Genomic DNA, 72,089 nt, shown 5'->3' with positions numbered 1-72,089 from the left:
TTTTCATTCGTACCTAGGGTGAGGTAAGAGAAGCGGTGGCACCCCAGGAATAATGATGAAGCGTTTGCGCCATTGAATAAATGTCTTCTCTGCTTCTCCTAGTGTCTTCTCCCCATCACCGCCTTCAATGTCAAGAGGAACATTGTTGTAACCTTTGAGCACTCTATCGATCGAGACGCTAGCATATCCAGGTTGAATAATTGACCCATGGATTGTTGGTGTCTTCGTTCGGTCTATTGGAGATACAACCCCGACAGCCACCATGATTGATGCATTATTACCATCTGGAATGTGCAGCTCACATGTTGTTAGAGGCTCGGTAATGTCATCAACAGGGAAGCGCAACCCAGCGTCATCTTGAATAACTGGCAGCTCCGTGGAAGCACAACTGCTTTTCATCTGACCAACGGGGCTAATAGTGACTCCCGGCGTTTATTGCGATTGCATTTGACTCATTGCTAGCTGCACTTGCCTCTTGATCTCCTCCTGCATTCTTGCCTCAAGAGATTTTTCTCATTCACGTGATTCAAGCAATGCTTGTCGTGACTCATTAACAAATTGCTCTAATACACGGATTTGGTCTGCCTCCTCATCCTTCTTTCTCTGGCGGCTTCTATAGGTATCCTTGTCTGCTGGGAATGCTTGTAGCCACGGAACTGCCCCATAGCCTCTTGTTCGATCACCGTGTTTGGGATTCTCTAGGGCATATGTCAATTCATCCTTCTCTCTGTTGGGCTTAAAAACACCACTATCAACTTCTTCCCTAGCACGAGCTAGTCTCTGTGTTGCTCTCTCAATTTTTTGGCCGAAAATTAGCTTGCCAGTGTCTGGGTCTAGGCTTCCCTCATGAGCGTAGAACCAATTCTTCACGCGTTGAGGCTAGTTCTTCTCTATTGTTTCAGGTATGATTCCTTTGGCAGTAATCTCTGCTTCTAGGTTTTGCCACTTGGGAATAGCACTCCTATAACCATCTGATCCCATGCGATGATGGTATTGCTTCTATTGGGCATTCTACTGATTCCTCATCACACGTTCCTCACTCTCTTGAGATGTCTTGTATTGTACGAAGTCATCCTAATGGGACTCCAACTTGACAAATGCCTTAGCATTGAAATTCGGCGTTTCATTCTTCAAGATAAACTTTTTATACAATGTCTTCTTCCAACTCTAGAACAATGTTGCCATCTTCTTTGTTGTCCAATCCCTCACTAGCTCCTTCAAAGCATCATCTGCTTGTAATGTGAAATGTTGAGTGATATGTCTCCAAGCTAGGTTCTTGTCACGATCAGATACAAAACTAACATTAGGAGCGGATATCTTCTGCTTCCATTCACGAACACTAACTGGAATCCTATCCCTTACAATGAACCAACATTGATTGACATATGTTTGAGCATGTGGTCCCAATGGTTTGCCGGTGTCGGTGTCGAATTCTAATATTATGAAACGGCCCTCTAATGGCTTTTTTGGCCCTCGGACTTTCCTACTCTTGCCGGTGGTTGATGTAGATCCAGAGACCAGCTACATGAGTAGAAACACAATGATTAACAACAAATATACGTACGCATGCATCTATAAGAGATGATAGATAATCGAATATATCTTGCCAGTATTTTCTTGCACGACAATTTGTTCTTCAACCATCGGGATATTCAGGATATCCTCATAATCAGCAAAGTACTGACTCGTATCATCTACATCCGCATTGGTGCCGGCGTTGACAATATCCGCCATTATGTCATCATTTAAGTTATCATCTGGAGCAGCCATTTGTATCTTCAAGATAACACATAGATAGAATTACTATGGCACATAACATAAGTACATGTAATAACACATATAGAATTACTAAATCCAATTAAATATAATAACACATAATATTTCATAAGGATAAACAATAATAAGGTGTAGGCTTTGGAATCGAATCAAAAACACTTTCGATCCAAAAACATGGAAATAAGTATATGTATATATACACATAGAATGATACAATTTTCTCTCTCTCTCTCAACACAAAGAAATAAGTGTATATGTATATATCTCTAGATATGCATGTGATAACACATAGAATGTCTCTCTAGATACAATTTTCTCTCTCTCAACACATGAAAATAAGTACATGTATATATACATATAGAAATAATTAAGTACATATGTATACATATAGAATCTCTCTCTAGATATGCATGTGATATAGATAGAATTACTAATAAAATATCCAAGTGATATATAGATAGAATTACTAAAATCAAAATTAAATCTAACACATATATAAAGAGAGATAGAATAATAATTACTAAATATATCAAAAACTATAATAAAAAACTATCTAAATAAAGTACTAATTAAATTTTAATAAATTTAAATCTAACATATATCAAAAACTATCTAAAAAACTAACTAAAAAACTAACAATAAACTACTAATTAAATTTTAATACATTTTAATCTAACATATATATAAAAAACTATCTAAATAAATTAGTAATTAAATTTAACATATATATCAAAAACAATCTAAAAAAATATGGCCAAGATCAGCAGCTAGCTAAGGCTAGCTGGGGCGGATGGACAGGCCGGGCAGGGCGTGCTGGCCGGCCATGGGGCCGAGCTGAGCACCTCACATGAGGACGACGACGGCGTGGCGTGGCAGACGAGCTCGACGGCCGCTGGGCGGGGCTCAACGACGAGGCCGGGCGAGAAGCGATCGGCGACGAGGGTGGGCTCGGCTCCGGCGGCGGAGAGACAGCGGATGGCGTGGCCGGGCGGGGGTAGATGACGACGGCGGCGCGGCAGAGACGAGCTTGACGGCCGGACAGGGCTGGGCGACGGAGGCGAGATCGAAGATGGCGGTGGCAGCGGCGATGATCGACGTGTAGATCGAAAAGTAGAAGATGAACAGAACAGGAACCATTCAATATATATAGGCCGGGACCCTTTAGTCCCGGCTGATAACACCAGCCGGGACTAAACGCCATTTAGTCCTGGCTGGTAAGCCGAACCAGGACTAAAAGTCCAACCCTTTAGTCCTGGCTCGGCTTACCAACCAGGACTAAAGGAGCTTTAGTGCCGGTTGGTGTTACCAGCCGGGACTAAAGGTATTTTTGGCCGAAATTGCCGCCCACCCTTTAGTCTTGGTTTCTGGCCTGGGCCGGGACTGAAGGCTTGAAACTTTTGGCGGCCCGCCAGAGTAATTGGAAAGGCCTGGGATTTTGATTTTGTTCTCCTTGTTTAATACTAGGTTAATCAATTAATTCTATAGCAACTTCAATACTTTGCGATATCTATTTTAAAAAATACTATTGATTAACTAATTATTTATTATAAATAGGAAAATTTTGTAACCTAAAGTTTTTAATTTCTTTTATGAATATAGAATATAAATGTTACTAATACTAAGTATTTTGTTAATGCAAAAATATTTTTGTAACTTAAAATTAATAAAACTAATATTATTCGATAGGAAATTTGTTATTACATTATTGTAATGTCAATGTTTCAATTTTTTCTCAGTTTTTTTGAACAAAATGACAGGAAATTTTTGTTGAACCTATAAAAATAAAGAAAATGTAGTATTTTTATTCTACAACTTTTTCAAATGAAAAAATGGCCTATGTAAGGATTGTAGATCGTGATGAGTTGAACAAACTTAATATTCAAAACTTTTCAATTTGAGACAATCTAGGGTTTCGAAAACTAGTTTGTAGGCGTCGAAATTTAAAAATCATAAATTTGAACCATCTAAACTTTCTCAAATAGAAAGTTGACCAAAACAACAATTGTATATCTTGATGAGATGAACAAACTTGGTATTCAAAACTTTTCAATTTGAGACAATTTAGGGTTCCGAAAACTAGTTTGTAGGCGTCAAAATTTAAAAATCACAAATTTAGAAACCGTCCAAACTAGCTCAAATGGAAAGTTGACCAAAATAACAATTATAGATCTTGATGAGTTTAACAAACTCGGTATTCAAAACTTTTCAATTTGAAGTCATTTAGAGTTCATAATACTAGAGTCAAAGTGTTGTTTTTTCATTTGACCAAATTTGACTTGGTCAAACTTGCTCAAATGAGACACTAAATGACCTCAGATGAAAAAACTCTAAATACCAAGTTTGATCATCTCAGCAATATCTACAATTATTACATAGCTCATTTTCCCATTTAAGAAAGTTTTATCAAACACTAGTCACAAATTCTTGAATCTCATAGACTTTTTAAACTATATCACAGACTTATGAAATTTAAACTACATTTTGTTCAAACTTTCTCAAATGAAAAAATAGCCTATATAAGGATTGTAGATCTTGATGAGCTGAACAAACTTGGTATTCAAAACTTTTCAATTTGAGACAATCTAGGGTTCTGAAAACTAGTTTGTAGGCATCAACATTTAAAAATCATAAATTTGAACCGTCCAAACTTTCTCAAATGGAAAGTTGACCAAAACAATAATTGTAGATCTTGATGAGTTTAACAAAATTGGTATTCAAAACTTTTTCAATTTGAAGTCATTTAGAGTTCATAATACTAGAGTCAAAGTGTTGTTTTTTCATTTGACCAAATTTGACTTGGTCAAACTTGCTCAAATGAGACACTAAATGACCTCAGATGAAAAAACTCTGAATACCAAGTTTGATCATCTCAGCAAGATATACAATTGTTACATAGCTTATTTTCCTATTTGAGAAAGTTTTATCAAACACTAGTCACAAATTCTTCAATCTCATATAGACTTTCTAAAACTCTCACACACTTGTGAAATTTAAAATACATTTTATTCAAACTTTCTTAAATGAAAAAATGGCCTATATAAGTATTGTAGATCTTGATGAGCTGAACAAACTTGGTATTTAAAATGTTTCAATTTGAGACAATCTAGGGTTCCGAAAACTAGTTTGTAGGCATCGAAATTTAAAAATCACAAATTTGAACCATCCAAACTTTCTCAAATGGAAAGTTGACCAAAATAATAATTGTAGATATTGATGAGTTTAACAAAATTTGTATTCAAAACTTTTCAATTTGAAGTCATTTAGAGTTCATAATACTAGAGTCAAAGTATTGTTTTTTCATTTGACCAAATTTGACTTGGTCAAACTTGCTCAAATGAGACACTAAATGACCTCAGATGAAAAAACTCTGAATACCAAGTTTGATCATCTCAGCAAGATATACAATTGTTACATAGCTCATTTTCCCATTTGAGAAAGTTTTATCAAACACTAGTCATAAATTCTTGAATCTCATATAGACTTTCTAAAACTATGTCACACACTTGTGAAATTTAAACTACATTTTGTTCAAACTTTCTCAAATGAAAAATAGCCTATATAAGTATTGTAGATCTTGATGATCTGAATAAACTTGGTATTCAAAACGTTTCAATTTGAGACAATCTAGGGTTCCGAAAACTAGTTTGTAGGCATTGAAATTTAAAAATCACAAATTTGAACCATCCAAACTTTCTCAAATGGAAAGTTGATCAAAACAACAATTGTAGATCTTGATGAGTTTAACAAACTTGGTATTCAAAACATTTCAATTTGAAGTCATTTAGAGTTCATAATACTAGAGTCAAAGTGTTGTTTTTTTATTTGACCAAATTTGACTTGATCAAACTTGCTCAAATGAGATACTAAATGACCTCAGATGAAAAAACTCTGAATACCAAGTTTGATCATCTCAGCAAGATATACAATTGTTACATAGCTCATTTTCCCATTTGAGAAAGTTTTATCAAACACTAGTCACAAATTCTTGAATCTCATATAGACTTTCTAAAACTATGTCACACACTTGTGAAATTTGAAACATATATTAAATATATTACAATGTGAAGTCATAATATATTACATAATATCCGTCTCTAAAACATAATATATTAAACATGTATCGTTGTATCATGCGGGCACAATAGTGAATTTCTTCTTGACGTATGACCCTTGGTTATGATATTGTCGTAACCATGGAGTGTCTTCATCATTTAACATGATGCTTGGATCTTTCTTCACTATGAAGGGTGGAATTTGGACATTTCTTTCATAATCTTCTGACATGTCTGACTTGTCTTCAATTCCCACTATATTTATTTTCCCAGAAAGAACTATGTGGCGCTTTAACTCATTGATCATTGAGGTGATGTCTTCGTTTTTTCCTCTCTTTGATTTTGTAGATATGTCTTTCACATAGAACACCTGACTCATATCGGCAACAAGGACGAATGGTTCATCTTTGTACCCAATATTATTGAGGTCCACTGTTGTCATTCCATACTCTTTGTCGGCTGTTACCCCTCCTCCGGTCAGCTTCACCCATTAGCACCAGAACAAAGGGACTTTAAAATTAGGTGCATAGTCTAGTTCCCATATCTCTTCTATGCGGTCATAATATGTTTGTATATTCCCATTTGGATCTGTGCCATCTATGCGAACACCACTATTTTGATTGGTGCTCCTTTTATCTTGGGCAACTGTGTAAAATGTATTTTTATTTATCTCGTACCCTTGGTACGTGAGGATATGCCATGATGGTTGCCTAGCCAACAAATACAGTTGCTCATCAATATTGTCATCGCCTTGACATTCTTTTCACAACCAAACACTGAAACTTTCCATGTGCTAACGCCTAATCCAAGCTTCAGTCTTCCCTAGAAACTTGGATTGTAAGAACTCCTTATGTATCTCGATGTACGGATGCACCAATGATGAGTTTTAAAGAACTATGTAGTGTGCTTTATTAAAATAATTGTCTTCTATGCCAATATATGTTTTCTTCCCTAAAGTTCCTTTACCACTGAGTCTCCCCTCATGTCGCAATTCGGGAACGCCAATCGGGGCAAGGTCAGGAATAAAGTCAACACAGAACTCAATGACCTCCTCTGTTCCATAGCCCTGGGCGATGCTTCCTTCAGGCTTAGAATAGACTTTCACATATTTTTTCAAGACTCCCATAAACCTCTTGAAGGGGAACATGTTATGTAAGAACACAGGTCCAAGAATAGTAATCTCCTTCACCAAATGAACTAGGAGGTGTGTCATGATATTAAAGAAGGATGGAGAGAACACCAACTCAAAGCTGATAAGACATTGAACCACATCATTCTATAGAGTAGCTAGTTCCACTAGATTGATTGCCTTCTGAGAAATTGCATTGAGGAATGCACATAGCTTTACGGTGGCTAGACATACATGTGGAGGTAGATTTCCTCTTAAAGCAACTAGAAGCAATTGCATCATAAGCACATGGCAGTCGTGGGACTTTAAGTTTAGGAATTTCTTCTCTGGCACATTTATTATACCCTTTATATTGGAGGAGAATCCCGATGGGACCTTGATGCTTCTTAGACATTCGAACATGCTATCCCTCTCTTCTTTGCTAAGCGTGTAGCTAGCAGGACTTAAGTAATGACGTCCATCATCTGTCTTCTCTGGATGAAAGTTGTCTCGTTCTTTCATGCCCTACAAGTCCTGGCGTGCTTCAAGTGAATCCTTTGGCTTCCCATACACACCCATGAATCCTAACAGGGTCACACAAAGATTCTTTGTCAGGTGCATCACGTCGACTGTGTTGCGGACCTCTAGGACTTACCAATAGGGTAGCTCCCAAAAGATGGACTTCTTCTTCCACATGGGTGCGTGTCCCTTAGCATCTTTGGGAACAGATTCGCTGCCTTGTCCCTTTCCAAATACTACTTTCACATCCTTGACCATTGCGAGTACATCTTCCCCAATTCGGTTATGAGGCTTCTTCCGGTGGTCTGGCTTACCTTTAAAATGTTTCCCTTTCTTTCTTACTTGGTGATTCAAAGGAAGGAATCGACGATGGCCAAGGTACATGACCTTTTGACATCTTTTCAAATATATACTATCAAGGTCATCAAAACAATGTGTGCATGCATTATATCCTTTATTTGTCTGACCTGAAAGATTACTTAAAGCAGGCTAATCATTGATTGTTACGAACAACATTGCTCGTAGGTCAAAGTGTTCTTGTTTGTACTCATCCCAGACACGTATACCTGGTTTGTTCCATAAAACTAGAAGTTCTTCAACTAATGGCTTCAGATAGACATTAATGTCGTTGCCAGGTTGCCTCGGACGTTGGATGAGGATTGGCATCATAATGAACTTCTACTTCATGCATAACCATGGAGGAAGGTTGTAGATACATAGAGTAACTGGCCAAGTGTTATGACCAGTGCTCTGCTCTCCAAAAGGATTCATACCATCTGTACTTAAGGCGAACCTTAAGTTTCTAGCCTCATTTGCAAACTCTAAAAATTCTCTATCTATCGCTCTCCACTAGGACCCATCAGCTGGGTGTCTCAGCATATTGTCTACCTTACGGTCTTCTTTATGCCACCACAACAACTTTGCATGGTCTTCATTTCTAAACAAACATTTTAAGCATGGTATTATAGGAGCATACCACATAACCTTGGCAGGGATTTTCTTTCTAGGACGTTGTTCACCCTCGACGTCACCAGGATCATCGCGCCTGATCTTATACCGTGATGCTTTACATACCAGGCATTCATCCAAATTCTTGTATTCATTGCCATGGTAGAGGATGCAGTCATTAGGACATGCATATATCTTCTGGATTTTTAATCCCAAAGGGCAGACAACCTTTTTTGCTTCGTACGTAGTGGTGGACAATTCATTTGGCTTTGGAAGCATCTTCTTTATGAGGTTCAATAAATTCCTAAATGCCTTGTCGGATACACCATTCTTTGCCTTCCACTATAGCAATTCCAGTGTTGTACCCAGCTTTTTTGCCCCTCTTCGGCCGTCAGGTATAGCAACTTCCTATGATCCTTAAGCATGCGCTCGAACTTAACTTTCTCTTTTTCACTTTCGCATTCTTGTTGTGCATCACGAATGGCATCACCAAGAGCATCATCGAGATCATCTTCTGCCGCTACCTCTTCTTCATCTCCCCCCATTGTAGTATCATTAAAGGCACCATACTGAGCAATAATGTCATCAATGTCTAAATCTTCTCCTTCACCTTCTTCCATCATGACCCCGCTTTCTCCATGCTTAGTCCAACATATATAGTTTGACATGAAACCTGACTTAAGTAAATGTGAATGAAGACTCATTGAGCTTGAATATTCCTTTAAATTCTTACATAGGGCACATGGATAGCACATGAAACCATCCCGCTTATTTGCCTCGGCCACACCTAAGAAATAATGCACGCCCTCAATAAAGTCTTGGGAGCGGCGATCGGCATTGTACATCCAATGGCGTGACATAATCTGTATTACATGACAAATTATGAAAACCTTGAACATAATTAAGTATTTTATTACACAACATAGATGACACACACACACGGTTGATTAATTAACTAAGCCTGGATACAACGTAAGCAATCCCAACTATCACTAAACAAACTAAAACTATAATGCACTTCAGTAACATAATTATTTTGTGACCGTATGCAACTAAAATAGACAAATCATTCGTCTATTGAATATCAATAAGCTTCTCCTGCTGGCTCACTGCCTCATCATCAGTTGCCGCTACCTCAAGCGCACCCGAATTCTACACGTATGTAGCATAATCTTCTTCCCAGTACCAACCATCGCATCCATTGCCCTCCCACTGCAATTAAAGCCAAAAAATATTTAGTCAAAAATATTTAAGAAAAGCAGGTCAATTAGCCATAATAATCACATGCGTAAGAAACTCACATCGCGATCCGGGCACTTGTAGAAAACACAACCCTTGTTGGGTCCCTGTCTCTTGACTCAGTACTCCATCACAATCTTCTACTTACACTTGCCACATATAATGAGAGGGAGTTCTGGCCTCAGTCGTTTCGCAACCAAACAAGAGGCCGAGGATCCGGTACCAGTTGTCATCTACTTTCTATACTTATTTTTGCAAACTAGTGTAAATTTCACATTTTCTAAAATAATATATTTAAACAAAACTAAAATTATTTATTTATCTAACTAAACCATGAAATATGTATTATGTATAATAGTAAAATACCAAACTATCAAGTGATTTTACTATTATAAATCATTATGTGATTTTGAGCTAAAAATGACATAGAAATCATAATCAAATCCACCATATCAAGTTACTTTCTATACTTATTTTTGCAAACTATTGTAAATTTCTCATTTCTAAAGTAATATATTAAAAAAATAAAAATATTTATTTATCTAACTAAACCATGAAATGTACTACATATACTAGCAATACTAAACTATCAAGTGATTTTGATGAACTAATTTAACTTTTGTTTATCCAAACATATATGCAAATCATCATGTGATTTTGAGCTAAAAATGACATAAAATCATAATAAAGTCCAACATATAAAGTTACACATGCATCTACATTGCAAAATGAGATAAGCTACTGATAAAACATAAGAGGATTAAGTTTGTTACCTCCAAAATTGAAGAGCAACACCAATGGAGGGGGAGAGAGCAAGAACAACAGCAAGCTGAAGAACAGAGATAGTAAGTTTGAATGGAATGGCTCGGGCTCGGGGAGGAAGAAATGAGCTGGTCTATAGGCCGGGATAATTAGTCCCGGTTAGGGGGCCAAACCGGGACTAAAGATTAATCTTTATTCCCGGGGCATCACCCAAACCGGGACTAAAAACTTTAGTCCCGGCTGGTATTACCAACCGAGACTAAATGTATGGACTAAAGATCCCTGCCCCGCGGATGACCGTTGGGTAGGAATCTTTAGTCCCGGTTGGTATTACCAACCGGGACTAAAAAAACCTTTAGTCCCGGGGGCAAAAAATGCCGAGCTAATGTTAAATTGGGACATCGTTCTAAAGTCTGTTCTCTAGTAGTGAGTTCATTTTAACCCCGACTTACAAAACGGCTTCACGCTACAGTGCCTCGATTTGTGTAAAATAGATGAAGCCGAAGCCGGCATAAGCCGTGCCAAAGAGGCCTAAGTCAGTACTGAGCTTTCTCGACACTGTCATTGTGGCAAAATGGAAAAGGCTTAATAAGTCCTTAGGATGTCTTATATGTTCGTCATGTAGGTGGCATAATTGATACATGTCTTAGGACTTTGGTAAATGACAAGCATGCATTTAAAGGGATGCTGTTTGGTTTGTTGAATGATATAGTCCCATCAGTTCACTGATTTTTTTTCTTTGGATATGATTGTGAATTGAAATGAGTTTATCCATCAGTACCATCATTTTCTTAAAAGCTAATAATTAATACTAGTATAATACTTGTATGAGAAATGAAATCATTCAACTAAATTTAACTAATGAACTCATGATGCACCTCACTTAAAATGGGTTGATTTCCCAAACCAAACACTTTATAAATCGACGTGGAGTATAATACAAGTTCTACTAGCTAAGTCTAGACCTATTATATCTCTGGATTAATTATATCTTTATCTCTAACTACACGTATTTATACTTTTAACATTATTCCTTCTGAGTCATATAGCAGGAGTAAAGCAGATGATTAGCACTACACTTGAAATCTTATGTTTCTTAGAAACTGGTCATAGAGCAGGCGGTTTAGCCCTAAGGGTGGGAGTTGGCCGGCCGACCAGGGATTGATCCCTGGCTCCTTTAATGGCCTCCAAAGAAGGCCGGGTAAAGTGGCTCCTTTCAAAGAAAAAAAATCTTGTGTTTCTGTCGTCTTCTCTGTTGTACTGTCATCAACTGCGTTTTTTATGGATGGCTTGGCACTTACACTAAAAGGGGACCCATGCAGCACCCTAAGGTGCCGAACCACGTCTCTCCGTGGAGAGTGGTTCTGAGTCCACTGACATCTATGGGTGCTGGAACATCCTTTCTTTGTACAACTTAGAAAAAGTGACTAAGTTAGTTGATGACGCTGGTGGTGGCTGCTAGCAGTAGGTTACACACTTATTTTGCCTCCTTTAGAGGAACTAACGTGAACTGATCTGTGTATGCATTTGTATATGTGCAAGTGGGATCTTATATAAACTCATTGCTTTATGACATGGAATTTATGGTTGATGCAGAGTTCTACCATTATATATTAACAGAATTTTGAAACTAATTATAAGGTTACTAGATAGATATAAGGTAACCAATTATATAATTTAACGCTTGAGTACCAAAGTTGTAATTACTCGAAGGATAGCTACAACTCAATTGGTGTGCAGATGCCAATAAAATATATCGCCTTCTCAAAATTTTGAAAAGCTTACTGTTTCTGTTTTTCAGGGAAATTATGTAGTGTCATCATGTGCCGAAGCATTTGGAAAATACGAACACATAGTCGATATGTGCGAGCGATGAGTGATTATCAATGAGGTGATCAGAGTTTTCATTAAGTGTGCATGAGACTAATTGAGGAATGAGTGAGTGTGTAACATGTCTCTTGTCAACTTGTGATGGGTGTTGAGCGTAAGACGGTCAACGACAATAGATAAGGTCGAGCAGGAGCCCATGCGTGATGGGATGAGAGCATTGAAGAACGGATGCGAAGGTTTGGACCGAGGAATAGAGGATGGACCATGGACAACTAGCACTTTGTCAGGCTCCAAAATTTCTATTTTGGGTTGTGAATAGTTTTACACGAAAGAAAAATTATGAGTTTATAGTTTTTTCTAAAATTTCCAAGACTTAATTAGCCTTTTAGTAATTTAAACAGTGCAAAATGTGAATTTTAAATGACTTTTATAATTTAATCTGAAAGGGTGTTGCATTCATGCCGGTTGCATTTGATGTTTATGGGTGCAAATGGTTTCAAAATACGTAGAACAACGTTTCTTTCTCTTCAGGAAATTTTCAACCTTTACTGGAATTTAATTCCTTTTTCCTTGACCATAATCTTTTACCTTGGTCATCTCAATAATCTTTTCATGAGTTCCAAACTCTTTCTTTTGACCTATCATGTTCATATCTACCTCAGGAAATTTTCTTTACTTTCTATGATTTTTCGTGGCTTAAATATGATTTAAGAAATTTCCTAGAATTATTTTTAAACATGAAATAAATCTAGAAATTAAGAAATTTTGAAACTTTTCCAAACCCTACGTATAAATATATGCCGGTGTTCTACTCGACGCCCTCTTTCTAGAAGTACAGCCCTCTTCCGCAGCTACCCATCGTAGGCTTGTAGATCAGATGTCGAAGTTAGGAGAAGGCTAGGTTGTCGACGAACTGTAACACCTCTGGTGTTACGAACTTGCTTAGCACCGAGGTTAAGGCCCAAGAAAGAGATTAGCCAAACAAGTTTTCCGGTTTTAAAAATTTATAACGCATATGAAATGATAAGCGAATCCTTTGTGACTCACTTTTGTGGACTCAAATAAATATCCAAGTTAACCTACTTAGTGCGTAAAATATGCTAATGAAAATCCTAACTAGAAAAATGGGATAAATCGTTTTAATTGTTTGGTATGAAAAATAATTTATATAAACAAAAATAAAATATAACTTGTGTGTAGTATTTAAGTAGAGTTGAGGAGCAAGTGGTGTAGTTGAAAATGCAACTTTAAATTTTGAAAACAAATGTTGTTAACTAGTGTTCTTGAGAGCTCAAAAATTGAACCTGAAACTAAAAATCAGCCGTTCCGTTGAATCTGCAGGAATTTGGACTTATGTTTAAAATGCTATTTTTGGCTAATTATGTTGAGCAAAATAGTTAAATGGTGCTTAGATATTTTGCCCCTATGGGTTAGCATGAAGTATGGACTATTGTGCGGAATACTTGTTGGTTGAAATTAATAGGGTTTAGACATTTTAAAAATTGTGACAAAAGTGCTAAAGGTTGTTTAGTTTTAATTGAACCCTTGCCCTTTTCTAAGTCGGAAAAAGATAGTAGACAATGCCGTTTTGATATTCAAATTTAGACTAAATTGTTTAAACCCTAGTTTCATGTTCTTGTACTGTTGTTGCCTCTAAGTGAGTTCTAGACCATGGTATAGGTGGTAGTGGTGTTGGGTGTCAGATACCCTCTTAAAAATTGCCCAAACTTTGTTAAAACGTGTTGAAACCATGTTGTTGGCGCTCCGTTCGTGAACTGGCATTCAACATGGCGAGCCCATGTTGGCACTCTTTTATCCCTTTCTCTGGTTGCTCTCTGCTCATGGCAATCACTCTGCTTGATGGATGGTATTGCTGGCTTTAGGTTAGGGGAATTAGTTGAACCTCAATCATGATTGTTGACAGCTTTTGCTCTACTTTAAAATGCGTGCACGTCACCAGTTGCCATCTCTCAGTCTGGGTTCATGGTCACCGCGTGCATGGGCGCTGCTAGCGCACGGCTCAGTCCGTGGATGGGCTGCTACCGCTAGCCAACTCGCGCGCCCAGATGATGTCGCGTAGCGTCTGCGGCCTAGCATTGGTCGGCCTCGGCTGTGCGGTCTGTCTCCTGCTACTGCATGCATGTCACGCTCAGGTGGCTGGCTATGGTGCTGCTCGTAGGGCGAGCCATGGCTGCGATGGTCATTGCTCGGCCAACGTGGCGCCCGCCCCACCATTGTGATTCACCTACCATGTCGGGCCCTTGGCGTATGCCACTACCGCCATGTCTGGTCATTGGCCCCAGTTATAGTGGCGATGGGATGTTCCACTGCCTTACGTTGCCCCCACTAGTCGATGCTGGTGAGCCCCGCTCAGGTCTTGCCGCTCCATTCAAGCACATTGCACCAAGCCCCATGAACCATCACCTGTGCACACATGTTCGTGCTACCGCCATCGAATGGAGCCATCCGTCTTAATCCGCTCACCCTCGCTCATGTGCTCTCTCCATGGCTAGAGCTCCGCCTTTCCGCCCTCCAATTCGCCTAGCTCAGGGTTTCATAGTGGCATAAGAAGACAGCTAGGCGCCCTATCTTCCCCATGCCTGGCCAAGCGCTACCAACCGCTAATTTATCATTTTGCTCATCACTGGTCAAAATGCCGCCGTGCTGAGAAGTTGGGGGTAAGACCGTAGGGCTGGTAGCAGTTCGATTGCTCATATCCGTGAACTTGTCTTGACCTCCTCTAGCTGGTGCTTGTGTCATTCTGGCCAGGGCCTCCATTGGAGCTGCGGTGACACGCTAGGTCCACCGCGGGACGTTGCCGTCGTGGTCGGGCGCTCGTGGCCAGACCATCATGTCCCTTCCTTGCTTCAACCATCATTGGAGCATGCACCATGGTGAGCTACTGATGCTTCTCCGCCACCTCTACCTTTCTAAGAGTGTGTAGGCACGTCAAAACAGCTACGCCATCGCCGTGAACCACCGCCTATCGCTACAGCGTATCCTAGGGCACCTCCCTATATCTCATTGTGACCCATCATCGCATCTAAACTATTGATAGTGGTTGGCCCTTTAGTTGGTCAGAACGGGTCCCTTGTTGCTCGGTGAAACCGTGGGTTGCCGTTGGTTGTCGCGCCATCGTACGCGAGGACTATGGGGACGGCCCTGTTGCAAAGACGGCACATTCCAGGGTGCTCGATGCAAAATGCGAGTCTATGGTAATAGTGCTTTGCTGTTCCCCTTAAATGCCTAAAAGCCTGAGCCCTCTTTTGCAAAAGAGCGGGTGTGTGCGGGCTCCCCGCCTTGGGCTATTGCTGGGCCGGCCTGCTGCGCGCTTCCGCATCCCATGTTTGGCTAAGCTAAGCTGCTGGGCCGAATGGATGGCCACTGACCCTTTTTTTGTTTTTGTTTTTGTTTTTATTTTCTTTTTCTAAGGTGTTTCTAATTTAGTTTCTAACACTAGCTTATAAATTTGAGATAAATTGGTATAGTTAACCAAAAAATTGTGAAACTAATTTTGTTCAGTTCCTAAAATCATGATCTATCTGCTAGTATATTTTGTTCACATTGTTTCATAGAATTTTCAAGAGTAATCTAATTAATTTGAAGTAGTTAATATTGTTAAAACATAAACTTGTAGGAATTATTGTGATGAATTTGGTGATAGTGTTGGCGCTGAAGTCTTCACAGAAAGTTCCTAACATTACTAGGTGCTCACCGTAATTTTTGTAGCTTCGTATCAATTAGTTTGCTAAGATAGTTAATGAGCCCTAGTGTAAGTATATATAAATATATTAAATCAAAAAAATGCCGAAACACCTCGGTATGGTAGAACTAAAATATTTTTCTGGGAAATGACGCCTTACTCGACAACGTGGATACGTGGACTAGTACATTAGACATTAGAGCTAGCTCGTTAGCTTGCGAGGCGTAGCCGTATTCTTCGAGTTGCGGCTGCCATAAATTAATTACGTCTCTGCGTTGCATCTATGTGTATCATCATAGGGACAGCGATGGATCATGGAATCGACCGGAGTAGGAGATAAGATGGTGTCTTGATGATTGTGTTGCCACAATGGAATGCTAACCTTCGACTATATCTTGCTCAGACAAGCCCCGATGCATAACCCCTATTATTCTGCACTTTTATTTTATGCTTGTGCATTAAGTTTAAAGGAGTTGAATGAAATCCACTTGCATATATATATATATATATATATCGTTATCCTATGAGTCTTGCTAGTAAGATAGGATCGGGTAGATTGCTATGCTATAGGATCCTGGTAGAAGTCGAGTGATTACCTGTCACCCGCGAGAGATAGGAAAAGATATTATTGTTACTATTATCATGTTACTATCACATGAAATATATATGGATGATAATTGGAGACCGGGTGGGACCATACTTTGGATTTGGATTTGGATAGGCAATTGAGCGAGGCTCTTGTTGTATTTGTCCCACCTGTGTCGATTGAGGATCATCCGTTGCTGTGGATGGTAGTCAGGTCATAGACTTATTATCCTAAGCACATACTTGCTTATGGGGGGCGGGAAGACTTATTACTCTCTTGTCATGGGTTTCAGCTCTTTCTAGACTGACTTTGTGGTTGGGTACTAGGTGGAGGTATAAGCACCATACTGAGACTGGGTCTCAGGTGTTGGAGGCTTGGAGTCCAAGTTTGGATGGGGACCTAGACCCCTTGATAGGAGTGAGATGAGTTGATTCCATTTGTGCCTAGGGTATGAGCAGGGCATGTGTTTCGGGGTACCCAGCTGGGATACATTGATTCATGAATCGCTGTTTCTCTAAGGCGATACCGACTTGGCTATGGTCTACCACCGTAGTATGAACTGGAATATCAAAGATGGTAAAATGGTTTTGATTACATACCACATGCTTGAAAGTAGCATAGGCGCTTCCCTAGAATGATTAGCTAATTAACTAAAAATAACTGCTAAAAACTTGGAACATAAGGATGTACTGTTAATAATACTCCTTGCAAATGTAATAAATCAGCAGGCCAAATAAGCCTTGCATATCCTTGGAGTCTTTTACTTTCCTCCTATCGGGTAAGTCTTGCTGAGTACAATCGAGTACTCAGGTTTTTATTCTCCCTGTTGTAGGTGACAGGTGGATGCTAGAGCTGACTCTTGTGTATGGAAACCTCCTAGTGGGCTCAGAGAGGATTCCTTTCATATTACGATCGTAGTGTTTATTTATAACCCTCACTAAAGGTTTTATAAGAAAAAATGTAAAATCTACTAGCATATCTTGTATATAAATGACCACTATGTTAATGCTTCACCATGTCATTAAATTAATCTTTGTTTCTGCTGTAACTCTGATCATATGTTTATTTTCTGCTACAAGATAAAACTTGTGAACCTAAAATATATAAACTCGTTTACATGTAAATTGTTTTAATCCCGCTGTTGCATTCAACTTGTTTAAGTACTCTGATATTGTAATAAAGTGATGTAAGAAATGGTTAAGAATGTTGTAAGCTTTATCCACTCATTTATGATCTTGAGGAAAAAATGTGGATTTTTGAGTTCTTCCTTGGGGTGTGCTCGATGGAATGGCATGATTTATTGCACTCTCTGGGGTACTTAGTGTCTAATGGAAGACAAGTACTCTTGGGAGGGCATTAGATTAGGTGGTTCTGCCATAGGTGGTATTAGAGTGTAAATGAGAAAATAAAGCTTCAAAACCCTTTTCTAAATTAAAATCTGATAACCTATTTTTGTAAAAAGTTAGGGTGTTTGATTACGAAGTGTATAAGTAGCCCTATTACTATGGTTAAGTATTCAGAATAGGTTTAACTAGGCCCTTTCCCTATAGACTAACTCTCGCGTAATATACGATCTTTAAGTTTGTCGTGTTGGTACTGCCTCTATCATCGAGTCAGTATTGCTTGCAGGTGCGTCATCCGTAGGTGTCACATGTTTCGCGAAGTGAGCAAACTGACCAGTCCTTGTTCGCGAGTTACTGCTATACTATGGCTTCGTGCTTCGCATTCGCCCCTAGTTCACACCTACCATGACTCATGCTTTTCCATACTCCTTTCTGGGCTCTTGTCAGACCTTTGCCCTACAGCCATACTAGTCCTTTATGGCCTCGGGCATTGCTCATCTCATATGCGTAAAAATCCTATTGCTTTTCTTTATTGGTCCCTGCGCAAGACTCATGGGTGGACTACACCAGGACCAATGACCGCTCTGCTATTACAAAAGGCAAAGCCTAGCCACTTGATACCACCACTTGGTGCATTCCAGCTCATCTAGCCCTTTCTCTAGAGCAAGCTTCTCGCTCAATCCTCCCTTGCAACCAACCACCAGGGATGGCAGGAGCCTGGGTTAGCAGCTACTGCCTGAACACTGAGGGTTTTCCCAAAACCCTGTATGCCACCCTGCAAAAACTCAGAGTCAAGGATCGCCTTGAGTATGAGGGCCGTGAGTATGAGAAACATGACACTGAGCAATGTGAGGTCACCGTCTACATTGGGAAGCATGAAGAGTTCCCCAACATCACTAAAGCTTGGAATGTGACCGCAATTGGGTTTTGCTTCGTTGACACCTACCAAGTTATGGCCCCACAAAGCCTTGCGGCATCTTTGCTAGATCTATGAAGAGTCCATTGCTCATATCCCCATGAGGTTCTTTCCACCTTTGGAAAAAAAAATCAATGGGTATGGAGGGCTCGCATGGAGGTTTTGCAAGGGCAGGACGCGCAAGAAGACAGCCGAACCATGGTGCACTTGACCATGTACTTGGTTGCTCTAGATGAGCAATATGACCAGCAGGCCTCAGAGCTGAGGAATTGCCTCTGTCGAGCTGAGGAAGCCGAGATCTTCTCTAGGATGCTTCAAGTGCAGCTCGCTGAAGCACATACCAATGTGGCAGCCACTGAAAGTCATGAGACAACCTTGGTGGAAGCTTTAAAGGAGACCGAAGATTGGCACACCCATCAGCTGGAGGATGCCTATCTTGTCACAAGAGACAAGCATAGGATGGTTGCCACGAAAAGGCAAGGACCTTTGGTCTTGGAGGGAATCCCTGTCCACCCACCGAAAAGGAAATCGGTGTTGCACTACCGCTAGCACCCCCACCCTCAGAGGTGTTAGAAGGAGACCCCTTGCTTCCCCTCACTCAACCACTATCAAGAGAGGAGACAAATCCATAGCCAGGCAGTAGAAGAACCACCGAGCCCGCGGGGATGAAGCTGTTTGGTCCAATGTAGTAGATTAGTTGTCCTAAGGGAGGTGTACCCATAGTTAGTGGTGCCTTTCACCACTATCCTCTAGTGTGTAATTCTCCTATTGTATTTCCCCCGTAGTTGTTATGATCATCTGGTTGTAGGAGGCAAGCGATGCATCGGGAGTGTCTATATGTTGTACCAGCGTACGGGCATTTGGGACGTGTATTTCACTTATTTCGTTGTGTTATTATGTTGATCAACCCTTAGGTGTTGTTAGACTTGCTTAGGATTTTTAAGGCGACATGACGTGGGTCACAAGAGAAACCACCATTTGGATACTAGCAGACCACCCATGATTGGATAACGTGGGACACTGAATCAACTAATTGTGGATATCCCAACAGAACAATTGAATCTCAAATTTAATTCGTTGCGGAATTTGAATTCCTTGTTCCTTGTTGTGAAAGGAACCCTTGTTGTCTAAATCATCACTTGCAATACTCCTCTGATTCTGTGGTATATGACCCCACTGCTTTCATTGTGTAAGTTGGTAAAGTTGCCTGGTTAAATGCTTATGGTGCCATGACGAAACCGAGGGCCCCTATGGAACAGCTGCCACAGGGTGATGCTGCTCAACATGCCCTGGTATCGAGGTTGTTGACCAGCACCTTTGCCAAGTTACACCACCATACCGCTCTTGCAACAAAATATTTTCCTTTGGAAAATTATCCTTGTGTTATAACGGGGAATCCCCTCCCCTCCTTATTTTCTCTCTCCACTCAAGCTTGCGCAGGGAGCGCACCATGGTCGATGCTCTCCCCACCTGGTGACCTGCCCGTGCTTCCCTTCCATGCCGCCTCCACTTCCCGGTGTGCTACACCACCACCTCCGTCCACCCACTATAAGATGCCCTTGCTCCCCTCCTTTATCCCCATCCCCTCAAATCTAAAGCTGAGCTCATAGAATCAATCCTCTCCATCAATGCGTAGGTTGGAGTAGCTCGAGAAGCAACCTAGTTGGGGAAGAAGCAGTTGGAGGTAGAGCTATGAGATCCAGCCATTGCTGGTAGAACTAGGTCGCCAGTAAGAGGTGATTGTGAAATCTAAAAAGAAGATAGGATCTGGTTTTCATCGAAGAAGTTCAAGCCCACCTCTGGTTAGTTTTGGTTTTAGGGTTCATGATGATCGAGTTCTCACTCTCTTGTTTCTGGATCTATTGGACATACATCATGTTTTGGTTGATCATTATCTCGTTGTTTCTCCATTGCCCTCGTCTGGCGAGACTTCTGCATTAAGCCTTAGTTGTACTAGGTTGCTCTTAATCGTATATCTCTAACGCCGACCCAACATACGAGCCCAAGGCCTAGAGTGGGAGTGATCACGCCAGGCCATAGAAGGAGACGTATCAGAGTAGCTTATGTATTGTGACTTGGGGAGAGGGAGAGAATTAAGAAAGAACAAACTTGTATTCTAAACTCCTAAGCACTCCTCTGTTCTACTGAGATTCATCCGAACTATTTATCTGCTCTTGCTTCTTTGATCTATAGCTTTATTCCTATCTGTGCTTACATCTGGTATCAGATATCCTTCCGATTCTACCCACGCTATTCCATTTCTTCCCAATTTGTCGATCTCTGGCAACTTCCTTGGGTCACTGAAATCCAAATCGAACTACATCGATTTGGATTTCTCGTAATTCCCCAGGTCCGCTCGAGGTCTGAATTGTTTTTCGGCGCTAGATCACCCATCTCTGCCACTGCCGCCGCCGCCACCACTACCACTCCCCCACTTCACCCGCTTTGCTCACAGTCAGGGAGCCATGAACCCTGATTCAAAGTTGCTTCTCGATGAGATGAATTGGCTTTTCGTCCAGCAGAAGACCTAGATCGAGGAGAGGTTCACCGAGTCAGACCGTAAGCTCAATTCGCGGTTTGACGACAGCAGCCGCAAGCTCAAGCTCTGGTTTGCTGAGGTGGACGACTCCATCACCACGCGCATCTCCAAGTTCGATGCCTCCATCAGCAAGCGCCTCACCGACTCTTCTGAATTTGGAACATTGCATCACCGACTCCGAGGTTCGTCAGTCCACGCTCATCTCTGACGTGGAACAGCACCATCACGACCGTGTTGGTGCCATCACCAAGGCAGTTGGATCATTGGAGACATGGCGTCAAGAGTCCAAGGGCGCCGTGGACAACCTCAACCTCAAGTTGGACAAGCTCACCAAATACTAGGATCGCTCGTTCCTCGACCCGACTTCCGCCTCGACAGGAGTGATCTCTTCAGCACCACCTCTGTCGGAGCAGACTGCCACGCGCCCATCTGTCGGCATCACGGCTGTTCGGCCCAATAGGCACCACATCGAATTGACTCCACGGACGGATGGAATTGGGGAGAATTCTCCTCAATACCATTCCCCGGCCAATGGTAAGCAGATTGTTATTCTTGATGGTACTTCTCAATTTCATGGTGCTATTTATGAAATCCAAAATCATAGCCAACCACCTGACCCCAATTCCTAGGATAATGGTTGCTTACCCAAACTTAATTTCCCTTTCTATGAGGGTGAGACAACTTGGTTGTGGATCTCCCAAGCCGAGGATTATTTTGACATGTATGATGTTCCTCCTCGCCGATGGGTCAAAGTGTCGCGTATGCACTTTCAGGGAGCTGCTGCTCGTTGGATTGAGGCTATCCTTCAGCCCGCTCATATTCCATGGCCCGACTTCTACAAACTCCTTCACAATCATTTCGGGTGCGATCAACGTGACAAATTGTTGCGCAAAATGTTTCATATTCACCAAACTTCCACAGTCACAGACTATGTTGAGCGTTTTTCCACACTATTCGACCAGCTCAAAGTCTACCAGCCAGACCCTGATCTCCATTACTATACCACCAGATTCGTGGATGGCCTTAGGCATGACATTCGCATGATAGTTGCTTTACAGCATCCTTCCAATCTGGATACTATGTATACGCTTGCTTTGTTGCAGGAGGAGATGGCCGACTCTGACCTGAAGCAAGAATTCCACGCTGCTAGCCGTGGATCAAGTTTCAAACCGGCGCCATAGCCAGCACAACCTCTGCCACGGCCTCACCACCCTCCCAACATACCTAGTGAGAAGCCATTGGTAAAGGCCCCTGTTCAAGCAACTGAGGACAAGATTTCCTCATTACGTTCATATCGCCGAGCACGTGGACTGTGTGACTTCTGTGCAGAGAAATGGTTTTGCGGCCACAAGTGTGCTCCAACAATTCCCTTACATGCTATGCAGGAAGTTTGGGATCTCTTTTAGTTGGATTCTGTGACTGAATCTTAAGAGGAAGAACTGGAGTCTCCAGTGGAAGCACCAGAACAACTATTTTTGGCTCTATCACATGATGCTCACCGCGGGTCCCAAGGACATCGATCAATTCCGTTTTAGGGGTCAGTGCACGGTCTGGCTGTCACAGTGTTGGTGGATTCGGGTAGCTCAGCTTCCTTTATCGCTGCAACAGTGGCTGCTCAGTTACCTCAGCTGCAACGGACACCTTTGGAGGCCTCAGTTAAAGTGGCAAACGGTCAGATATTGTACTGCACTTCTGCTCTTCTAGGTTGCACTTTTGCTCTAGGTGAGTGCCAGTTTCAGCACGGCCTGCGCATATTGCCACTGGAGTCCTATGATCTCATTTTGGGTATCGATTGGTTGGAATTATACAGCCCCATGGAAGTACATTGGAGATCCAAGTGGTTGTGTCTATACCTTACAAAGGAGAAACCATGGTGTTTGCAGGGTCTGACGGCAGCTTCAGAAACTGACATTGTGATTCAGTTGTGAAAGTGCAATCAAGCCCTAATTGTGAGTTTTAGTGATAATGACCACATAATTAGAGGGCTAATGAGATTTATCGAGATGACAAGCAGGGAATTTACGATTGAGGATGTTATAAGAAATGGAGGAGCCCCCAATCACAAATGTTGACGGCTTCAAACTCAGTGGATGTTTAAATTCTTTTATATTTCAAATTTGAGTATATGAATGCCGTACTATAAAGGAGGACATAATAAACTTGCTAAATTGTGCAACCAAGTGCTCAATCTTATACACATACATCAACCAAGATAGCTAGCTCAACCTCTTTCTATTCCTTACTGCTTGGCTTGGTGTGACAGTGCCACACCTGAAGCACGGCTATGCCCATCACGGCACTGCCGCAGATAAGTCGTGGCACTGCCACAACTTATCTGATCATTGGGACCTGGGAGGTATTTATACCTATTCTCTTCCCCCACAACGGTGTTATTCTTCCTCTGACCGTTGAATTCGACCAAAATAGCTCTTAGCTCATTCTCTCTCTTCTCCATTGGTGACCTTGAGCTCCCAAGCATTCCTTTGTGATTTCCCCATCAATCCTTTAGAGAAAAGGTTCCAAAACTTGATTAGAGAGCAAATCCATTGATTCTCAAATCCTAAGAGTACTTGATTCACGTTTTAGCTGGTGGTTTGTGTTTGTTACTCTTAGAGGTTGCTCCTAGCTGGCTAGAGTGTTGCCCGTGGAGCTTGCCAACTTGTGTGGTAGCCCCGGAAGGTTTGTAACCATCTCTTAAAGTTAGTAAATTCACCCTTTATCTCAAAAGTTAACTCTCTTGACTTGAGAATGAGGAAGGGTTGCAAAGCCCTAAGCCTCAGTGGCTAACCTCAACAACATGGACTTAGGCAAGCCTTGGTGGCGAGTTGAACTATGGGATAAATCATTGTGTCACCGTGTGCTAGCTCTACATTCTTGTGATTCATATTGTTGTTGAGGTGATTTTTAGGGTTTGAGGTCGATCTACTTGTAAACACTTATGCTACTACTTCTGTCTGTCGATCTGTGGACTACATACCTGTAGGAACCTCAATATTTTTTCTGATCTAAGTTTTCATACATAGATTTTGAATTATGCCTCGAAGTTTTCTATAGGTGCAGTAGTGCCGCTGTTCTGACCCAGTAGTGCCGCAGGCTCAGAGCAGTAATGTCATGCATGGAATTTAACATTTGGTTAAGTTTTGTTTTAACAGGCCTATTCACCTCCCTCTAGGCTAACTAGAGATCCTAAAAGTGGTATCAGAACAGGTTACCTCGTGTACGCTTCACCGCGTGAGGTATGGAGCCTGGAGGAGGATCCAGTGGCGTGAAGCCCGTAGACATCAATCCAGAGGATGTGAGCTTACACAACATCGACAGCAGTGAGCTCAGTGCATCTACAGCAAGCAACTCCACGCTCCCATAGCTAGAGGCTACCGATGCCGAGAAAGCTCTAAATGAAGAGGAAAGAAAGAAATGAAAGGCAGCAAGAAAAGCAAAAAGAGAAGCAAGAGAGAAGAATGAGTAGCAAAAGGCTTGAAGACAAGAAGCCAAGAAAAGAAGAAAGAAAGCTCAAGAGAGAAGGAAGAAGAAAAAAGAAGAGAAGCTAGGAAGAAGAAGGAAGAAAAAGAGATGGCAACCAATGCATCATCAAGTGACATATAAAGTAGTTACGAAGATGGAGATGATGATGAGTTCTACCAAGTGACCAAGGGGGGCAAGAAGGAGAAGAATGGAAAGGACAAAGCTGACTCCAACAACAAATATGCCGTCGTATCCTTTAACTATTCTTCTATGCCTATGACTAACCATGATCAGAGATCTTTCATCAATGTGCCCATGGGCAAGTTACCTCATTTTGATGGGACTAACTTCACCAAGTGGAAGCACTTGATGAGACCCTATCTTATAGGTCTTCACCCCAGCATTTGGGAGGTTGTTTGCAATGGATTTGATCCACCGGTTGATCCCAAGAATCCAACTCTAGATGAAATGAGAATTATTCATCTCAATGGTCAAGCCACAAGTGTGTTGTTTAGTGCTTTGGATGATGATGAGTACAATAGGGTGATGTGTGTTGATGTTGCCAAACAAATATGGGACACCTTGCACCTTGCACATGAAGGGGGTGACAAAGTGAGGAAGGCTAGAATTGAGTTATTGATGGCCAAGCTTAGCCGGTTCATGATCTTGGAAGGAGAAGGGCCACAAGAGATGTTTGATAGGTTGATGGTGATTGTTGGAAAGATTAGAGGCTATGGTGGTGATGAGCTAGATGATCACAAGGTAGTGAAGATTATGTTGGAGGCCTATTCACCAAGAAATGAGACCTTGGTTACTCTAATTGGAGACAATAAGATGTTTGAGTACTTCACACCAAATGATGTAATTAGGCTACAAGGTAGTGAAGAGAAAGTTTCCAAACAAGAAGAGGACATACTACAATTGTGGTAGCATCGAGCACTTCATTGACAAGTGTCCATATGAGATCAAGGACAACAAGTACAAGAAGGACAAGAAAGAAGACAAGACCGACCGTGGAAAGAGCAAGAAGTACATGTGAGAAGCTCACATTGGGCATGAATGGGACTCAACTAGAGAGAGCTCAAGTGAAGAGGATGAGAAGATTGCAACCACAGCTATCCACAAGACATCCTCTACACCAAGGCTCTTAGACAGTATGTCCGATGACGACTACTACTCCACTCATATTTACCTCATGGCAAAGGGTGAGAAGGTAAAATCAAAAGCCAAATCTCCTCCACCTACTAGTGATATCTCTAGTAGTGATATTAGTGATAGCTCTAGTGATGAAGAAATTGACCAAATAACTAAAAATTTGGATGGAAAGACCAAATTGTTCATCACTAAGTTAATGAAGGATTTAGAGAGTGTCCAAGCCGAGCTAGAATCTAGAGAGGAAACTCTTATCCAATAAGAGGATATGTACATTGCTAGCAAGGAAGCTCTTACATTAGAGAGAAGTGAGGTGGAATCTTTGCACAAGGTCTTGGCCAAAGAGCGAGAGGACCATGCTATCACAAAGAAAGCATAATAATGCTCTCAAGAAAAAAATATTGTGACTTAGATGAAAAGTACAAAGAACTTGAGCTGCAATATGTCATTCTTTGGGATGGCAACTCACATCCCTCTAAGGCAAAGGAAACCTCTACTCCCTCTACTAACCAAGGTTGTGGAAAATGTTATAATCTTGATTTGAATGCCTATTCCACTAACCTTGCAAATATGGAGGCTATGAGAAAGGAGATTTCTAGGCTCAATGAGATCATTGGAAAGGGGTGCATAGATGGCAAGGTCCAAACTAATGACAAGAAGAAGGATGAACCAAAAGGGCCACAATACAAGAAAGGAAGGTATCCCTCTATCAAGCATGGGCTAGGACACACAATAGGAGCAAAGATAAATGGAAGAAAGATAGCGAATAGCTATGAGTGTGTGCAGTTTGAGAGGAAGGGCAGAATTGGTGTAGAGCAGCCTGCATAGACCATGGCATGCCGTGTCCCCGAGCGGCAGTGCCGCAGTGAAGGACGGCAGTGCCACGCCCCACAAAATGGGAGGGCTACCAATTGTGTTCCTGATCAGACTAAGCCCATGAAGATGGTGTTCTAGTAGAAACAGGTTTCCAGAAGCCAAAGGAATCAATATGGGGCACTAAGAGCAAGTTTGCTTATCAACCAAAGGCCCATGCACCTCGACAAAGCTTGACTCATGCTTTGTATTGAAGAACAATAGAAGTGGTCAAGTGGTGGCAAAATATGTTGGAAAAGAAACCAACATATATAGGAATACTTCCATTTGGGTTCCTAACTTTCTTATGACTAACATGCAAGGCCCTAAGTCAAATCAGGGACCTAAATCAAGGAACTAAATTTGTTTTGCAGGCATACTCCTCTAGTGGATCAAGTTGGGTGCTTGATAGCAGATGTACAAATCATATGACCAGAGAAAGGAGTATGTTCTCATCATATTCCCCAATGACACACTCAATTAAAAATATTGTCTTTGAAGACAATTCAAAGGGGGATGTGATTGGTCTTGGTAAAGTTGCTATAACCCTTAAGCATTCAATTACAAATGTTTTATATGTTGATTCATTGAGTTATAATTTGTTGTCCGTTTCTCAATTATGTGAAATGGGCTACAATTGTCTCTTTATGGATAAGGGTGTGGAAGTCTTTAGAAGGGAGGATTCTTCTATTGTCTTTACGGGTCGATTAAAGAATAAGCTTTACCTAGTTGATTTCCATAAAAGTAAAGCTAAGCTTGAGACTTGTTTAGTGGCAAAAATCTAGCATGGGTTGGCTTTGGCATCGCCGACTAGCCCATGGTGGGATGAGGAACTTGGCCAAACTTCTAAAAGATGAACACATCCTGGGACTAACAAATGTTCACTTTGAGAAAGATAGAATTCATAGCACTTGTCAAGCTAGAAAGCAAGTAGGCATACCCCACCCACCAAAGAGCATCATGACCACCAAACAACCATTGGAGCTAATTCACATGGATCTCTTTGGACAGCTACCTAAGTCTCGGGGGTAACAAATATAGTCTTGTTATTCTTGATGATTATTCGTGTTTCACTTGGGTATTCTTTTTGTATGACAAGTGCCAAGTTCAAGAGAAGGTGAAGATATTTGTTAGAGGAGCACAAAAGGAGTTCGGTCTCCCATTCAAGAAAGTGAGAAGTGATAATGGGACCCAATTCAAGAATACTCTTGTTGAGGAGTTTCTTGATGAAGAGGGCATCAAGCATGAGTTCTTAAATCCATACACTCCTCAACAAAATGGTGTAGTGGAGAGGAAGAACCGAACACTCATTGACTTGGCAAGGACAATGCTAGATGAGTACAAGATGCCGAACCTCTTTTGGTGCAACACCGTCAAGACCGCTTGCCAGACCATCAATCGCCTCTACCTACACAAGAAGTTGAAAAAAACTTCATATGAGCTTCTAACCAGTAAAAAGTCAAAGGTGTCTAACTTTAGAGTATTTGGGTGCAAGTGTTTCATACTTAACAAGAATCCCAAAACCTCTAAGTTTGCACCTAAGGTTGATGAAGGTTTTCTTCTTGGTTATGGATCAAATGAGCATGCCTACCACATTTTCAACAAAACCTCCAGGAGAGTTGAGATTATGGTAGATGTGACATTTGATGAATCTAATGGCTCTTAAGTAGAGCAAGTTGATTCAAGTGTTGTAGGAAAGGAGGATCCAACATGTGAAACAATCAAGCAATTGGCTATTGGTGATATTAGACCATATGAAGATCAAGCCATTGAAGTGGAGGTTCCTCAAGCTGCTGCTGCACCAATTTCCGCCGACGTACCTGATGCCGATGTACCTTTTTGAAGAAAAAAGTGCTCCCATTTGGGTGTAGCCCCGAGCCTCTTGCTGTTTGGCACAAGGAGCTGGAGGGTCTTTTCTTGAAATCACCCTGATTCTTCATCGAAGGGCTCCTGAGCATATACCTAGGTTCTTTGTCGAAAAGAGCTCGGATATAGTTATGTCCGGGTTCTTTTTGTCATGTGTCCTTGAAGTCATCTATCTTGAAGAAGTCTTCTGAGTGATGTGCGCTTTTTTGAAGGAAAAAGTGCACTAACTAAGTGTAGCCCCCGAGCCTTTTGCTATTTGGAACAAAAAGTTGGAGGGTCTTGAATCTTATGTCGTTTGAAAAATTGTTGTCTTGAAGTAGTCCTCTTGGTGACATGCACTTTTTTGAAGGAAAAAGTGCACTCACTGAGTGTAGCCCCCGAGCCTCTTGCTATTTAGAACAAAAAGTTGGAGGGTCTTGAATCTGAGTTGTTCAAAAGAACTAAAAACCTCTCCTGTTGCAGCCGCCAAGCATATATCCGGGTTCTTTTGTTCAGAAAGAACTCGGATGCGGGGTCTTGGCATATTCTCTGGTAGTCTGTTGTTGCCAGGTGTAGTTATATGGTGGTGGTTGAGTGTAAATGCTGTTTGTTCATGAGTTGTACAGTGTTGGTATATCCTTTCGAATATGCTTGTCCTTGAGTACTGTTCCTTCATGCCTGAGTCCTTTTTCATTGAATTCTGTCTTTTCGCCGTGCTGCTGATTTCTGCCTTGGATGCACTACGTCCGTCCTTTGAAGAAAACAGTGTAGCCAAGGGTAGTTTGTTCTATTGAGTAGCAATTTAGAGCACGTAGTCGTTTCTAGAGCCTAGCCATGTTCAGGTTCGTCTTTGCTACTTTGCTTGTCATGGTACCGAGTTCGTTGGGTCTTGTAAGATGTGTAATCTTCTATTTTTTGAAACCATTTATAATGGAAAGAATCTTGTCTTCTGAGTTGTCATTCTTTATTCTCCTGATGTCCTAGTTGTTGATGAGATTTCTGAGTTCTTTCTGTAAGGACCGGGTTGTTGCGCTCCTTGTGAGGTAACCCTTCTTTGCTTTATTGTTGATGAGTTCTTTTTGTAGTAATATGATAACTCCGCCGTGGTGCTGGATGGATAAGTCTAAAATCTGCCCATTGAACTGTACCGTTGTGTGGATTTGAGCCGTCCGTCATTTTAGCTGTGTCGGTAAATGGACCGTTGCGTCCTCATGCCATGTTAAAACGGGCTTGGCAGGCCACGGTTTTACCGGTGTAAAATCTATTTAAAGGCCTTTCTCCTCCTTTTCTTTGGTACCTTGCCTTTGCGTTGAAACCCTAACCTTCAAAACTCTATCGTCGCCATTGCCACCGTCATCTGAGCGCTGCCGTCCAAGCCTTCTCTATTTTTAGTGCCCCATTGCCTTTGCTAGTATATGGGTAGGAAGAAGTCAGCGAGTAAGTCCCAGGTGACCTTTGTCGATGAGGAAGCATCACTCTCTATTATTGAAAATCAAGAATTCATGGCGATGAGGGCTGCTCAGAAGATCTGGCCGGCTCCAACAACTTAAGATCAGCTTCGCGAGCTCGTTAGTGATGGTCTGATTTAGAGCAAGGATATTGCTGATTGGAAAGCTCTAGGTGAGCATCGGGTCCCTGCTCTAGGCCCTGGTGAGATTATTCTTTTCGTCTCCTTTATCCATGCTGGTCTCTACCTTCCTGCTTCTGCCTTTCTTCACCGATTTCTTAACTATTTTGGGATTAGCCTGAACCACCTTGCTCCTAATGCTGTCCTTCATCTTTCTGTTTTCGTTCATCTTTGTGAAACCTTTTTTGGAATTCCTCCTTTTCTTTCTCTCTTTCGTTACTTCTTTCACCAGAAGCCACAACCCCACCGCGATGACACCAATGTTCTTGGTGGCTGCGGGATCCAGTTTCGCTAGGGTTTTAAGAGCAAATTCTTTGACTATGACCTGGTTGATTTTGTGAGGGATTGGCGTGCTGACTGGTTTTATGCTGCCAACTTGATTCCCCCTCTTTCTGTTCATTCTGGATCTAGTCCCTTGGTTAATGACTGATGGGAAAAGAATCCTGTGACAGCGGCTGAGCTCCAGACGATCAAGCCTTTTCTTGAGAGGATTTGCATTCTGAAACAGAAAGGCTTGACCAGCTTTAGGATTATTTCTAGTTTTCTTCGCCGCCGAGTTCAACCTTTGAAGGAGCGAGAACATTATGGTTTTAAGTACTCTGGGGCGAAGGACCCTTCTCATATGGTCCCTACCCTTGAGATGACTGATGAGGAGGTGCTTGAGTGTCTTTAGAAGATGCTGAAAGGAGTAAGCGTCATCCCACTTGCTGTCCTTGAGTACAGTGCTAACAACCCGCCCCCTGCTGTGAGTTGTTCTTTTCTTATGTGGGTACTTTTGAATGTCTTTTGTCGTATCCACTTTTTGCTTAATCTTCCTTGTCTTGTTGTTTTACTTTTTTATAGGAATTGGGGCGTAATTTCGCTGATTCAATTCCCCTTAATAACCCCCCTGCAAATGTGGAGGCTAGGGGTAGTCTTGCTGGGGTGTCCTTGACCAGTAAGTTTCAGACTACCATGGTGCTTCCTGGTGTTTCTTCCACATTTTCTGATGTATATGAAGAGTATGTTCCTCGTCCAGTTCCTCGAGCTCCTCGTACTTTCAGAAAGAGGGGGCGAGCAGATAGTTCTTCTGCTCCATCTGCTGCCAAGAAGTCTCGCCAGTCGAGTACTTGTCCAGGTACTCTAGTTGTAGCTAGCATGCTCTTAGGTGAGCATATTGATACGCTCTGCCCTTTTGTTGTTTGTTTTTTATTTTTGACCGAGTACTTTTGTCCTTTTTCAGCTGGTGCTATGGTGGCCTTGGTCGAGAGTGAAGAAGAGGAGGATGATGATGCCGCCCTTATTACTCATTGGTGAGTTCTTTTCTCGTTTTCCTATTGTTGAACCCTTCTTTTTGTTTTGACTTTGGTCTTGTTCCCTTGTAGTAAGCGGTCATTGGGTTTGAGTTCTTCTGGGGCTCCAATACCGGCCACGCTACTCCCGTCGTAGGATGGTGGCAATGTTTTTGCTACTGTGGTTCCCCCTGCGAGGGATTCTTTTGGTTTTATGAAGAAGAAGATAGCTGAGTGAGTGAATTCTGGTTTTATTTCTTTGATTCTGTTCTCCTTTTTTCTTATTCTTATTGGCGAGTTTCCTTGTCAACTTTCAGGCCTTTGTCTTCCCTAAGCCTCCAGTCGACTTCTTGTCAGACCTCTAGTGCGCCCTTATGTACTGAGTCTCAGGACTCGGAATGCACGGTCGTCGAGGTGACTGCGAGGGGGACAGAGTACGCAACTGCTGATTTGCCGACTCCTGAGTTGACCGTGGCCATGGCGATGGGTTCATCTGAGGGATTAGCCATGGCTTCCTAGGAGATTGCCCTGGTCATGCCTTCTTTGCATCAACCGGCTTCTCCCTCTCCTCTTCTTGCTTCTGGTGGTCCGCTTTTGGCTAATGATGTGGTGCAGCAATTTGATGCCACTCATCGATTATCAGAGCTAACCGCCACCTGGGGAAGCTTGTCGACCCTTGCGACTTCTTTTGGGGAAAAGCTCTAGGTAAGTTTTTCTACCGTTCTTTCTTTGGATGTTCATTTTTCTTCTGTCCTTATGTCTTGTTTTTCTCTCTTTTTGCTCAGTCCTTTTCTCATGATCATACCAGCTTCTTTTTCTTGTCTAAAACTGAGAAAAAGTTGTCTTCTGAGGTGAGTACCCTAAAGGCAGAGCTTGACCTCTATTGGGTCGAGTTGGAGACCGAGCGTCAGACACATTAGAAGGAGGAGAAGGTTCTCCATGCCTGAGTAGTTGAGGTAGAAAAGCAGAGGGATGTAGCTGCTCAGGAGGCCTTGAAAAATGTGAAGGCCATGAAGAAAGAGTGCCATGGTATCGCGAGTTCTTTTTCGCTTCCCTTTGTACTCAAATTTGCCTTTCTACTAACTTGTCTTTTGTTGATTGGTCTAGCTCTCTGAGTTGAAAAGCAGAAGCTCTCGGAGGGTATCGAGGAGATGAAGACACTCGTTCATACTAGCCACAATAAGGCTGAGGAGGTAATTACTCAAGGTAAAGAAGAACTCACGCTTGCTAAGTTGATTAGGCGTGGAGCTGACAGAGATCTTGTGTAGGCCCAAAAGACCATTGAGTACTTGACTGGCAAGTTGGCAACGGTTACTGAGAACTGGAAAGCTTTGTGGAAGTCTTTTTGGTCAGTAGTCGACCTTCTTCGGACTCCAGCAGATGATGGTCATTCTTGGGCTCAGTTCATTCCCCAAGTGCCGACCCATTTCTAGGAGTTTGTGAAGAGGTGTGCCCATCTTTGTACCAGGAATGTTCTTGCCCAGGTCTGGGTTCTTTCTCCAGACTTTCCTTTGTCCAAGGTTGCTGATGAAGCCAAGAGCCAAGAGTATCTGGATGCTGTTGAGAAGTTGGAGCCCGAGGTCGATGATTTAGCCAGGAAGATTGTAGATAATCTTAACATTGATGTTTCTTCTCCTGATGACAATGCTTGATGTAGTCGACCTTTGTATTCTAGCTTCTGTAATAAAACACTATACTTGAAGACTGAATGGAGATTCTTTATTTTTTGTTGATGTCTTCTTTGTCTGTATTTCTTTGTCTCGTAAACAACCTGGCTTAGGTAAATCATTGTCTTGACAAACTTTCTTGATATGTCGAGTGCTTCTCTGGCTTTAGTTTATGCCTTGTAAACAACTCAGTATATGTAGATTGATGTTTTGGCAGACTTCCTTGATTTGTCGAGTGTTTGTCTGGCTTTCGTCTATGACTTGTAAACAACTCGGTATAGATCATTGTCTCGACAAACTTTTTGTTCTTGTTAGTACTGAAAAGACTTAGGACATCTCTAGCTTCTTCTTTTCGGCTTAATTCGGAGTGTGGTCAGCATCTGGTCCTATCTATGGTTGCAAAAACATCCTAGGATCGACAAGCCCCCGAGCACTTCATGGTTGAGTTCTGGAAACCTCGTCTTGCTCCTTCAAGTCTTGTTGAGCAGGAACAAGCGTTGTCTGAGTGCTTTCTTGAGCAAAACCATGTAGCGCTTCTTGGGATCTTCTGAGTGTAGCCCTCGAGCCTCTTGCTATTTGGAACAAGGAGCTAGAGGGTCTTGTCTTGAAATTGCTCTGATTTATGCTCAGGCTTAGTTTCAGTCATTTTACTTTTTGGTTCGGGTGTTAGCTTATTAGCTACCCTCATCGGCGGGCTCAAGCATCTTTTTGGCTCTTTTGCTCTTGGTCGGTATGCTCAGGCGTATTTTTAGCCATTTTGCTTTTTGGTTCGGATGTTAGCTTATTAGCTACCCTCATCGGCGGGCTCAAGCATGTTTTTAGCTCTTTTGCTCTCGGCCGGTATGCTCAGGTGTCTTTTCAGCCATTTTGCTTCTTGGTTCGGGTGTTAGCTTATTAGCTACCCTCATTGGTGGGCTCAAGCATATTTTTAGCTCTTTTGCTCTCGGCCGGTATGCTCAGGCATCTTTTCAGCCATTTTGCTTTTTGGTTCGGGTGTTAGCGTATTAGCTACCCTCATCGGCGGGCTCAAGCATGTTTTTAGCTCTTTTGCTCTCGGCCAGTATGCTCAGGCGTCTTTTTAGCCTTTTTGCTTTTTGGTTTGGCTCATTGGAAACAACTCTGGGAAAGCCATAATAAGACATATGTTGTCTAGAAAGAACCATCTTTATTGATCATGAACATTGGTAAGTCATAATAGTACATATGTTGTCGATGAGCACCATCTTTATTGATCATGAACATTGATCTCTTGTGGCTTGTATATATATTTTCCCTTGAGTTGTTTTCATGCGTAGAATCTTCTTAGCTGGCTGATGTGCCATGTATTGTTGACTTCTTTTCCATCTTCGGTTATCAACTTGTATGTGCCTGGTCCGGTGACTTTCATGACGATAAAAGGACCTTCCCATGAACTGAGTAGTTTATGGCATCCATCAGTTTTTTATATTCTTCTTAGTACTAGGTCGCTGACTTATAGTGATCGATGCTAGGTATTCTTGTTGTAGTGGCGTCTTAATCCTTGGAGGTATCTTGCTGATTGAAGGGTAGAGTTTACTCTGACTTCTTCTGTACTATCGAGTTCTAATCTTTGGGTGTGTTCTGCTTCTCCTTCGTCATATTGTTCTATCCTTGGTGACGTCCAGATCAAGTCGGCAGGTAGTATGGCTTCTGATCCGTAAACCAGGAAGAAAGGTGAGTATCCAGTGGCTCTACTTATTTGAGTCCGTAGCCCCCATACGACCTTGGGTAATTCTTCAATCCATTTTGATCCATAGTCCACTAGTTCTTCATATAATCTTGGTTTTAATCTGGCAAGTATGAGTCCATTAGCCCTTTCCACCTGTCCGTTGGCCTCTAGATGTGCGACTGATGCGTAATTTATTCTGAAGCCGTAGTCCTGTGCCTAACTTTGGAATTCTACGACTATGAAGGGAGAACCCAAATCTATGATGATTCGATTGGGCATGCCAAAGCGATGCATAATGTCTTGGATGAACTCGACTGCTTTGGCTGTGCTGTATTTTGCGAGTGGTTTGTATTCAATCCACTTGGTGAACTTATCAATTGCTACGAAGATGTACTCGAAACCGCCTTTTGCTTTCTTGAGAGGTCCTACTTGATCCAGCCCCTAGTAGGAGAAAGGCCAAGCGGGTGGGATGCAGATGAGGTTGTGAGCTGACACATGAGCTTGTCTTGCGAACATTTGACAACCTTTGCATCTTCTGACAAGTTCTTTTGCGTCTTTCAAAGCGGTTGGCCAGTAGAAACCGGTGTGGAATGCTTTGCCGACTAGTGTTCTTGAAGTGGCGTGATTTCCACAGCAACCTGAGTGTATTTCATCTAGGATCTCTTTGCCCTCTTCAAATGAGACGCATTTTAGGAGTACTCCTGATGATGCGGCTCTTCTATAGAGCTTGTCTCCTACTAGGACGTAATTCTTGCTTCTACGAACAACTCGGGTAGCTTCCTCTTTTTTTGCTGGCAACTTATTGTCTTTGATGTAATCAATAAAAACCTGGGTCCATGAAGTGGTGATTACCAAAATCTAGGTACCATTAGCTGAGATTTCAGGGGTTATCTCACCGGGTTGTTTGATAGAGGGAGCTGATAACCCCTCTATGAATACACCAGGTGGGACCTTCGCCCTATCTGATCCAAGCTTGGCGAGGACGTCTACTGCAATATTAGAATTGCATAGGACGTGTAGAATTTCTAATCCTTTTAAATGTTTTTCAAGCTTTCATATTTTAGCACAGTAGGCGCCCATGTTTTCTTTCTTGATGTCTGTTGTTTCAAAGATTTTGCTTGTCTAGGTTGTCTCGGTTGTTTCTATCTAGGAATCTTTCTCGTGTCTTTTCCTCGATGGTAATCATCTTTTCCACTATTCGTCTAAATTCTTCATTGTTTCTTGGGTTTTCTTTGCAGAAGTCTTGAAATTGCCACCTAGCCATGATTCCATGAGAGAAAGCTTCGATTACTTCTCGTTGGGTGATGTCATGTACTTGAGCTCGTAGTTTGCCAAATCATCGATAGTAATTTCTGAGGCTTTCGCCTCCTTTCTACTTGAGTCCTTTTAACTCTGCGTGGGTGATTGGGTGTGTAATGATACCCATGAAATTTTCACAAAAAGATCTTTGCAAGTCTTCCTAATTTCTGATTGATCCTGAATTCAATTTGTCAAACCGCTGAAGGGGCATAGTTTCTAGGGCCATGGGAAAGAACAAGGCCTTGATGTCATCGTCTCCTCTGGCCAATTCAATCAATTGCAAGTAAATCCTAAGCCACTGCCTTGGTTCGGTCTTGCCATCATACTTGGAGTGGTTGGATGGCTTGAACTTGTGAGGCAATCATATTGAAGCAAGTCTGTTTGCAAAACAGGGGAATCTATCGTGCGTTCTGGCTTCTGTGTATTCTAATTCAGTGCCCCCTTCTTGCCAACTGTTGTCTTGGTGAGAGTAGTTTTGTGTGGCTGTCCGAGTAGGTGCTTTGCTTCTGGCCTTTCTTTGTTGTTTGACTCGGTTGTTTTGACTATGATTTCTTCTACTTTCTCTGTTGTGACTTCCACTTGGTCCAAGTCTCTCAAAAGCAGACTTCCTTTGATTTTGATCTTCCTGCTCATGAGATGTTGACTTGTCAGGTAGTCTTGAGTGGGCCCTTCCATCGTGCGTCCTTAGGACTATTGATCGAAGGAAGTCCCGGAGCTGTTCTTGTTTTTCACTAGGATGTGAAATCGCCCTGAGTTCTTCTAGTGCTTCTCGGATCTTATCGTAGGGTGTATTCATTGCTCGTCCTTCTTTGACCTCTCGCTCTGATTTTCTTCTATTGTACTCAGCTAGGTCTGACTCATATTTGATCCAAACTTCCTTGCGCTGCTTAGCACGGTGTTGACGTCCTTGTTTTAATTTGTTCTTTCTCTCTCTGGCTTGCCTTTGACTCTCAGTCTCACCATCATGCCCCTGGGTAAATGGTGATATGTTGGATTCAGATTCATCTGAAGACCTGACATCGGGCGCTTTAGGGGGGACCAATGGTGATCGAGGATGACGAATCATGAATACTTCTCGAGCATGAGTTGTTCTATTATCAGCGTTGGTTTCCGTACTGTCAGAGTTGTTGATAACTTCAGTAGAGGCTTTAGGGTCATAGATCGAGTCTCCTTCTTGGTAGGGTAGAGCTGTTGTCGTTGTTGTGTCAACTAGCTGGGTACTGCTATCCTCAGGAACAGAACCTGGCTAGTGGATGATGTAGTCTTGAGATGTTAAGGTTAGTACGAGACCTTTCTAAGCTCCTGTCAGCGGTATTCCAAGCACTGGATTAAGAGATCTTTCGAGCTGTGCCCGATAAGACATTGCCATGTTGCTGAGACCAAACGGAAAAGGACCCGTCTTCTTTAGAGTGCTCTGAGTCTGCTCCGAGTTGTATTCTTAATAGGTCGATGTCGCATTCTGGAGCCTTATTGGAAAAGAACTCGGTTTTCCAAAAGAACTCGGATAGGACTCCATCTCAGAAGCGGAGTCTGAGTTTGAATCGGATGCATGAAGCCACGAAATCTGAGTTGGATCGGACGTCGCGAGCTGTGCGAATCTTCTAGCAAGTTGATCTATCATTGTCACCAAAATGGAAAGGTCTTGATGATGATCCGAATCTTTGAGGAGACGGCCTTGGAGCTTGCCATCGTCGCCTGCCTTGTAGATTCATGAACCAAAGATGATGGTTGATCCCATCGAGAAGATCATGTTGATGAGGTCCGTCGAGCTCTCAGGTGCAAATTTACCGAGGTCCCCTACCTGGTGTGCTAGCTGTCGATGTTTGACCACTGATAGCCTGCCACGGGGGTTCCCAAGGTAGTATGTTTGGGCTTCAGCGTATGCGAAACTCGACGGTTAACACAAGAGATAGTCGATTTATCCTGATTCGGACCCTCAATCTTTGATCGAGTAATAGCCCTACGTCCAGTCGGCGTTAGCCTTTGCATTGGATTGATTGTCAAGTGTTGTGTTGTCAAAAGTCGCCTGTCCCTAGGATCCCTGCCCTCCTTTATATAGTTAGGAGGTTAGAATCCTAGTTGATTTACAATGAGAGTTTCTAGTAGGATTATAGAATACTGCTACTAAGATTACAGGGGAGGAATCCTAGTTAGACTAGATCTTCTCCCTTCCTTGCGGGGTATCCTGTGGGTCTCGCACCGACAGAGGTGGCCGGAGCCGAAAAAGTAAATGACTTGTATATTGGATTGATTGTTCTTTTACAATAGCTAGGGTTCTTGCCCTAGAGATGCCTCTGCCCAAGATTGCAGAGGAAGCCGAGAGTCAAGAATACCTTGATGCTGTTGAAAAGATGGAGCCTGAGGTCGAAGATTTGGCTAGTAGGATTGTAGATAATCTTGATATTGATATTTCTTCTCCTGATGGTGATGCTTGATGTATTTTGACTTTAGTACTCTAGCTTCTGTAATAAGGATATTATACTTCTTTTTAAATGAAGATCCTTTATTTTTTTGTTGATGTCTTCTTTGCCTGGATGTCTTTGATTTAGTCAAGTGTTTGTCATGCTTTTGACTGCGCTGTGTGAACAACTCGGTATTTGTATATCCTTGTCTTGACAAACTTTCTTGATTTGTCGAGTACTTATCTGGCTTTCATATGAGCTGTGTAAACAACTCGGTTTTTGTAGATCTTTGCCTTGACAAACTTTCTTGATTTGTTGAGTACTTGTTTGGCTTCCATATGAGCCGTGTAAACAACTCAGTTTTTTAGATCGTTGTCTTGACAAACTTTCTTGATTTGTCGAGTAGGAACATCTTAGGATTGGTTCGGGTGTTAGCTTATCAGCTACCCTCATTGGCGGGCTCAAGCATCTTTTCAGCTCTTTTGCTCTCAGCCTGTATGCTCAGGCGTAATTTCAGCCATTTTGCTTTTTGGATCGGGTGTCAGCTTATTAGCTACCCTCATCGGCGGGCTCAAGCACCTTTTCAGCTCTTTTGCTCTCAGCCGGTATGCTCAGGCATGATTTCAGCCATTTTGCTTTTTGGATCACGTGTCAGCTTATTAGCTACCCTCATCGGTGGGCTCAAACATCTTTTTAGCTCTTTTGCTCTCAGCCGGTATGCTCAGGCATGATTTCAACCATTTTGCTTTCTGGATCGGGTGTCAGCTTATTAGCTACCCTCATCGGCGGGCTCAAGCATCTTTTTAGCTCTTTTGCTCTTAGCCGGTATGCTCAGGCATGATTTCAGCCATTTTGCTTTTTGGATCGGGTGTTAGCTTATTAGCTACTCTCATCCATAGGCTCAAGCATCTTTTCAGCTCTTTTGCTCTCAGCCGGTATGCTCAGGCATGATTTCAGCCATTTTGCTTTTTGGATCAGGTGTTAGCTTATTAGCTACCCTCATCGGCGGGCTCAAGCATCTTTTCAGCTCTTTTGCTCTCAGCCGGTATGCTCAGGCATGATTTCGGCCATTTTGCTTTTTGGATCGGGTGTTAGCTTATTAGCTACCCTCATCGGCGGGCTCAAACATCTTTTCAGCTCTTTTGCTCTCAGCCGGTATGCTCAGGTATGATTTTAGCCATTTTGCTTTTTGGATCGGGTGTTAGCTTATTAGCTACCCTCATCGGCGGACTCAAGCATTTTTTAGCTCTTTTGCTCTCGGCCGGTATGCTCAACTTGGTTACTCTGAGTATGGTTTTTTCTGCTTCCTCGGTCATGGCTTCTGTTTGGCCCCAGTCTTTCAAAAGAAGACCTCCTTTGACTTTGTACTTCTTGCCTGGATGAAACAGTGGGTATTCTAGAGCGGGTCGTTCCGTCATGTGCTTTTAAGGATGTTGTTCGTAAAAGTTCTCGGAGTCGCTCTTGTTCTTCATTGGGATGTGAAATGGCTTCAAGTTCTTCTAACACTTCTCGGATCTTATCATATGGAGCATTGCGTGCCCTGGCTGCTCGTCTTTCTCTGGCTTCTTGATCGTATTTCTTCTTGCCATACTTGGCTAATTCTGTCTCATACTTGATCCAGGCTTCTTTGTGCTGTCTAGCGCGACGTCTATGACATTCTTTTAGTTTATTTCTTCTTTCTCTGGCTTGTTTCTGGCCCTCAGACTCGCCATCGTATTCCAGGGCGTTGGGAGATATGTTGGATTCTAACTCATTTGAGGATCTGACATCTGGTGCTTGTGGCGGTATCAGCGGTGATTGTCGAACCATAAAAACTTCTCAGGCATGTACTGCTTCTATGTCTGCCTTGCATGAGTTGTTGATGTCTTCTATGGAGGCATCGGTGTCGTAGAGCATGCTGCCTTTTTGGTAGGGTAGAACGGCTGTCTCATCAACTAATCAGGTGTTGTTGCTTCTAGGAGTAGGACTCGGCCAGTGGACGAGGCAATCTTGAGATGTCATGGTTAGTATGAGGCCTTCCTGTGCTCCGGTAAGCCATAGCCTTCGCACTAGACCGGCGACTTCTTGGAGCAAGTCTTGGTAAGATCTTTTATGTTGTTGAGTCCAATTAGGAGAGGACCCGACTTCTTGAAAGGACTCTGAGTGTATTCCGAGTTGTTTTCTTGATAGGCTGAGGCCGCGCTCTAGAGCCCCGTCGAAAAAGAACTTGGTTTCTCGAAAGAACTCGGTAAAGACTCCATCTCGGATGTGGAGCCTGCATTTGAGTCGGATGTGCAAAGTCGCGAAATCTGAGTTGGATCGAACATCACGAGCTACGTGAATCTTTCGACGAGTTGATCTGTCATAGTCGTCAAAATAGAAAGGTCTTCAAGGTTATCCAAATCTTCAAGGAGACGACTTTGGAGCTTGCCATCATCGCCTGCCTCGCAGATCCATGAACCGAAGATGAAGGTTGATCCCGTCGAGAAGATCATGTTGTCGAGGTCCGTCGAGCTCTCGGATGCAAATTCGCCGAAAGCCCCTACCTGGCGCGCCAGCTATTGATGTTTCACCACTGATAGCCTGCCACGGGGATACCCGGGGCAGTATGTTCGAGTTTCAGTGTATGCAGAACTCGACGGTAAACGCAAGAGACAGTCGATTTATCCTGGTTTGAGCCCTCGACCGTGATCGAGTAATAGCCCTACGTCCAGTCGGTGTTAGCCTTTGCGTTGGATTGATTGTAAAGTGTTGTGTTGCGTTGTGTTCTCTGTTCTATTCTCCCGATCTAAGGAGCCCTGCCCTCCTTTATATAGTCAGGAGGCCAGAGTCCTAGTCGGTTTACAATGTAGAGTCCTAGTAGGATTACAGGGTAATATTACTACTAGGATTACATGGGAGGAATCCTAATCAAACTAGATCTCCTCTTTTCCTTGCGGTGTATCCCGTGGGTCCCGCATTGACAATCTCCCTTAGCAAATACCCTAGATCATGCTATCCTTTTTGGTGCTTTATGTTTTTCTGATTTACAAGTATAATGAACTCTGAATGTTGGGTTATGGGATCCTGACCGGGTAGAGGAGCCTTTGGGCCTGTTCGGCTGGTATTAAAGCCGGCTGATAAGTTCAAGCGAACAGGGCCGACGGTGATGCTCGAAGGCCCTGTTAATGAATTTGCACAATAACCGAGGCAATAGTGTTTCTAGGGTTTCGAGCAAAAACCCTCCTCTTTCCCTTGGGGTTGAGTTCCATTTTTATAGGCCATTATACACCATATCCACTGATTACACTTTTGCACTTGCCCAACCATAGTATATTCCTTTGGGATCCTTTCCCCTAATTCCCCCTCATGGGCTCTCTTGTCTTTGTCTTCTGGTTTCCGCCTTCCTCTTATGGGCCTTTGTCGAGCCGACTTGGGATGCAATCGTACTTCATGAGCCTTTGGTAAGCCATGGGGCGGCTTCCTCATTTGGTCAGAGGTCTTTGCCCTACGCAAATGTTACTGTGTGCAGGGTTGCGCTTGTGGGGAGCGAGCGACCCTGCCGCGGCCTGGCCCAGTTTTGTTCTTTTAGTTTTTATTATTTATTTATTTCTTTTTTCTTTCTTTTTTGTTTTTTCTTTAGTTTTTAATATATACTTACCAATTTTAGTTTTATTTTCTTTTTATCAATTTTAGTTTCATTTTTTATTTTTAGTTTTTAGTTAATTTTTTAGTGTTTTTAGTGTCAGTTTTCAATCAAGTTTTTAAATATTTTTTACTTTCAGTTTTCAGTCAACCTTTTTATGTTTGAATGTTATTTCTTTTCTTTTTAGTTTTTAGTCTTGTTTTTTCAGTGTTTTTTTATTTTCAGTTTTCAGTCACCCTTAGGTTCGGATACCTTTCTAAATCCTGCATATTAGTTGTCTCATCTACAATGGATAAGTTGTCACAAAAGGATATTTATTGCACATATAAAGTTGCCAAAAAGAAAAACACATGCACATACAAGGTAGATTGGGTTGGGATTAGGGGACGCAACAAGTATTAAGATTAGAGGTTGCAGAATGTATTAGAATTAGGGGTTGCAGATTGGGTGTGTATAATAATTTGCCCTTGACAGCTTATTTTATGCTTATTTTAATAACTTGCCGCTCAAGTTGTACAACTATAGCACATATTTATACATAAATTGATGTTATATAAAATTCCTCGAAACATAGGCAAGTGGGGTCTAGCTTTGTTCATCTTGTCACGTAGAACATACCGGTACAAACTGAATTAAAAATGGATACAACATCCAGATATTATAACAATTCAAAAAATTATTTTGCTTTTTGAAAAACGTGCAAAGAGATATTCAGCCTGTTCGCTTGTTGGTTTCAGCCAGCCCAAACCAGCCAGCCAACAATGTTTTTCTCTCACAATAAACTAGCATTAACTAGTCCAAATTAGTCCGGAAACCAATCAACGATCAGGCCGAATAAGTCATATTCCTGTTCGGTACTACTTTTTTTACAGTTGCTACAACTGTATTGGGTGATTCCTCTCACGTAGATACGGTAGGAGCAGCGGCTGTGACTGTGGCCTGTGGGAAAGCTGCAGCCAACAAACTCGCGAGGAGCGACGCGCGCTAGCCCCTCTGCGCCACCGGTCGCGCAACAGCCTTATCCTTTGCCCTATCCGCTCCTGTCTTGCGCCGCGCTTCTTCCAGCCTCCGCCGCCCTTCGGGGCCCCACCCGAAGGCTTAGCTCCGTACGTCTTCCGCGAGTGCCTCCGCCGGTGGCCTCCGGACCCTCCGCAGGCTTAATTCCAGCCCCATCTTCTTGGCGCAAAGCCTGCCTCCGCCTGTGTCCTGAAATCATGAAGCTGATCGCACAAACGTTAGATGGGGAACCTTCGAGACCCAGCCATCGCGCCCCAACACTGAACCTTGCAAGAACTGCCAAATGTTGGAAGCCAAAGACATGCTTGACTCCATCAAACCATGAGGCCTGCAGCTAGCTGGCCAATTTGTTCAGTTTTGGACATGAGTTGGTGGACGATGTAATAAGCTTTGATACTCTATGATGTCATTTTCCTATGCTCCAACCAGTGCAGAGCTTCAGAGAAGCGGATTTAACAAGAAACAACAGTGGCAGGCGTGCAATAGCTGGCCATGCCAGGCAATTAACATCTCAGGCACCCAAGGTGCTGTACAAGCACTAGAATCCAAGGTTTGTACTATGAAATAAACCTCCTCTGTAACCAAACTTCATTTGCCTCTCTGCTTGCTCACCAATGGCTAAACATGGTTTCCTGTTCTTCCTCACCGGTTTCTGCAACACCACTATACAAGCGCCTCTTTCATTGATCATCCAAGAAGCAGCATAGCATCAACTGCGGAATGGCAACCCTTGCACTGCAATGCTGTGTCCATCAACCCTTTATGCGGCTCATTCCTTTACGTCACTCCTCAAGGGCGTAACCTGTCAGAGATTGTCTCCGTATTCAACGGTAATGCATCTCTCATCAAGACTATCAAGCGGCTCTCTGGTTCAGAGGACCTGTTGATGGGCGTGGCATGCAAGTGTCAGGCTATCAGCAACACCACGACTGCTTTTTTTCATGACACTCAATATAAAGTGGAGTCGGATGACACACCTGACGAAGTTAAGAGTAATACCTTCAGCGGGCTTGCAATGAATGTTGGTGATGGTTTGCAATTGACACCTGGGAATACAATTACGGTTCACCTCCCATGCGGGTGTTCCTCAACAGCATCAGAGGGAGTATTGTCTTATTCAGTGCAGGAGGAAGATACCCTGATTACTATTGCAAGCTTGTTCCATTCAAGTCCACAAGATATCTTAAACTTGAATCCAAGTGTGACAAATCCTGATTTCATTAAACCAGGATGGATCTTGTTTATTCCAATGGGAGTTGCTGGTTCTTCTAAGAAAAGTAAGTCACAACTAAATATTTTCATATTTACATTATTCTAAATTACTTAAAATTTATGCACAAAGCTTGTGCTACAAGATATTTGTGTGATTGATGTTTAATGTCTAGTAACACACAAGATGCAGATGCTTCTTGCAATCCAAATGTGTTTGAAATTGAATTTTTGTTTCTTGTGCTCTTCAGTGGTATTCAATTAAACCACACATGCCATTTTCTGCTCCCATTAAGCTGATCTTTTTTTTTTCTGTCTGTTGTTTTTTTTATCCTTTTTAGGGGTTCGTAGTATGACAATCATAATAGCAGCATCCATATCAGCTGCAATATTGTTCTTCTGCATCTTCACTGTCATTCTTCGCCTTGTTTATTCCAATGGGAGTTGCTGGTTCTTCTAAGAAAAGTAAGTCACAACTAAACATTTTCATATTTACATTATTCTAAATTACTTAAAATTTATGCACAAAGCTTGTGCTACAAGATATTTGTATGATTGATGTTTAATGTCTAGTAACACACAAGATGCAGATGCTTCTTGCAATCCAAATGTGTTTGAAATTGAATTTTTGTTTCTTGTGCTCTTCAGTGGTATTCAATTAAACCATACATGCCATTTTCTGCTCCCATTAAGCTGATCTTTTTTTTCTGTCTGTTGTTTGTTTGATCCTTTTTAGGGGTTCGTAGTATGACAATCATAATAGCAGCATCCATATCAGCTGCAATATTGTTCTTCTGCGTCTTCACTGTCATTCTTCGCCTGAGAAGGTCTTCTCAGCAAAATGTTGAAGCACCCGAAATAAAAATGGAGAGAGCTCCCAGAAACACCAGCATCGCTGCTCTGGAGAGCCGTTTCTTTCCATCCATGAGAATTAATGGTCTTCTCCTGTGATACATGCTTCTGCTTCTAAATTTTTAGCTAAACATAACGTATCTTATCTTATTACTCTGAATTGAATGGTTGCAGATATTGACCCATTCCAAACAGAGAGGCCTGTCATTTTTAGTTTGAAAGTAGTTGGAGATGCTACAGCTAATTTCGATGAGAAAAGAAAGATCGGCGAGGGAGGATATGGCAGTGTTTACCTTGGTTTCATAGGAGCACATGTAAGATATCTCTGTATTGTCTCATGTAGAATCATGAAAAGATCCTTATGTGTTACTTTCCTCATAGGAAATTGCAATTAAGAAGATGAAAGCAAGCAAATCGAAGGAATTCTTTGCTGAGTTGAAAGCTCTGTGCAAAGTACATCACATTAACGTGGTATGTACTTAATTCCTAAAATCCAATAGGAAGTGGATATCTTTGTATTGGTTCTTTGCTTGTGAACACAGACTTTCCTAATGCGTTCAATTACAAATAGGTTGAGTTGATTGGTTATGCTGCTGGGGATGATCACCTGTACCTTGTGTATGAATATGTCCAGAATGGATCACTTAGTGAGCATCTACATGATCCGTTGCTGAAAGGTATGCGATGGAGAAACAACCGTGTAGGTTAAGTTTAATCAGTGCCCCCTCCAGTAAAAATTGTAACTAATATATTTTAAAAATTAATATGTCTTCATGATAGTAAGTATGCTGTCTTCATAATTTTTAAGATTATTTATTTATTATTTTCTACAAATACATTTAAAAGAAACAGGTATAACATTATTCATTCTTATAGGAAGTTTCTGGAAGCAGAAATTTCCTGTATTACATGAGGCTGTACATGGTGTTGAGTTTTGATATACACTAATAGAACACAGATAGCATTGGATGCAGCACGTGGTATTGAGTACATTCATGATCATACTAAGGCCTGTTATGTGCATCGTGACATCAAAACAAGCAATATTCTGCTCGACAATGGATTAAGAGCTAAAGTAAGTCTCTTTTAAACGACCAAATTTCTGTATCTGCTCAGACATGAGCATCTGAGTATTCTCTGTTGAACAGGTTGCAGATTTCGGACTAGTGAAACTTGTTGAGCGTAGTGATGAAGAAGAATGTATGGCAACTCGTTTAGTTGGAACGCCAGGATACCTTCCGCCTGAGTTAGTTTTCATTTGAATATGATTTTCAGTCCAACCAGCTGGTACATTTTCATATGTAGTACTCACTGTATGAATTTAATACTGCAGGTCAGTTCTTGAACTTCACATGACTACCAAGTCTGATGTGTATGCATTTGGAGTAGTTCTTGCAGAGCTCATTACTGGACTCCGTGCACTTATCCGGGATAACAAAGAAGTCAACAAGATGAAGTCAATAATCTCAATTGTAAGAGTCCTTGCGAGCACTTAGAATGTCTGGTGTGGTTATTTTTTGTGGTTTGCATGCTAACTTTCAGCAAGGTTGTATTATAATAAAATGAAATCAAGAAATACATCTCTGTGAACAGATGAGGAAAGTCTTCAAATCAGAAGATCTAGAGAGCTCATTGGAAACAGTTATAGATCCTAACTTGAAGGATAGCTATCCCATAGAAGAAGTGTGCAAGGTTAGTGAAAATGCATAGTACTGTTCACTTAAAGATCTCAGATAACTGAATCTTGCCTTTCTCTGTTCTATAGATGGCAAATGTTTCAATGTGGTGCCTAAGTGAGCATCCATTGAACCGGTCTGAGATGAGGGACATCATGCCAACTCTGTGTCAAATCCATCTCACCTCTATTGAGCGGGAAGCATCACTTGGAGGTGATGGCGAAGTATTTAGTGGTGTTTCCTATGGTAGATGAATCAAACAGCATACTTTGGCGTTTAGAAGCAAAGCGCACTCCTTTTACTTTTATTTGAAGGAGAATGGTTCTTGCACTGCAGTTTGTGTATTTATTGATTCATTATGAACTTTTGAAGGGTTGCCTTTTTGTATGTGGCTCTCCGTCTGTCCTCAAGGACATTCACATCCATAGTACTCGCAACTACACGTACATACATATATGTAGTTCTTTCTAGATTTAGCTACAACAGTCTGTTGGCAGGCTGAAAACTAGAGGGAAATCATCAATGATCCTAATGATGAATTATTGTAAAGTGGTACTGTTGAATGCAAGACTACCAACTTCACTTGTTGATGTCCACCAGACCACCACACATGTCAGTACGAAAGTTGAGATTGCATTTAGAAGCAGTAGAAATGAAGATTGTCCGCGAACTTGCCCACCCAGGTTAAGTCCTTTCTTTGTCACGGGTGCTCGCATTTTCCATGATTTTTTCTAGGTTTTAATGGCGCTGTGTTTTCATTGGTAGACGATCTCCCCGTCGACAGCGAGACTTTGTGAATTTCAAAATCTATTGGTTCAGTTATTTGAAGGTGGTCATAGAGGTAGGCTATACTTGAAAAAAAAACTGTTACGCCTGGTATTTTTTTTTGGATGCTGATTGGATTGATCGTCCGTTTGGTGTAGCAACTAGCAACATGAAGTCTTTCAGGTTCCTGTAACGAACAAGACAATGTGAATTTTTTGGGGTGCTGTAAAGATTGGACTGATCATCCGTTTGGTGTAGCAACTAGCAATGAGAATGCTGTACTGATCGGATTGATCGTCCGTTTGGGGTTGCAACTATCAGCACCAAGTCTTTCAGGTTCCTGTAACAAACAAGACGAGAATGCGATTTTTTTTGGGATGCTGTACAGATTGGATTGATCGTCCTTTTGGTGTAGCAACTAGCAACGAGAATGTGAATTTCATTGGGATGCTGTACATATTGGATTGATCGTCCGTTTGGTGTAGCAACTTGTAACACGAAGTCTTTCAGGTTCCTGTAACGAACAAGACGAGAATGTGAAGTCTGGTAATTTTTTTTTTGGGATGTTGTATAGATCGGATTGATCGTCCATTTGGTGTAGCAACTAGCAACATGAAGTCTTTTAGGTTCCTGTAACGAACAAGATGAGAATGTGATTTTTTTTGGATGCTGCACAGATTGGATTAATCGTCCGTTTGGTGTAGCAACTAGCAACACGAAGGCTTTCAGGTTCCTGTAACGAACAAGACGAGAATGTGAAGTCTGCTACAGTTCCTATGTATCTTGACCACTTTCTTGCTTTGTGCATCTATAAATTTCACCTGTCTTGACCCTGAAGTGTGTATTAAAACTTGTATAAGCGCAATATCATCAAAGGATGCAGGCCGGCCGGTCACACCAGTTGTCTGTTTCTATTTCAAAGCTACGCAGAATGATTTTCCTGTCCAGGCACGGACAACAGGACAAGCAGCCGACACTTGTGTTGTATTCGATAATGGTCCACCATGTAACGTTGAACTTGTTATCTTGCGCCATTTGGCTCTAAATCCTTGCAGACTTATTCAACTTTGCCGCCTAGTTCATCCTTCAACTACGCGACGTTGTTATGCACTTGTGCATCTAGAAAATGTCCTGCACCATGGCCGGCTGCTGCCGGCATATCTACATATATGAATACCAAGTCTAATGTGTATGTTTGAATCGTTCATGAATCCAAAAGTCAAACCCGATTATTTCACGACAGGGAATTGCATTCAACTTCAATTCAACATTTCAGTTTAGATACTGAGTAAAGTTGAGAGGACCCTTATTCATACAAAAGACCTGGAAGAGATAAGTAAGTGATTGACAAATAGTTTTTGTACAAACTTACAAAAATATGTTAGTAACTACTCACTCCGGTTCCAAATTATAAAACATTTTGCATAGAAAAAGCTATGTATCTAGAAAAGCCTAAAACAACTTATAATTTGGAATAAAGTGAGTAGATGTTTACTTGGTCTTGGATGATATACCCAAGAGACAATCGATAGCTATTCGTACCATTAGTCTATGCTTCCTGTCATGCCTGAGATTTTTGGGATGCTGTACGCAACTGGATTGATCGTCTGCTTGCATTTTTGTTGTAGTAACACGAAGTAGATCCAGTTTCCTAACGAACATGATGAAGATCCTGAACTGTACCACAGTTCCTCTATATCTTGAACACTACAGTTCCTCTATATCTTGAACACTACAGATCCTGAACTGTTTTTGTCCAAAAAGAATGTGACAGCCTAATAGGAAGGGTCTCTTAGGTCATGTTTAGAAGTCTTGTATTAGGTTCAAAGTGATAGCCAAAATTGTCCGAGAGAGCCGGATCCTGGATTTTCTAGGCCAAATTTTAAACAGAAATGTTTTGTTGTGTGATCGGGAACAAAGAGAACGAGACAACCACAGCCCACGCCAGGAGCGCCCCCAACGGGCGACTTGGGGGCGACCGCGCCGTCGCCCAAGCTCTACACCCTCCCGGCCTCTCCTCCGGCCGCCGTCGCCGCTCTCTGGCGTGCAGTGGCAGTGAAAGATCCTAATGGCTAGAGGAGGGTTGAATAACCTATAAAAATTTCTACAACAACACTACGCAAAGCGCACTTCTAAATTTTGACACTGTTTCAATGCTCCAAAAGTGTTGCAATAGGCCCAAAATAGTTGCAATATCAGAAATAACAACACTTTTTTTTCCGTTGGGAGGCGTTGCAGGCGCTTGCGTGGGTAAAGCTTTGGACAACGCTTTTCTGCTTAGCGTTGCAAAATCCAATAATATATTTTCTATATCTTGCGAGTGACGGGCAATCACTCGACTTCTACCGGAGTCCTGTAGCATAGCAATCTACACGATCCTGTCATACTAGTAAGACTAATAGGATAAAGATATATATGCAAGTGGTTTCATTCAACTCCTTAAAACTTAATGCACAAATATAATTTAAACTGCAGCAAAGTAGGGGTTATGCACCAGGGCTTGCCTGGGTAAGATATATATTAAAAGTTAGTATCTGCATCTTCAGATAATCCACCATCAACTGAATAGAAAGCCCATTGCATCATCTCCTGGAGAGAATACCATTACACCATCTTCGGATTCCCAATTATCCTTCGATCGATCTGTTGATCTATCATCGTACCTATATAATATGCATGCGATGCAATGTAAAGATGTAATTAATCAACATCAATCGTGACTCGTAAAATACGACTTACGCCTCTCAAGTTAACGAGCTAGTTCTAACGACGACCGTACTTAGGCTACATATCCATGTTGTCGCATAAGACATTATTTCTCAACAATTCTTTTAGTTATATAAACCAACGGTGTTTCTTTATTCGTAAAAGGACATCATTATTTATCTAGCAACTAATTATTCTAGAGCTACAAAAATTACGGTGAGCAGCTAATATTGCTAGGAACCTACTTTAAAGATTTCAGATCCAATAGTATTACCAATTTATCATGGAAGTTCCTACAAGTTTATATTTTTATAATATTAAGTATCTTAGATTAATTATATAGCTTCCAAAAATATTACCAAACTATGTGAACAAAATATACTAATAGGTAGAGCATAATTTTAGGAGACTAACAAAACTAGTTTGACATTTTTATGATTTTTCTACGACTTTCTATGAATTTTATAAGTTTACTTTATAAGCTAATTTAGAATTTACCTCAAAAAGAAAAGGGGCCGACGACACTAAACTAGCCCAGCAGCCCAGGCGAATGCGCGGCTCCCAGGCGCACGCGCGGCCAGTGGCCCAAGCGACCGGGAGCGGGGCAGCGGCCTAGCAACGGCGATGCAGCCCAACACGGGGACAGGCGCGAGCGGCCCAGCAGCCAACGGCAGGCCGGCCCAGCGCAGGTGGTGGCCCAAGCGCAGAGAACAGCACCGGCCAGACGGCCCACAAAGGAGGTCGGCGGCCCAACCAGCCAGCCCAACTGGCAAGCCCAGGGTGTGCTGGCGTTTTTGCAAAAATGACCCTACTATTACCTCTATTCAACTCGAGATCCCGGACACTATTTAAACGGGTCACATATTTGCGTAAAGAACCCAGTACAAAGTTTTTGCTTCGATTTCTCACCCTCTTCTACCTTCACAAAGCAGAGCACGGCACAGGGGCAACACCAGACCTGACCGTGCGCGCAGGCATCGGTGGACATGGCGCTGCACGTGCCGGGGCAGGGTGCAGCAGCCTCGCGGAAGCAGACGACGGTAGGGAGGAGGCGCTCGGCAGGGTAGCGGTCCAGCGACGGTCGACCACGAAGCACCTGTAGTTGGCGCGGCACAATGACCGGCGCGGGCAGACTGGAGCTGGGACGCCATGGCGGCAGCGGACCACGGTGACGGCGCGGACTGGGTGCGGTAGCTACGGAAGTACTGAGCAAGGGACACAGGGAGCAGGCCAAGGCGATGACGGACAGCTCGTCGACGAACTCGCCCTAGCTCTGGTGCGCCTTCGTCGATCGCTTAACGGCGTAGGTGGTGGCGGCAGGGCCTGGCATGGCGGCCTTGTACACAATCCCGAACGCGCCCTTGCCGAGGACTCTGCTTGTGCGGAACCCTCTGGTGGCGGCGCTCAGCTCCTTGTAGCTGAACTTCCTCGAGTCCTTGAGCAGCTCCGGGAAGAAAACAGCGACGGAGAGGACCGGCCGCTACGGCTTGGCGTTCGCGGTGTAGCACAGGAACACCTCCAGGCGGCGGTCCGCGCTGCGGTAGTCGATCCACGCCGATGTGAGGTTGTCGCTGGAGTCGGCGAACTCCGGGTTTGCCATGGTGACGAACTTGACGGCGACAATGGCGGTGGACGTGGACCTGTTCTTGGCTATGGTGGAGTCCGAGGAGTTGAAGAGGCCGAGGTAGCCGCTGGTGGCGCCGTCAGTGCTAGCAGCAAGAACGGCAATACATGGCAGAGAGCGGCGGCCATCGGTGGTGTTGGACAGAAAAGGAAATCGGGTTATGAGAGAAGCTGAGGGGCTCGCTCCTGGTTAAATGCACTGGGTTGAACTCGAGGAGCAGAGGTGGAACAGAGCAGTGCCGAGTAAAAAGCAGCAGCTGCAGCATTCACGCCATCCATTTCTCCTCTGTACTAGTACCTGTGTACGTACATGATTGGTTGGCAATCGGCATGGGCACGGCAGGCCGAGGTAAACATTATTATTGACAAAAAGCGAGTGGTAGAATACATATATAGGATTTATAGGTAGTGAAAATTTTTCACCGTTGGTCTGGTCCGTGACTGGAGTAAAAGTCACGAAAGCAACACGGCTACCCAGACTCACAGTGAAAAGGACGCAAGAGAGAAGGGACAGCGCGAGAGAAGACCTCCACTCAGTGCAGCGCAGATATAAAGCCAAGGCAGGCAGTAGGGGCGCTGGACATGAACAGTAATGAGCAGAGCAGGCAACAAAACGTCCAATCAACAATGGAGCTCGTTTCAGCACTTTGCTATAGAGTCATAGTTATATATATATATATATATATATATATATATATATATATATATATATATATATATATATAATGGTTTATTAATTTACACAAATTGTAACGTCTAGGCACAGGAAAATTTCAGCAAGGCTCAAATTTAAATTTGATTTAAACGCTATATATATGTATATCGTTCTATTTATTAATGGATTTTATTTTATTTATAAAAGTTGTTTTTCCTGCTTAATCTACTAGAACGAACCGTTCGCTATTTTTTTTGCTAGGATTATTGTTCGACATTCCTAAGTATTTTTTTATGCACTGGAATTTAACCTGGACGTTTATTTGAGTCCGCGAAACTACGTCACACAGGATTCTATTATCGCCTCAAGTACGTTTTAAATTAAAACCCGAGAAAAACTTGATTCGAAAATTTTTCTTAGGCCTAAATTGCGGTGCTAAACGAGATCGTAACATCGGGGGTGTTACAATCAACCCCCCTTAAAAAGAATCTCGACCCAAGATTCGAAGCAAGAACCAGAAGAGGGGAAACACGATTACATTTCATAGACCAGGGATTACACGAAAGATTACACGACTTCGAATACTGAACCACGCGGGGATCTCGGGATACATGGTTAAGAGCAACCTAGTACAACCGAGACCTATTCCAGAAGTCGAGATAGACGAGGACAATGGAGAAACAACAAGAAGATGATTATCCAAAACATGGCGTAGCACCAACAGATCTAGAAACAGTCGACTGAGAAGTAAAACATCGTGAACCCTAAGATTGACTACCCAAAATAGGAACTTGAACTTCTTCGATGATCCGGATCCTTTCTTCTCCTCAGATTACACCATCCTCAGACTAACGAACCTAGTTTCACAATGGCGACTGGATCTCGTAGCTATGCTCGGATTGAAGTGGATGGGGAAGAAGAAGAAGAACAAGGACCAAGGGTATTTTATAGAGGCGAACGAAGGTGGGGCGCAACACACTGGAAGCGGAGGCGGCATGGATGGGATACATAGATGGTTCATGCTGTGGGGATAAACACGGCCCTGGTGCGCTCCCTACATAGGCGAGCGGATGGAAAATAAAGGAGAGAAGAGGGGAAAGGGGTCCGCTCGACGAGGCAGGCGTGTGGGCGACCATGTTCACCAAAGAAGAAAGGAGGGAGGGGAAGGGGGCCCGGTACGAGGACGAAGGCATGGGAGCCGAGAGCCGACCGGACGCCAAAAAAAGGAAAAGTGCACAGTGCTCAAGGATAGCGAGTGCAGCGCGATGCCGCGGCCACGCAAAAACAGGGTGCTACACGCCCGATACAGACAGCGTTCGCAGGGCACATAGCGAAGTGACCCAGCATGCGTAGTGCGGTCAACTAAACATTGGGCTTATGACATGACGTCCACTCAGACTTTTTACGACTACCCACGGCTAACCTTCCCTACTACTCTTCCTTTTTCTTTCCTTTACTTAACCCGATCCGTCTTTCATGTAGACTGAGACCATGTCATACTTTCTTCCTCCAAAACCATCTCCTCTTGGTTACTAGAGAGAACACTTCTGCATCAACCTGTTGTGGATTTCCCGTTTGAACACCCGATTATTTCCAAGGAGAAAATTTATAGCAAAAGTGGTATGGTGGTGTAACTTGGTAAAGGTACTTGGTCAACAACCTCGATACCAGCGTGTGCTGAGCAGTGTCACCATGTGGCAGCTGTTCCACAGGGAGCCCTCAGTTTCGTCGTGGCACCACAAGCTTCTAACCAGGAAACTATTACCAATTTACACGCCATAAAGGCGGTGGGGTCATAGACCACATGATAAGGGGAGTATTGCAAGGAAAAAATGTAAACAACAAAGGTTCCCTTCACAACAAGGGACAAGGAATTCAAATCCAACGGCGGATTTGTTTTAAAGAGATTCAAGTGTTCTACTAGGACATCCACAATTAGTCGATACAGTGTCCAATATTATCCAATCACTGCTGATCTGCTGGCATCTGAATGTCAACTTCTCTTGTAAACAGCTTAATATCACCCTGGAAAACTTTAAGCATGTCTAACGAACTGAGGATAGATGAACGCAATAAACATAGTGAACTAAATAAAATACATGTTCCAACGGTCTTATATGGGTACATCATACCTGCATTTAGGCTCCCATGCACGATATAGCATTCACCTTCCCTACTGGTGGACGATCTCAACAACTACGGATGAACAACAATGGCAAGAGTACAATATGAAGGACAGCGACGAAAAACACTACTACTACGGGTATAGCATCCCAAGGCAACTAATCTACATCTTCTCGTGGCAATGGCTGAGTGAGAGGAATCAAGAGCTCGACTTCTGACACTTCTGAGGGTGGAGGTGCTGGCGGTGCTGCATCACCGGTTCTTCTTCTCTTTGGCGGGTGGATAGGGATCCCTTCCAAGATTGGGGCATCCTACCTTTTGGCAGCCAGTGTCCTCCGCTCAGCCCTAGTGACCAGATAGGCCACCCATAGCTGATGGACATGCCGATCTTCAGCCTCCTTCAGGGCTTCCAACATGGCAGTCTCCCGGCTCTCAGCAGCTACAGCGCTAGCATGCGCTTCGGCGAGCTGCACCTAGAGCATTCGGTTGAAGATCTTGGCTTCTTCGGCTCGATGGAGGCAGCTCCTCAGTTCCAAGGCTTGTCGGTCATACTGCTCATCTAGAGCGAGCAGGTATGTGGTCAAGTGCACCACAGTGGGACTATCCTCTTGCGCATCCCACCCTTGCAAAGCCTCCATGCGAGCCCTCCATGCCCACCGATTCTTGTCCAAAGGAGGAAAGAACCGCATGGGGGTACGGGCAATGGGCTCCTCATAGATCTGGCAGAGATACCACAAGGCTTTGTGGGCCACAACCTGGTAGGTGTCGACAAAGCGAAAGCCGATTGCGGTCACACTCCAGGCTTCTGTGAGGTCAGGGAACTCTTCACTCTTCCTGATATAGACGGTAACCTCACACCGCTCGGTGCCATGCTCCTCATACTCATGGCCCTCATACTCAGGATGATCTTCGATTCCGAGCTTTTACAGGGTGGCATGCAGGATTCTAGGAAAACCCTCAACGTTTAGGCAGTAAGTACTAACCCAGGCTCCTGCCATCTCTGGCGGTGGTTGCAAGGAAGGCTAAGCGAAAAGCAGACTCAAAGGAAAAGCTAAGCGAGCTAAAGTGTGCCGAGTGGTGGTACCAATGGCTAAGCCAGACTCTACATATAAAGGCAGAGCGTTCAGTGGTCCTGGCGTGGTTCACTAGGGTTCCCGTGAGGGATTACTATGACGAATCGACCAAATTCCACGCGTTCGAGGCGAGCGACGTGCGATGCCATTACTGGCTAGTACAACTGCAGGGTGAGGGTCCGACAAGAGCACCAAAAAGAGGTACGGAGAGACGTGGGTCATGACCGGCGTGAACCATGGGTGAACGTGGAGCACGAAGCCACCGTGCAGACCTAACTCTGAAACAAGAATGAGTCAGTCGTGCACAATACGACACGCGTGACACCTAAGGATAGCGTATCTACCAGCAATACGTCACTACAATGCACAAACAGGATATGCATGAATGCACGTCCTATATGTCCTCTCACTGTTGCCAGCATATAGGGCAATCGTTCTCAGATTTTTGGCACATCATTCTCTCCCTGTAGCTAGTCGATACTATCGGACTATGCTCGAGTTAGTGTACCTGCAGAAAAATTGATTAAGCCTATCTATGTTAGCAAAGTGCCATCTATCCTGGATACATAACTATAGTAATAGGGTTATTTATATAACTTCACATGCAATTGTCCTAACTTTTTGCAAAAATGGGTTGTCAAATTTTAGTTTAGAAAAGTTTTCGAAGCCTTATTTCCTCATTTGCGCTTTGATACCACCTGTGGCAGAACCACCTATTCTAATGCCTCCTAGGAGTGCTTGTCTTCTATTAGACACTAAGCACCCAAAGGAGAACACTAAATTACTCGGTTCCATCGAGCACACCCAGGGGAGAACCTGAAAATCCACATTTTTGCCATCAGGACCACAAATGAGAGAATAAAGCTTACATCATTCTGAACCATCTCTTACATCACTTTTAATACAACATCAGAGCATAATATTTATTAATAATAGCGGAATGAAATCTTATTATCAGAGTTATGATCAACTTAATGGAACAATGGAATATAAATATGTGATCAGAATTACAGCGGAAATAATTATCTATTCATGGCATGATGATGTTTTGATATATAAACAACGACAACAGATTATGAAACTTTCCTTTATAAAAGCATTTGGTGAGAGTTATAAATAACAACTACGATCATAGCGTAAAGGAATCCTCGCTGAGCCCACCAGGAGGTATCCACACACAAAGGTCAGCTCAAGCATCCACTTGTCACCTGCAACAGGGGGAATAAAACCCTGAGTACTCAATTGTACTCAGTAAGACTTACCCGACAGGAGGAAAGAAAAGACTCCAAGGATATGCAAGGCTATCTGGCTTGTGGGTTTATTGCATTTGCAGGAAGCATTACTAAGCGTGCGTCCTTATATTCGATTTTTATTAGTAGTCGCATTTGTTCATTAACTAACCATTCTATGTAAGCACCTGTGCTACTTTCAAGTAGGTGGTAAGCAATCAGATTTCCTTTTTCCATCTTCCATCTTTCATCTTTCAATTCTTACTATGATGCTAAACATGAGACAAGCCGTACCGGATCGTCCGGCGATTCGCAAATCAATGCCCCTAGCTGGGTACCCCGAAAATACACGCCCCGCTTGTACACAAGGCACAAGCAGGAGCAACCCATCACTCTTCTGTCCTGGGTGTCCAGGTCCCCGTCCAAACTAGGACTCCAAGCCCCCGCCCCTGAGTTCCGGACTCAGTGCGGTGCAAGGACCTCCTCCACCAAAATAAAACCCTGACAGTCGGTCTAGAAAGAGCCGAATCCACGACAAGATAGCAATAAGTCTTCCAAGCGCCCATACCCAAGTATGTGCTCAGGATAATAAGTCAATGACTTGCCTAGATGCCTTATGCAACGATCGGTCCTTAACCGACCAGACAGGGAAAACAGTGTAACCAAGCTATGCCTCGTGTCCACGGCGACACAACCTCTTACACCCACCAATACCCAAACCATATCCCTGCCCGATCACCACTTTTCCTTTCCACCATTTTTATGTTTTCCAAGTGATAATAATCTAATAATATATTTCCTATATCTCGCGAGTGATGGGCAATCACTCGACTTCTACCGGAGTCCTGTAGCATAGCAATCTACACGATCCTATCATACTAGTAAGACTCATAGGATAAAGATATATATGCAAGTGGGTTTCATTCAACTCCTTAAAACTTAATGCACAAATATAATTTAAACTGCATAAAAGTAGGGGTTATGCACCGGAGCTTGCCTGGGTAAGATATATATTAAAAGTTAGTATCTGCATCTTCGGATAATCCACCATCAACTGAATAGAAAGCCCATTGCATCATCTTCTGGAGAGAATACCATTATACCATCTTTGGATTTCCAATCATCCTTCGATCGATCCGTTGATCCATCATCGTACCTATATGATAGGCATGCGATGCAATGCAAAGATGTAATTAATCAACTATAATCGTGACTCATAAAATACGACTTACGCCTCTCAAGTTAATGAGCTAGTTCTAACAACGACCATACTTAGGCTACATATCCATGTTGTCGCATAAGACATTATTTCTCAACAATTCTTTTAGTTATATACACCAACGGTATTTCTTTATTCGCAATAGGACATCATTATTTATCTAGCAACTAATTATTCTAGAGCTACAAAAATTACGGTGAACAGCTAATATTGCTAGGAACCTACTGTAAAGATTTTAGATCCAATACTATTACCAATTTATCATGAAAGTTTCTACAAGTTTATATTTTTATAATATTAAGTATCTTAGATTAATTATATAGCTCTCCAAAATATTACCAAACTATGTGAACAAAATATACTAACAGGTAGAGCATAATTTTAGGAGACTAACAAAACTTGTTTGACATTTTTATAATTTTTCTATGACTTTCTACGAATTTTATAAGTTTACTTTATAAGCTAATTTAGAATTTACCTCAAAAAGAAAAGGGGCCGACGGCACTAAACTGGCCCAGCAGCCCAGGCGAATGTGCGGCCCACAGGCGCGCGCACGGCCAGCGGCCCAAGCGACCTGGAGCGGGGCAGCGGCCCAACAACGGCGACGCAGCGCAACACGGGGATGGGTGCGAGCGGCCCAGCAGCCAACGGCAAGCCGGCCCAACGTAGGTGGTGGCCCAAGCACGGAGAACAACATGTGTGTGGCCCAGCGACGCAAGAGCAGGCCGGCCAGACGGCCCACAAAGGAGGCCGGCGGCCCAACCAGCCAGCCCAACTGGGAAGCCCAGGGTGTGCTGGCGTTTTTGCAAAAATGACCCTACTGTTACCTCTATTCAACTCGAAATCCTGGACACTATTTAAATGGGTCACATATTTGCGTAAAGAACCCTGTACAAAGTTTTTGCTTGGATTTCTCACCCTCTTCTACCTTCACAAAGAAGAGCACGGCACAGGGGCAACACCAAACCTGACCGTGCGCGCGGGTGTCAGTGGACATGGCACTACACGTGCTGTGGCAAGGTGCAGCAGCCTGGCGGAAGCAGACGATGGCAGAGAGGAGGCGCTCGGTAGGGCAGCGGTCCAGCGACGATCGGCCACAGAGCACCCGCAGTTGGCGCAGCACGACGATCGGCGTGGGCGGACTGGAGCTGGGATGCCATGGCGGCAGCGGACCACGGCGACGGCGTGGACTGGGCACGGTAGCTACGGAAGTACCGAGCAAGGGACGCTGGGAGCAGGCCAAGGCGATGACGGACAGCTCGGTGACGAACTCGCCCCGGCTCTAGTGCGCCTTCATCGGCCGCTTAACGGCGTAGGTGGTGGCGACAGGGCCTTGCATGGCGGCCTTGTACACAGTCCTGAACGCGCCCTTGCCGAGGACTCTGCTCGTGCGGAACCCTCTGGTGGCGGCGCTCAGCTCCTTGTAGCTGAACTTCCTCGGGTCCTTGAGCAGCTCCGGGAAGAAAACGGCGACGGAGAGGACCGGCCGCTACGGCTTGGCGTTTGTGGCATAGCACATGAACACCTCCAGGCGGCGATCCGCGCTGCGGTAGTCGATCCATGCCGATGTGAGGTTGTCGCTGGAGTCGGTGAACTCCGGGTTTGCCATGGTGACGAACTCGATAGCGATGATGGCGGTGGACGCGGACCTGTTCTTGGCTATGGTGGAGTCCGAGGAGTTGAAGAGGCCGAGGTAGCCGCTGGTGGCGCTGTCAGCCCTAGCAGCAAGAACGGCAATACACAGCGGAGAGCGGCGGCCATCGGTGGTGGTGGACAGAAAAGGAAATCGGGTTATGAGAGAAGCTGAGGGGCTCGCTCCTGGTTAAATGCACTGGGTTGAGCACGAGGAGCAGAGGTGTAACAGAGCAGTGCCGAGTAAAAAGCAGCAGATGCAGCATTCACGCCATCTATTTCTCCTCTATACTAGTACCTGTGTACGTACATGGTTGGTTGGCAATGGGCATGGGCATGGCAGGCTGAGGTAAACATTATTATTGGCAAAAAGCGAGCGGTAGAATACATATACATGATTTATAGGTAGTGAAAAATTTTCACCGTTGGTCTGGTCCGTGACTGGAGTAAAAGTCATGAAAGCAACATGGTTGCCCAGACTCACAGAGAAAAGGACGCAAGAGAGAAGGGACATCGCAAGACAAGACCTCCACTCAGTGCAGCGCAGATATAAAGACAAGGCAGGCAGCAGGGGCGCTGGACATGAACAGTAACGAGCAGACCAGGCAACAGAACGTCCAATCAACAATGGAGCTCGTTTCAGCACTTTGCTATAGTGTCATCATTCGTACATATATATATATATATATATATATATATATATATATATATATATATATATATATATAACAGTTTGCTAATTTACACAAATTGTAACATCTAGGCGCAGGAAAATTTTACCAAGGCTCAAATTTAAATTTGATTCAAACGCTATATATATGTATATCGTTCTATTTATTAATGGATTTTATTTTATTTATAAAAGTTGTTTTTCCTACTTAATCTACTAGAACGAACCGTTCGCTATTTATTTGCAAGGATTATTGTTCGACATCCTAAGTATTTTTTTACGACTGGAATTTAATCTAGACGTTTATTTGAGTCCGCGAAACTACGTCACACAGGATTTGATTATCGCCTTAAGTACGTTTTAAATTAAAACCCGAGAAAAACTCGATTCAAAATTTTTTCTTAGGCCTAAATTGCGGTGCTAAATGAGATCGTAACACCGGGGGTGTTATACTAGTCATCGTTGTGGTGATTCACACACTTAGAAGTTCACGCGCTAATTGGCATCACACACCAAACCCTCAATAGGGTGCTGCACAACTAACACAAGATGAGGATCATACAAGCCACGCGCAATCCACTAGAGTTGCCTTTCGTGATCTCCCACGGGGAAGGCACAAGAACCCCTCACAATATCGACGATCAGAGCCAGCAACAATCACCAATAGTCGCTCAATGATACACCAATCACCGAGCCGTCTAGGTGTCGGTAAACACCAAGAGTAACAAGAACTTCACCAGCCTAGATCGCCCAACTAGTGCCACAAGATGCTAGAACACTAAGCAATGCACTAGAGGCTCTCCAATCTCACTCAAGATGATGAAATCAAGTGTGCAAGTGAGTGGAGTGGTGTGCTCAGCTCTCAAAGGGTGTATGCAGTTGTTAGAAGTGCCAAGAGAAGGGCCAAGGCCGGCCACTAGCTCTATTTATAAGCTCACAAGCAAATAGAGCCGTTACCCCTTTGAGTCAGCTTTTGCGGGGTCACCGGATATGTCGGTGCAGCACCGGACATGGGGTGGCGTTGCCCCTCCAATGCTCATCTAACTAGCCATTGGGGCATTGGATAGGCGGTGGTGGCACCGCCCCTAGGGTGGCGGTGACCACCTAGCGATTGCCCAAGAAACCCCCTTCTCTGGATAAAAATGGCGGTGCACCGCCCTCCCTGCGACGGTGACCGCGGCGGTGCCCAGCACATCTTTCTTTGCTCTCAAGTGAAAAATAGCGGTGGCACCGGACACACACCGGTGGTGCACCGTCGCGCATGAGGCGGTGTACACCGTCAGTGGCAGTGCCCCCGGCGGTGCACCCGGCGGTGCACCGTCACACCTGGGGTGGTGTACACCGTCACTAGCGGTGCCAGCCCTAGCTCCAGCCCTTCTCATCCACGTCCAGGTGGGCACTGCCCTAGGGGTGGTGGTGCCACTGGACAAGGGGTGGCAGTGCCCCCCAGAACACCTCCCTCTAGGCCTCCTCTACCGGTCACCGCCATAGGGGTGGCGGTGCACCATCACAAGGTGGTGGTGCCCTCGAGGCAGCAACACAAGCCCGACTACGCCTCCTTTTCTTCACTTTTTTCACCACCTTTGCAAATGTGCTAACACTCCAAGTGTTTTGCCATCACGTGCAAGTGTGTTAGCATTTTCACAAATATTTTTCATAGGTTAATCACTTCGCACCAAATGTGCACTGGGCCTCAAATGCAATGCAAATATTTCAACACCTAGTGGCACTAGATGATCGAGTTGTCTAATAAGAGCTCCCCTCTTAATAGTACAACCATCTATCCTAAATGTGATCACACTCGCTAAGTGTCTCGATCACCAAACTAAAAAGCTCCTATTAAGTTTCACCTTGGCCTTGAGCTTTTTATTTTTCACTTTCTTCTTTTCCAAGTCCAAGCACTTGATCATCATGGTCACCACACCATCATCATGATCTTCACCATTGCTCCATCACTTGGAATAGTGCTATATATCTCATGATCACTTTGATAAACTAGGTTAGCACTTAGGGTTTTATCAATTTACCAAAACCAAACTAGAGCTTTCAGGCGGTGGTACCCTAAAATGGCACCCATCGTCTGCACCTCCCCCTTGCTCCTCGTCCACCCTCCTCCATCCCCTTCACCTTCAGCTTTGGAATGGCGGCGACAAGCGGCCAACCGGCCCGGATCTGTCGTCTGGTGGCGCCCAGGCCAACCGTGCCCCCCTCCTCGATGACGCTCGGTGTCATCGTCCGGGTGGCCGGAGGCGGGACTAGGGTAGTGCGCCTATGTTGTGACAGCTGGATCCGCTACTCTACAGCGGCAGGTCATGGCCGTGCCGGTCTACAATCCCATTGGTGGCAGCCTATGCTACCCGTTGCCTGTGGCTAGCTGGGGCTTGGCCAAGCCACCACAGCAGTGATCAGATCTAGCGGGTCGGGGCGCCTGCGGCTGGCTAGCTGCTAGCCACCATAGTTGGGCGGCAACCGATGATCGGCGATGGCCTAGGCCTGGGCCACCGGCGATCAGCGGGCGGTTCTGGCTGGCCGGTGCTTGGATGCATGTGGTGTTGGGCCTGACTAGCTGTGGCTGCCCCCGACTAGCTACAACTGGCTTCAATCGGCCAGATCTAGTTGTAGGCCGACCTACAGCTCGCTTGACATGGCTGGATGGTGCATTGGTGGTCAGGGTGCGGTGCTCGCGGATCTCATGATCATGTGGTGGTGGTTGCACGGGTTCTAGGCGAAAGCTCAGCTTGGTTTTGGCCACGCGGACGAGCACCGCTTTACCTCCTTGGAGGCGTTGTTGTTGGACCCCATGCTTCTGCGCCGACATCACAGGATTCTGGGCGTAAACCTCACCTTAGATGCCTCTAAGGCTAGCGGTGGTGGCGTCTAGTGTGGTACCCTTGGGCGTCACCTCCTTCCTGAAGGCATCACTGAAGAATGACGTATGGCTCGTCACTTGTCCCCCGTGTGGTTGCTGTCATCCTTGGTTTCTGCTATGCCATCGACTCCTAGTGGAGTTCCTTACTTGCTTGTGTGTGTTGATTGTACTCGCTTTGGTCTGTCTTGCAGCTCTTGACCTTGCCGTCGTCATCTAGCTTTCGTAGCGAATGTTTTGCCGCTATCGTTCTCTGGCAGATGCTTTGCCGCCATTGTCGTTGGTCTCCTCTCTGGCAGATGCTTTGCTGCCGAGAGTGTCATGGCCACTCTCCTCTGTAGATACTTTGTCGTAGGGGGCATCTTTGCTTCTTCCCCGGTGGATGCTTGGCTGTCGGCAAAATCCTTGGCGGATGCTTTGCCGCTGTTGGCTCTTCGGTTCCCTCTCTAGTAGATGCTTTGCTGCTGAGAGCGTGCGAGCTCGATCACTTCTTGGTGGACGCATGGTCGCCGTGGTCGCTTGGTCTTCGCTGGCGGATGCTTTGCCATCGTTGCATGGCTTTGTCTATCTTGTAGGCGACCTCTTCTTTGGTTATTTTTGTTGCGGTCTTAATTGTAGGTCTTGGGTGTTGAGGATACTCGCTCTTTCTTCCTTCTTTTTCTATTTCTATATTTATTCTAGGTCATTCACCACTAGCTTGGTGGTTTATAATATGTGTTATTAGGGTTCTCTCATAGCTGCGCCGTATAATTAATTTAGTCCTATTAACGTAAAACGTGCTATATTCCCTGGCGCGAAAAAGATGTTTGTTGTGTGATCAGGAAGACGAAACCATCAATCACCTACCGATATATGCTATGAACTGATAGTGTTGTGACTTTATCACTGTCGTGTCACCCACACGGCAGTGATAGGCCACTCTAGGAAGGAGGCACAACTGGAAGGTTACAATGATAATAATCTTGCTGGAGACATTGATACAAGGAAGAGCACCTCTGGCGTCCTTTTCTTCCTCGGCAGCAACGACATAATCACCTAGCGGGGTGGTGGCACTATCTTCATGCGAAGCTGAGTATATTGTAGCAACAACTGCAGCCTGTCAAGGGATTTGGTTGGTGCAACTTCTTGGAGAGCTCAAAGGTAAGAGGTCCGACGTCATCAACCTGAAGATTGACAGCCAGTCAACCATCCAACTGAGTAAGGATTCTATTTTTCATGATCGTAGCAAGCACACTGACATTAGATACCACTATATCCATGAATGTATTGAGGAGAACAGGGTTAGAGTTGAGTCCATTGGGACTGCTGATCAGCTGGCTGACATTTTGACAAAGGCCTTGGGACGTGAGCGTCTCTGTGAACTTCGTTCTAAGCTTGGGGTCATTGATGTACAGAGCGTGCGTAAGGTTTAGGAGGAGAATTTGTTAGTAATCCTTGCGCATGTGTTAGTTAGTAGTTGCATGTTTATCTATTCTTTCAGTTTTGCATGCGCATGAGCTCCAACCTGTGGAGGCCATGCGCGTAGGAGGGCATGGCGAGATTAGCTCGCACACAACCCTGGAATTACTAGTGAACTAGCGGCATCATGGACGTGGGGATGGATGCATCCGCGGCGCGATGTGCGGCTGTCCACTTAGTATTTCTGCTCTTTGTATTTTCAGAATAAAAGAGGCAATAGAAGTTCAGAAAAGCTACGCTTTCAAGCAACACCAAAACCATCCGTGTTACAAGTGTTCTCGTGTGTGTTTGTGTTGTGTTCAGCTCATCCTTTATCAAGCTCTAATCCTCGCCGCTGCTATACACGTCGGGTCGAGGATTGGCATGGCAATCATTATATCGCTAGGTTGATGATCTAGTCCGGCAGTGATAGTCATGAGTATCACTGTCGGTTTCTACTATGAACCGATAATGTTGTGACTTTATCACTGCCGGGTCACCCACCGGATCCATTACTGCCTATTAACCTCTGCCGGCATGGATCCTGGTAGTGATGGGGGCTTTCGACCCAGCAGTGATTATCAGATATGGAGTAGCTCCGGCCGTTTGGGAAGGCTCCTTTCAAAGAGCCACGAGAAGTCGGAGCAGGAGCCTTGCCAAACGGACCAAAGACGTGCCTGCTCGTCTTGAAGACAAGCTACATGCTGCTCGGGGTCGCAATGTTGACAATTCTAGTGCCGAGAGGATGGGACCAGCCATGAAAACATCTTGAGAAGGGCGTAAGCTTCCCATGCTCTTCTCATCCGAGTCAAACTGAAGGATAGGAAGGATGGATTTCTCGACCTTGCCGAATGGCAGGGAGCCAAGTCGCAAAGGTGGACAAAATTGTCATTACAGCATCATGTTTGATGACGTTTTGTAGGGTGTATAACAAGTATAAATCATCATAAACAAAGGGCAGTGACATTCAGTGACGAATGCTATTTTTTCATAAGAGGCTCTAACATGGACTAAGGGTTATGTTTTGGTAAACTGACACTACGGGATATATCACCTCGTCTCAGCAGTTTTCATTTCCTTGCTTGATCTCACTTATGTTACTGTATTTACATTTGCCAAAATAAATGAATAGTGCACAAAACCTGAGAACTAAGTCTGAGCATTCCAAGCTTAAAGAATTGATGCCATATATTGGAAGAAGACTACATAACTTTACCGTTCTCTCAATTTCAGTAACTACAAAATACAAACCAGCCTGAAACTACCATTGAGCACGGGTGTGCAGCCATAATAAGCTAAGTTGAACCTAAACTTGTGTTGTCTCTGCTGGAGTAGGCGCCATTTGTTGCTTGCTGGCATCCACTTGCTCAGACCTCTTGGCCCAAAGGACACTGTACAGACCACCAACCATGATTACTCCACCTAAGATACTGCAGGGGACATGAGTTCCGGGTTACAATGCAAATTGTAAATCATTACCATTGTTTAAAGAGAATTGAGGGTATTAAGGAACTGCTAGTAAGCAGAAGACACACACACCTTCCCAGGGTAACCGCTTCTCCGAGAAACAAAGACAGAACAATTGTGACAAGCAAGGTTATTGGCATTGTCATGGCCAAGAAAACAGGCCCGCTCTTTTCAATGACCCATACTTGCATATAATACGCAACTCCTGAGACAAGAATTCCCTGTATCATGTGTTCAGAAGTTTGAGACATGCTAGCATCACATTCACATTGGTCGTGCTTACTTACCACAGGTCATTTGGGATGTGTCTGGAAATGAGATTGATGGCTAGAGAAACGCAGTAATACAAGTGCAGAATGTAACAACATGAAGAAAACATACTAATATTACTGTGATGGAATGTGCTTGAATGAACACTTATAAAGGAATAAAGCTAATACTATGACTTCAATTCTTATCTGGACCTATCGTTTCGTGTGGTTTGTCCTGACCGGTGGTTTGCCCTGCGTGCAGTACAAAATTCTGGATGGGCAAAGCTAGTATTCTTTTCAGATCTGTGTGGATAGAACTGTTTGGCCTTGTTTGGATGCACCGTATCTGTATCCACTCCAACACAATGAATTGATGTGGATACAGTGCATCCAAACAAGGTCTCATGTGAAATCCTCACACTCCAAAGTCCAAACATTGCATGAGCTTAGGAGAAGTGGCGAACCTCAGTTTCAGATGAGCTGAGCATGGAAATACAGTTTGGCATATTACTACGTACCATTACCTTTGTCCCATTTGGGTAAACAGGGATAAAACTTCGTCTTAAAACTTTCTTAGTTTAATGTGCTATGCTATGTATTACTAATTTTCGCATCTTCATGCAACACCTTGGAAATATGACAAGTTCAGAACTAGCTATTCGTCTGTTGCTACCAAAAAAATAAAAACATATACTTGTAACACAATCTGATGAGGAGATATTGAACTTACAGAGTACAACACAGCAAAAAGACGTATGTCCAGCGCTAGCTTCCATTTTGAAAAATCCCTCTCGGCCGCTAGGGCGATGAAGAAACACTGAATTGTTGCAAAGATCATCTGGAGGGTTGTGTTGAGCAACTTAGATGGATATGCTTCCAGCATAGGTCCCTGAGAAACAATTACTGTGTAGGTAAATATCATGAGCAAGCAAAGACTGTCATTTGATCTGCATCTGCTATGATCACTGAACGTATAAATAAATGAAGCTCCGAGACACATTCTTACCTGAAGAACTGTCCAAAGAGCCCATGATGTAGTTGATAAAGTCGTCAAGAAAATTCCAAACATCCAAACCCTTTTAGGATGAGCAGTAACCCCAGCATGGGAGTTACTTGTGTGATGAAAAGGGTTATGGTGGATGAATGATCTGAATGCTGGTCCTTGGTAAAATGCAAGTACAATCACGCCAGCAATGCTAAACAATACGCCTGAAGCTTTTGCAATCCCATGGAATCTCCTCAAGTTCAAAGTCTCCATCCTACCAAATGTAAAATTATGAATATTACAACTGTTAAAATTTGTCAGGTCGGAAACACAGATCATGCTGAACTCAAAACTTTTCCAGATCATTCACAAAAAATTGACTCAAGATATGACAGTTTCAGCACTCTTCTCAAGACGTAATCATCATCCATGCATTTGTGTGACCGTCGCTTTTATGTATTTTGCATATTACACATTTCTCTGAAAATAAATTAATTATATCTAACATACATTAATTTTTTTTTGTTAGAGAGATTCAAGTCCCTTTGTCTTGCCGCTTTGCATGTTACTTTGGTAGGAACAGTATGTGCTGGGGCTGCAGGGCTGGTGTGGGTCCTATGGCAGCTACTGACAAAAGGAATTGAAGTAAAACTCCAACAAAATCTTGGCATGTGCCAACAGAAGTCCTGAGGCAGTGGTAATCTAAGAATCAAGATTCATCTTTCTGGATTCAAAATTACTCTGATTGATGTCATATAAGCCGGATCTTATAGGAGGAGATTATGGCATTATGCACAAGGCAAACTATAGGAGGCAAGGTACAGCTTGCGCTCTGCCTTGTTTTGTCCAAAATTAGAATCCTCGAAACCTGATATTATGGATCCAGAATTCCAATCTTATTACAAGGAAATAATGGAAGTACGAAAATGAAGATGCTCACCCCAGGACAACAGCCAGAAAGAAAGCCACAGCTGGCAGGAGGTTAAATATTGCAGATGATGATGTTGCTGAAGAATAACTGAGACCAAGGCCATATATGTTTATTGCTCCAGCAATCCTAAAATAAGAAAACATATATGCAGCTTTGTGTTTAGGCACAAGGCAGAAGTGAATTCGCTTTTATTGTATCAACTCGATGTAATAGTTGTGAAATTAATAAAATCCTTCCTATTTAAAAAAAGGATGCAATTATTAATGACTGTGCTGTATGTAAGTGTAACAAAGGACACCAACTGAACGAGAAAAACTCACTAAATAGTACTACCATTTACTAACAGAACAATCCATTGAGCTCAAATAGCAAACTTTTGATAAGTTCTGCACATATCACATATGTATAACTATAAGTTGAGAAACATAAATCAAACAGAGCATGCATAAGCCGAATCTGTTCATCAGGACATATTAATGTTATCTTTTTGTTGGTTGTTAATTAAGTATATAAATATTTAAGTAGAATCCACCGCATTGGTGGCTAAGAAAATTAAGGGAGGAATTATCAAATCCTGCACTTCAACCCAGAAGAGAAGAGAAATGGACACATGACTGACAGGAAAGATGTGCACTCAAATGAAGTCATAGCATAGGTGGCTGACAGGAGCTTCTAAAACTTAAGATTACGAAACCTGTGTGATTAAACATGAAGAGACAAAACTACTATTGCTTTATTGATTGAAAGCAGCGTACGTATAAAAAGGTTGAGAACCGCTGGTGTTCCAAATAAATCTCAGGTCATAAGCCGATGAAATCAAATAAATAAGAATGAATCCCATTTTCCCCTACCCGTAGAGTGCATGAAAAAACAATTTCAGAGAGACTTTGAATGACAGTGGCGGAGCAGTTTTCCTGAAAAAAAAAAAGAAGCCTCAGTTCATTCTTCTCCCATGGTGTCATGCAAGCAGCTAGCTAGCTATGTAGTAACAAGCATGATTCGAATTGATTGATTACCTTTCAAGCACAAAAGCAATGGGCACCAAGAAGAGAATTCCAGTTAGATGCCTGTAGAAAACAAAGACCGACGTGCTCATGCCTTCATCGAAAGCAGCCTTGGTTACTATCTGCATGCCTCCATATAAAGCCCTGAGGAGAAATGCAACCACGAAAGCTGCTCTGTTACCCATTTCTACAGGCCTACAGCGGTCGTCTGTTGGGACTCCTGGACATGCATGCTTTTTTATATAATCGAGCAGGGCATGTTCGCTGGTTGGTTTCTGGGCTGTTTTGGGCTGACTGATACTGGTTTGTTGTAAGAGAAAAATATTGTTGGTTGGCTGGTTGAAACCAACAAGCGAACAGGCCCATCAAAGATGGTGGGTTCTTGCATGCAGTATAGTGGAGCCTCCTTTTGCGTCAGCATACATCAAACTTGATAGGTACGAAGCGACCCTCTAACAAGATTAACATCAAACTTGATATATACAGGTTGCCTGCGGTTTGATGACTGACGCGAACAATAGATTCGATATTCAGTCGATTCTGACGCAAAAACAGTGTTCCAGTAAAAGCAGCACATTGTGAGGCTCAGAATTTATTCCAGTTAAATAACTATAAGGCGTCTACTTTAATTTTTGAAAAAGTACAATCTGCACAGGAACATCCACTAGCCATCACTTTAAAAAATGACCACGAGAAATGAATGTTTGGCTGGTACAGCAACTTACGGTATGTTCGGTCGGGGCTGAAACGATCATATATGATCGTGGATTATTACTGTTGATTGGTTTAATGTGAGAGAAAAATACTATTATAAGAACAGACCGTTAGAACACAGCTGTTTTCTCCAGGTGGTCACATATATCATTAATATAAGAAGGGTTTAGTGCCGCATGATTATGGTAGGTACGGACAGTAGAGGAGGAGCGGGTCTAGTGGTGTACAGTGTACTGCCGTGGCTCACTATCGCCGGAGGCTATTTTAAGAAGTTTTTTTTATGGGTGCCACTATAATTTTCCAACTTTTAGGATACGTCACTACCGTTCATCTATTCAGAACCGTGCTATTCTAATTCTTTCGTTGCCTGAAATATGTCACTTTATATATTTTTCTAGACCTTGGATCCACCTACAGATCAATATATTTTCATATTCGGTAGAGCTAGCGCATGGACAGACACTTTGCATCCGGACGCTCGCCCCTGCTCTGTTCCGAGCGCGCACTCGGGGACCGCCCACGCTCGCTCTGTTTCCCACGCGCACATGGGAAGCATGCGTCTGCTCTGTTTCGTGCATGCACGCAGGAATCCACACGCGCCCCGCCTACAGATGCGCGCCACGTGACTCCAGCTGTCTCATTCAAGAGAATACACTTAAAACATGAAACACTTGCAACATACGTCTAAAACAACTGAAACATTTAGAATATACACTTGCATCTACAACATATGCAACATCCAGATAAAACACTTACAATATTTGTCTGAAATAGATGAAACATTTCAAACAGACACTTGTAACATACATATATAGCCATTGCAACATATACAACATCCAGAGCTACTTTTGCAACATCTATATAAACACTTACAACATATCTCTAAAGCATATGAAACACATGCTTGCAACGTGCACTTTTAGTGCAACATCTTCTTACTGATTGGGCGAATTTGGGTGAGTGGCGTGGTGGAGGCGGCCGTGGCGGGCGGCAGCATGGAGGCGGCCGCAGCGGGCGGGGCGAATCCGGACAGGCAAGGCACGTGGCCAGCGAGTCAAGTCATCCAGACGGACGGATGCCCTACAGGAAGCATTATTGTTTCATCTTGCCTAAAATACCCCTGTCCCTCTCTTTCTCCCACATCACTGAATCACTGACATGTGGGCTCCACTGTCATCTTCTTCCTCCTCTCTTCCTTTGCTGGTTCCGTAACCGGACTCATGTGGCCTCCATGCCAAAGCCACAGCTAGTCCTATGCCTGCGCGGAGCTCGACAGTGCTCTTGCTCATGCCCACACCGGTCCCGCTAAAGTCCCTCAGCCGCAAGCTTGCGCCAACGCCGTGTGACCCGACGATTCCTGCCACCGCCTACCCCGTGCTGCCGCTGCTTCTTCGCCTCCTAGCCTCACGCCTTGCTGCGGGATGCCCACCACATCGAGGAGCTCCCATGGCACACATTGCCGACTTTGTGGAAGGCGTCCTAGCCCTTGCATGCAGCGTAGACGATGATGGCCACGGTGGGGGATGAGAGGTCGACGACTGGCATGGAGAGTGCAGCGGCGACGACGAGGAAGGACGACAGAGAAGGGAGGTTCTCAGGCGGCTAGATGTCCTGCACCGAGAGGCGGGACACGCCGGTCTTAGTGAGTGCTTGGACGCGCCGGTGCCAGCACAGTGGTTTCCATTAGAGCGACGGCGGTGGCAACTTCGGCAATGTTGTTGGCAAGTGGTAAATGTGAGGGCATCTCATTGGAGGCCTGAAGAAGATGATGGTTGTGGCAGAACCGCCCGAAATA

The 72,089-nt window shown here is 43.4% G+C and overlaps 1 protein-coding gene and 1 pseudogene across 1 annotated transcript; one reads left to right on the top strand and one right to left on the bottom strand.

Annotated features, from left to right (window-relative positions):
• Window positions 1-43,172: 43,172 nt before the first annotated feature.
• LOC136452214 (lysM domain receptor-like kinase 3) lies at window positions 43,173-47,626 on the top strand (annotated as a pseudogene).
• An 18,472-nt stretch (window positions 47,627-66,098) lies between these two features.
• Window positions 66,099-69,851, bottom strand: LOC136452213 (WAT1-related protein At5g64700-like). The gene is made up of 7 exons (XM_066452847.1): window positions 69,593-69,851; window positions 69,428-69,490; window positions 68,586-68,702; window positions 67,667-67,919; window positions 67,391-67,549; window positions 66,482-66,630; window positions 66,099-66,372 (listed from the first exon to the last, which is right to left on the bottom strand). Exons 1-7 carry the CDS (start codon window positions 69,763-69,765, stop codon window positions 66,249-66,251), a joined length of 1,038 nt encoding a protein of 345 aa, XP_066308944.1. The 5' UTR covers window positions 69,766-69,851; the 3' UTR covers window positions 66,099-66,248.
• Between the last annotated feature and the right edge of the window lie 2,238 nt (window positions 69,852-72,089).

Source organism: Miscanthus floridulus, chromosome 5 (assembly GCF_019320115.1).
Source record: "Miscanthus floridulus cultivar M001 chromosome 5, ASM1932011v1, whole genome shotgun sequence".
In the NCBI taxonomy this organism is placed as follows: domain Eukaryota; kingdom Viridiplantae; phylum Streptophyta; class Magnoliopsida; order Poales; family Poaceae; genus Miscanthus; species Miscanthus floridulus.
The sequence above is the reverse complement of the archived record's forward strand: the minus strand, read 5'-3'. Positions and strand labels throughout refer to the sequence as shown.

What these genes read in the sequence shown, in the direction of transcription:
- LOC136452213 (XM_066452847.1), bottom strand. Translation starts at nt 69,765, where the DNA reads ATGGGTAACAGAGCAGCTTTCGTGGTTGCATTTCTCCTCAGGGCTTTA. An exon ending in ATTGCTTTTGTGCTTGAAAG is followed by an intron (nt 69,491 to 69,592) that starts GTAATCAATCAA and finishes TTTTTTTTTCAG; the next exon opens with GAAAACTGCTCCGCCACTGT. An exon ending in CTCTTTGGACAGTTCTTCAG is followed by an intron (nt 67,550 to 67,666) that starts GTAAGAATGTGT and finishes ATTGTTTCTCAG; the next exon opens with GGACCTATGCTGGAAGCATA.